The sequence below is a fragment of the Phragmites australis genome, chromosome 13, assembly GCF_958298935.1.
Source record: "Phragmites australis chromosome 13, lpPhrAust1.1, whole genome shotgun sequence".
In the NCBI taxonomy this organism is placed as follows: Eukaryota; Viridiplantae; Streptophyta; class Magnoliopsida; order Poales; family Poaceae; genus Phragmites; species Phragmites australis.
The window spans coordinates 26052152-26121256 of record NC_084933.1 but is presented as its reverse complement, the minus strand read 5'-3'; the positions used below and the strand labels follow the sequence as shown (position 1 = coordinate 26121256).

General features: G+C 49.9%; 6 protein-coding genes across 18 annotated transcripts in view; 1 reads left to right on the top strand and 5 right to left on the bottom strand.

The window, feature by feature from the left end:
* Nucleotides 1-2422, bottom strand: part of LOC133888610 (scarecrow-like protein 8) — a 2429-nt gene extending 7 nt beyond the window's left edge. Inside the window, exon 1 of the mRNA XM_062328914.1 lies at nt 1-2422. This exon is cut by the window's left edge and continues 7 nt beyond it. Within this exon, the coding sequence (XP_062184898.1) occupies nt 323-2206 (1884 nt within the window). The 5' untranslated portion in view covers nt 2207-2422 and the 3' untranslated portion in view covers nt 1-322.
* Nucleotides 2423-15861: 13439 nt separating this feature from the next.
* LOC133889211 (SUMO-conjugating enzyme SCE1-like) lies at nt 15862-18820 on the bottom strand. Of its 12 annotated transcripts, none has more exons than XR_009903873.1 (4): nt 18609-18820; nt 17264-18515; nt 16741-16843; nt 15862-16648 (listed from the first exon to the last, which is right to left on the bottom strand). XR_009903873.1 is itself a non-coding variant. In XM_062329700.1 (3 exons), exons 1-3 carry the CDS (start codon nt 18681-18683, stop codon nt 16580-16582), a joined length of 228 nt encoding a protein of 75 aa, XP_062185684.1. In that variant the 5' UTR covers nt 18684-18820; the 3' UTR covers nt 15862-16579. The 12 variants fall into 12 exon arrangements, 2 of the variants coding, with proteins under 2 accessions (XP_062185684.1, XP_062185683.1); XR_009903876.1 differs by having other exon boundaries at nt 15862-16638; XR_009903875.1 differs by having other exon boundaries at nt 16741-16838.
* Nucleotides 18821-22063: 3243 nt separating this feature from the next.
* LOC133889572 (uncharacterized) lies at nt 22064-23514 on the bottom strand. Its single transcript, XM_062330044.1, has one exon. It carries the CDS (start codon nt 23208-23210, stop codon nt 22254-22256), a length of 957 nt encoding a protein of 318 aa, XP_062186028.1. The 5' UTR covers nt 23211-23514; the 3' UTR covers nt 22064-22253.
* Nucleotides 23515-30280: 6766 nt separating this feature from the next.
* Nucleotides 30281-33012, top strand: LOC133888931 (uncharacterized). Its single transcript, XM_062329330.1, has 8 exons — nt 30281-30647; nt 30735-30808; nt 30877-30958; nt 31362-31412; nt 31597-31697; nt 31974-32127; nt 32207-32368; nt 32688-33012. Exons 1-8 carry the CDS (start codon nt 30492-30494, stop codon nt 32814-32816), a joined length of 909 nt encoding a protein of 302 aa, XP_062185314.1. The 5' UTR covers nt 30281-30491; the 3' UTR covers nt 32817-33012.
* Nucleotides 33013-45872: 12860 nt separating this feature from the next.
* LOC133888639 (GDSL esterase/lipase At5g41890) lies at nt 45873-47742 on the bottom strand. The gene is made up of 5 exons (XM_062328955.1): nt 47302-47742; nt 47096-47226; nt 46723-46965; nt 46354-46612; nt 45873-46233 (listed from the first exon to the last, which is right to left on the bottom strand). The coding sequence occupies exons 1-5, from the start codon at nt 47549-47551 to the stop codon at nt 45998-46000; spliced, it is 1119 nt and encodes a 372-aa protein (XP_062184939.1). The 5' UTR covers nt 47552-47742; the 3' UTR covers nt 45873-45997.
* A 110-nt stretch (nt 47743-47852) lies between these two features.
* LOC133888638 (rho GTPase-activating protein 5-like) lies at nt 47853-51464 on the bottom strand. Of its 2 annotated transcripts, none has more exons than XM_062328953.1 (5): nt 50782-51464; nt 49653-49791; nt 49445-49564; nt 48891-49121; nt 47853-48812 (listed from the first exon to the last, which is right to left on the bottom strand). In XM_062328953.1, the coding sequence occupies exons 1-5, from the start codon at nt 51186-51188 to the stop codon at nt 48219-48221; spliced, it is 1491 nt and encodes a 496-aa protein (XP_062184937.1). In that variant the 5' UTR covers nt 51189-51464; the 3' UTR covers nt 47853-48218. The 2 variants fall into 2 exon arrangements, with proteins under 2 accessions (XP_062184937.1, XP_062184938.1); XM_062328954.1 differs by having other exon boundaries at nt 49653-49773; nt 50782-51462.
* Nucleotides 51465-69105: the final 17641 nt, after the last annotated feature.

Sequence of the window (69105 nt, the reverse complement as noted above, 5' to 3'; positions counted from 1 at the left end):
CAACCCTCAAATAGGTAAGTCTCATATGATTATTTTCCTTGCTAGCACCGTACAAGTCTAACCACGATCACAATGAATCATCAGCAGAGAATGTTATCTTCTTCAAGCAACAGGCAACAAAATTACTCTTTTCCATATACTACTATGAGCAGTTACCAAGAATTATGAGTCGCTACAGCTAGGCTTTTACCAGATCAATAACAAACTCATCACCAATCAAGGTAAAAAAAGAGAACGAAAAAAGGGAAAAGAAAGAGCGCGAATTAAGTAACGGACGATTTGGTGAACGGCAATGATGGCACGCGCGGGCGGCTTCACAGGTCTAGCGCCAGGAGGAGACGACGGTCACCACGCGCCCCATCCACCCGAGGCGGAGAACGCCGTTCTCCGCCTTCACGGTGAACCCGGGAGGGGCCGGGCCGACGCGGGCCACGACCTGGTCCGCAATGCCCGCGCCGAGCGCCACCAGCCGGAACCCCGCCATGCCGAACCTGGCGCGCCACTTGCCGAAGACCTCGCACCGCTCCAGCCGGTCGGGGCCCTCCCGGCCCACCGCGTTCGCCGCCTTCTTCGCCAGGGCAGACTCGGCGCGGGCCCTGTCCGCGCTCTCCCGCCCCAGCGTCGTGTCCAGCGAGTCCAGGATGGCGCCGTAGTGCGAGCACGCGTCGGAGAAGCGTGCGGCCAGCGGGGCCGTGTTCGTGTTCAGTTCCTGCTCGACGAGGGTCACCACCTGCGGGCCCAGCGCGCGCACCCGGCGGAGGAGCTCGTCGCGGGGGTTCGCCGGAGAGACGCTCTCGTCGGGAACGTGCGAGAGCGCCAAGGCCAGGTTGACGGCCAGTGCCTCCCCGGGCTCGCAGCCCAGCTTGGAAGCATCCAGCTCTGCTGCTCTGCAGCTGACCACTTCAAAGCGGTACTCTATGCCGGCTCGCTCCGCGAGCTTCTTGAGCCGCTCCCCAACGGTGGGGAGCGTTGCAGTTAGAGACTGCGTGAACGGTGAGGTCGGGTCGGTGACGGCGGTGACCTTCAGGGAGGTTCCCGGCACGCGGCGGTCAGCGAGGTACTGGATGAGGGCCGCGTGCTGAGGGGCGCTGACGTCGAAGTCGACGAGGTGGACGGCGCGGTGGTCGCCAACTGCTTCGACGATGGCGACGTTGGCGGCGTGGAGGGCGAGGCGGAAGCAGGGGGAGATGTCGTGGAGGAGTTGCGACCCGGCGCGTTGCTCGGCGCCGCAGAACTCGGCGACGTGTTGAGCTTGAGCGGAGGCGGACGGAGCAATGCGGGAGTACAGAGCGGCCACCATCATGGCAATCAGCCGCTGCTCCGCGTCACCGTGCTGGTTGGCCACGCGCTTGATAGCGGCCAGATGAGTGACCGCCGTTTCAAGGTTGCCGTCGGCGATAGCAACCGCGGCTTCGGATAGTAGCTGCCGCGATGCGGTCCCAGGGGTCGGCGGCGAGCAGGACGCAGACGAAGACGCCGTGGAGGAGGACGAGTTCGATGGCGACCCCGTCATCACCGCGTTGGTATTATTTTTTGGGGTCGCCGTTGCAGGGAGCCCAGGCGACGGCGCGGCGGTGATGGAGGTAAGCTGCTGTATCGTTTGCTCCCACTCTGAATTGGTCACGGCGGAGCCCGTCCCGCTCATCGCCGCCACAGGCTCGTCGTCGTCGCCTAGCAGCCGCTTCTCCAGCTCCTGCAAAATGAACAGCTCGCTCGATGTCGCCGAAGGAACCGATGCCCTCGACACACCGAGGGTCTGCGTCTGCAACGAAGACGTCACGAGCGGCACCTGCCGCTGCAGCTGCGGCTGCATCAACGGCACCGCCGACCTGGACGCGGTCGTGAGAGACGACAGCGTCGACGAGGGCGACGCGAGGGCCCCTCCGAAGCTAGACCCGGGGAGAACCAAAGAATGAGTCGGGGTACCGCCTAGCACGGCGGCGATGTGCGCCGAGGTGAGCGGCGAGACGGCCACCGCTGCAGCCGTGCGCTGCCTCACGGCGCGGAGGTAGAGCTCCTGCTGCATCGCCACCTGGTGCTGCTGCTGGTGCTGCCACCTCTCCAGCTCGCCTAGGCTCCGCTTGAGCACACCTCCCGCGGCGACCGCGTCGGACCGCTGCTGCTGCTGCAGCGGCAGCTGTATCGCTGATCCGAGCCCGTAGGCATACCCCTGGCGCGGATCGCGCCACGGCGCACCTGGCTCCATGCAGACCGGAAGGAGAGGAGCAGGAGAGACAGGAGGCAAGGAGGAAGGCGACGAGACGAATCTACCGAGGAGGGAGGAATGGAATGCTAATGGTTACCTCCAAATGCTATATGGCCACAACAACAACTACGGCTCCTCCAGCAAATGAGAACCGGTGCCATTCAATTCAATTTGCTTCCCCTAATAAAACGCCCCCGCTGCGATTACGTTTATAAAGCTAACCCGCCGTTTCGGATCCGACACCGATCCGGCTGAACTCCCGCTGACGGCATGGGCCCGGTATTGGTGGTGGGTGCGCTGGTGTTTATCGGGAGGCGTTCTGGCGGGTCCCGCCCGTCCCGCTTTCATGCAGGATTTAATGCGAGGGCAGGGTGTGGGGGTGGTGAACCGTGATGGGTAGTGTGAAGAAATGGAAACGAGCAGAGCCGTCGCGTTATCACGTCACGCAACTTGGCTCGCGATGACGCCGTCGCACTCGCGCCTCCTTCCCGCGCCGAGGAGGCAGAGGCTAGTGGGTGGAGAGGACCCGGGCTGCTGGCTCCGGGTGGCGCCTCACCACCGATGCCTGCCGGTGGCCGCCACCACCGGTTTTGCCGAAACAGCCCTTCAGCTTCCTCGTGTTTCCAGTTGCAAGCAATCTCGGCGAGCCGCACCCGCATGGCCGAATGTGTCTTCTTGCACGGAATTGCACGGGAAGCCACCATTCACAGACAGTGGGACCGGGAATCCGAAGTTGGGCCATTGGATACTTGGATACACCAAGTTGCTTTCGGAACTTTGGTACACCAAGGCGACATTGGCCAGTCACCGAGCGGGCCACACGATTAATCCTGGCTAGCGTTAAACGACCAAGATGCCCCTGACAGATTACGTGATCTGTCAGGACGTGGAAGGACGGGAAGAGCTAGCGAGGGTAATCTCGTCAAACCGGGAAGGATTTTCTTCTGGAGCGGTGTCTGTAGGAGGTTGCTTGTTCGGGGTGCGTTTGGAATTAGTTAGGAAACCGAAATATCCACCCAACAACCCCGTACCTACCTTTCTGTGTCCAGAACCCTGATTCTCTTTTCCGTAGACCAGCGTATGTTCATACCATTGCACGTATCAGGATTCCACATTAAAATTACCAATTGACCCAAACCCGTATGGACGCGAATTTGGTATCTTCATATCATCTGCTGTTTCCGGTGTTCATGTTCGGTTTATGAATTAAAAAAATTATTGCTCCGTATACCCTACTTTTATATTTCATGCAGTTATCGAAGTTGAATACACCCAATAGTACAAGTAATAGTACACTTAGTAGTATTTAGTTAGTTGAATGTAATGGGTAGTATGGTCCTGTATAGTGTAGTATAAGTAGTTTGTATGGTTAGATGTATGTGATGTTACAAGAAGATGTTTAGTTGAATGTATTAGATAATATAAGAACATGTTTAGTTGTTTAAAAGGCATGTATTATATCCATATATAACTTAATTATTTTATAAAAACAATATTTCTTTATATTTATTATTATCAATAAACCATGGTAACTAGTAGTAATCATTACTAATTGCAGTTAATTATAACTTAAGTTGTGAATAATCATCACTAAATACCTACAATAATAATTAGTTGTGATTAATAACATTTAATTGTAACTAAGTTTAATTAAAACTCTTTAATAACATCGGATAGCAACTAATTATTACTAACAGCAAGTGATTAACGGAGTTGACCGAACATGTTTAGGATCTATTTGCCGATTTTGCTATATGGCTCGATACAACATCCTCTCGATATATTTTAAAAATCTAAACCCTCTCATCCGAAACAACGTAATAGGATTGAACAAATCAAACAACATACTTAGATCCTAAATCAACTTATTTATATATCGGTTCACTAGAGCAACCAAACACACCCTTACGTCATACTCACCCTTGTCCAGAAGACGAGCGGGTACACGAAATCCCAGCGCGAACATACTACGGTAGACGCCGGGCGACACGTGTGAGCCAACAATTCCGAATGTTCCGGTCCCATTTGCTTCAACAGCACCGACAAGCGAACCCTTGAAGAAAACACGCAATGACATATGGGGCCGCCTTAGTGGGTCCCGCAGTCGAACGTCTTTTCTTCCGTCTATGTTGAAGCGGAGAGGTCAACATCCCCACTCTTGTTCCGTAGCACCGGCGCAGAGGTCCCACCTGGTTCACGTTCCAAAGTCATGACCTGCGCTGCATGGGGCAAAATGCTAGACGCACCTGGTCTGCCCACATGACTCTCTTTTCCTTCTTGAAATGGAATCTACAATTTGGTGGAGTGGGGACGAGCTACCATGGGGATTAGTGCTCATTTTCCTCGTGTCTACTCTAATGAAAAAAATGGATCAGTCACTCTATATGGAAAAGGATTATTCAACTATGCTAGTGAGTCAGGGCCTCAAGAGTGACATGCTCATTCAATCAGTTAACTTTGTTAGACAATGTGAGCGATGGCAATAAGTTAGACCTTGATTTTATACACATCGTGAATTGATTGTGTAATTAAGTTATAATTAAAGGCTAATTAGTAATTACATTTTTGATCGAGGGCTAAACGTAAAACAGTTAGATCTCAGATCGGTTAGCGCCATAAACTAGGAGAGCATGCACAATCACGTCATTAGTGTTGAGTTAACAATTGCTCCCATATTTTCATCTCCAAACCAATCTAGAGGGCGCTAAGTTGATCTGCAGGCCGATCCACGTCATTGGGCATCACCTCGGACCTTGTCAAGCCATCTACAACATCTAGACGGGATGACTCCACCAAATTCAGGTATTCATCCCTAATGCTACATTAATTAGCTTTTGTTTTTTGTGAGATTAGTGAAGTTGTTATACTTAAGATGAGTTCAAAAATCTAACACACAATTAGTGAAGATGTTGTACTTAAGATGAGTTTAATAATTGTTGGCGGAAGAAAGAGTCTTCTGCGAACAGGGTGCAACGAGAGCCAGCCACTGGAACAGCTCAAGCTTGGAGAAGAGAACGCTTAAAGTGATGCTAACCCCCTCCCCCAGCACTGTGCGGCCACAATTGGTATTTATATTGTCATCGAAAATATAAGTGTACAAGCATACCCCTAAGGGGTTGATTATCACTGAACAAATAGGACATAGGGTCAGCCTGGTAAAACACTATATAGGCCTTCAACTACACTGATGACATTACCTAACTGTGGCAGTGACAATAGCGGCAAGTGAACATAGTGCTTGGCGGTCCGTCATCTACAGCGGAGGTCCTGTCCAGTCTGAAGGGTCTACCTCCAACTAACCTCGGCGTTGAATGTCGATCACTTCGTAATAGCTAGTTGGTGGTCGGTGGGGCCCGCTTCTCACTAGTCCTACAGAGGGCTTGTTGCTCCCCTAAGGCTTCGTAGGTGAGCGGTCTCTAGAGGTCTGCCTCCTCCGGAGGCTTAGGTCTTCATGGCGAATCGAAACCCAGGGTCTTCAGAGTCATTCCAGAGGCCATAACGGTCCGATGGCCAAGTTGGCAATGGTCTCCCAGACTCTTGCATTCGGGTGGGATTGGAGGCTCCGGGAAACGGAGGTTGGAGATATTCATATTTAGGCTAGCGGAGCCAAGGGCGTCGGGGTTCCTTGATGGTGACCTAACAATAGCAACCCTTCATGAGGGAGGCCCGATGGAACTACCAGCCCCACGGTCTTCAGAGCAGGGTCTCTGACAATCCTTTCCACTGTTGCTGGGGGTTCATCGTTCTCCGGTTGTTTGGAGTCATTTCCGATGTTGTTCTAACAGTCGAGCTGAATGCCTAACGTCACCATCAAGAGAGGGCTTTCAATGCAACATGCGGTTAGTGGTGCAGTCATGTCATGCCAGGGAGCATATATGGATCATTGGGGAAGGATTTATGGAGTGTCGTAAAGTCAATGCACATGTGTCACTTACCATTATGCTTCTTGATCAGAACAGGGTTCAACAGCTACTCAAGAGTAGATGACTTTGCGGATGACCCCAGAGGACATCTTGCGGAGCCCCTAGCACATAGGCTTGGCATGCGGGTTGACTCGAAGGGCATGCTCGATGATGCGATGATCCACTCCAGGGTGATCGTGCAGAGACTCAGGGGCTTCCCGCCCCTGAGTGAGATCTGTCTTGATCTGAAAAGTCTAGTCGGGGTGGAAAACTTGCAGGAACACGGTTGACATCCCACTCCGGTCATGGCATGGGAGTGCCATGGGGCTCGAGGCTCTCCGAAGGTGAGCCTATGAGGGCCCTTTTGGTCACATTGTGGATGTGGCGACTATCGAGTGGGATAGGGTGACCGGACTCAGTGTGCCTTGCCAAGTCTTGATTGTCATGGATGGTGATCGGTACTTGGGGACTGGGCACCTTCATGTAGAGGTAGTTATGATTGGGGGTCACTCAGAATTTGTTCAGGATACCCCTACCTAGGATAACATTATACGTGTAAGGTACATCCACAACATTAAAGGTGGCCGCTTTGGTACGTGCATCAGAGCCCTCGTCAAAGGTGACAAGAAGCTCTATCTGCTCCAAGGCGTCGATGGGGCCCCCGTTGAACCCTTGGAGGGGCCTCTGGGATGGAGAGAGCCAGCTCTGCGGGATGTGGAGCTAGTCGAAGGCATGCACAAGGAGGAGGTCGATAGAGCTCCCTCCGTCGATCAGCACCCTTCAGACTTCGACATCGACGATGTTGAACGCAGTGACCAGGGTGTCGATCTGGGGGAAGTTCACACCCACAACGTTGTTGAAGGCGAAGATCACATGCGCTTCGGGCCATCCAGGGACACAGCAGTGGACACTGGTTGCCCCGACATGGTAGACCCCACGTACATAGTCTCGCTTCTGCCGCTTCGAGTAGCCACCAGAGGTTCCGTCTCGGGTTATACTTTGGGGCATAATATTGCATTTTCATACATATTGATCATGAAGAGGCATAAACAAAATTTAATAAGTTGTTTAGGTGAAGTTGACCACTTACTAAACAACATTCTAAATTGTGTTTATGCTACTTAATTAAACCAAGCTCTGATACCACGCTGTGGGGAACTGTCCAAATAATATTCTAATTAATCATCAGGAGGATCATTATTTATAATCACAACCTCGATGATTAAACATAATATTATCCCGGTAGTCCCGGCACGTGTTTTGTGCCCAAGATCGAAACACATGTCTTTCAACATTTAGTATCACAACATAGCTTAAGAAAAAAAGAGAAATTAAAGTTATATTATAAGTTCTTAACCATGCAACTATTTTCAATAATTTACATCAAAAGGTAAAAATATCTATACAGCGGAAACATAAATCTATACAACAAAAGAGAGTGGAGCCACATGCCCTTAAGCTTAACCCCAAAAGTACGACCTTCGAGAGTAGGATGCACTACTCTTGCTCGTCACCCTGATCGGCAGACACGAAATAGCCAAATACCGGCTCTTCCTCACCAGCAGCACTGAAAACACAAGCATGAGTACGAAGGTACTCGCAACATAGCTCGACTCTAAGGATTATGTATTGAGTCATTAGTAAGGAAAAAGTCACATGGTTAAATTAAACATAAGCGGTAAGTAACTTAGACATATAGGTGTGAGCAACTAACTTAACCAACAAAACATAATTCTACCCTGCAAAAACCAACTGAACATAAGTAATTGGAACCATTATGAACATACATGTAACAAAAATCAACTCAACCATCTCACACATATTCAACCATCAACCACAAGCGAAAACTCTACGACCGGTACGGATGAAACAATCACATGCTCATGACCGAGAGCACGACATTTTAAAATATTTTTATACCCTACAAGGGATACTCCTTTACCCATACAACACGAGGACCATACGGCTTGTGCCACCCATTAAAGTCCACACAAGGGGTACTCGTGACAACCTTTCTCAACAAGTCTCAACCATTTGAAACAAGCATCGCTCGGTGTGGAGGTGCTAGAACTACTCCCGGAGCAAACTAGCGCCTCTATAAGCCCGCCCACTCACACCGTCGATGTTCAGATCTAAATGATCACAACTACATAGGTATTCGACTCGCCTTACCATTAGATCGGTATGTTGTGAGTAAGGTAAGTGCTAAAACCAACAACACCAACGGACGACCTTAAACGATGCAAGCGGTCTACAGTGTCCAGGTTCCTCTCCCGAACTGCCCTCCAAGACTTTCCTCTGGAGCAGAAAACACCCCTAACACCGCTCACATCTCGCCTCATACTCACCACTCATTCAACCATCTCAACATCATTAAGCATTTTGTATCCATAAGTGAGCCCTATGCTCGTGAATAACTGATGTGACATCGTTCGACTTCTAATGTTGACCTATGCATTGCTAAGCATGTCGAGAGACGCTTAGACATCGACCAATCTATCAAGGCTACAAGGATATGGATATGCAATTTAATATGGGTTCTACCCCACCAACTCGACACTAACTTACTAACCATGCAAACATACATAAGACATAACTTATCAATTTTAGACTTTATTCAATTGAACAAAAGGATACAATATGCTTAGTTGTTTGCTTTCTGCTTAGGTAGCTGCATATAATTAATCAAGCAACACTCGCAGAAATCTGAAAGATTAGAGGCGTCTTCAACCTCGGTTGTAACACGCTCCGGCTCCATGTTCACTAAAGAAAAGCGCATGCAATGATGAGCATGAGTGAAATGCAATAATGCATGCTATAATATGCATATGATAAATTTCTATAAAATATGCTATAAAAAGTATGAAAATATTTTTCCTAGTTAGAGCAAGTCATAAGGAGACTACCAAAATTGGTTTTATTCATTTTGGACATGTAACGAATTAGTGGCGAATTAAAGAAGCCTTAACCTAATTAATTCATCTTAGAAATTTAATTAACTATTTCATGGTTAGGGATATTTCTAATGAGTAGAGGAGGTTATTATGAAACCAACAAAATTAGTTTCATAATTTTTGAAGCTACAAAGAATTTACTATAAATTTTAGAATTTATCAGCACAAAAGAGAGAAAAAAAGCTAATGAATAGTCAACCCGGATACTCCGGGTACCGGAGTCTCCAGATGACCCTCCGGGAGGGGTCCTCTGTTATTTTTCGGCTGGGAGTCGCCCGGACCCTCTGGGTTAATCCGGATTCTCAGGGTGGCTCCAGAACAACCCGTTTGAGAGGAGAAAAACTTGATCAAAATGATTTACGAACTTCTCCATACCAAAAAGGAAATATCTTAAAGCTAATTCATGGGTCCTAGAACTCACTACCCAACCTAAAAACTCAATTCCTAACTCAAATTCATCCAAATCCTCAAATTAGGTCTAAAGCATCAAAAATACGTAAACTTCACCACCTGGCTCCAAATTCGGATTATAACCAGTCAAATGAGTATCCAAGCCATGAGAAGCCTAGAGGACTTACCCAAGGTGCTTTGACGAGGTTAGGGATCACCGGGAGAAGGAGGAAACAGTGAAAAATCGAAGAACTCCAGTGTTCCTGGAGCTTCAACCAATAACACCAAAAGACAGCAAAATCAGCTCGAATCCTTCGGGAAAACGAAAATGAATTGGAGGAATTGATAGCTTATGAGCTCATGATCGCAATGGTACCACATGATTACCTCCACTCCTTCTCTTGAGCTCGGATTTGAGAGAGGAAGAGAGAGAGCTTGAGAGGGAGAAAGGGGGCAGCAGCCCCTTGCTTCTTTGGCCGGTTGAGCACGGGAGAGGCATGGGTGAGGGAGCAGGTGGGTGGGCTGCTGCCTAGGAGGGAGAGAGAGAGGTGGTTGGCCCACTGAGTGGGGTCCACGTGCTAGAGAAAGGAGTCCACTTTAACTGCGAATTCTATTCTTCTCTCCTAAATTTCTTTCTCTTATATAATTGACTCAGAACGAAGTACTCTAGTGTGTAAAAATATTTTACCTCAAATTTAATTATGACGCTAATGATATATGATTAAGCTTAATCACACGATTATGGAACTTGGGACGTGACAGCCCCCCAGCGTCAGCCACAGCTAGGGTCGCGGACGGGTCAGCAGTGGCCATGGATCCCTCGTTCTGCTCGAGAGTAAACTCGTCGTCGCCCCTAGTTGGGGCGCTGGCATTGGTGTAGCATGCGTTTGGCCGCAGTTATCGTGCGGACTTTTGCACAGACGTCGCCATGGAGCCAACCTCTTGGGCAGCCAGCCTGGCGATCTTCTTCTCTAGTGGCATCTTACCATTTGGTCATGGGTTCATCCCCATAGACGACGCCAATTGTTGATGGAAGAAAGAGTCTTCTACGAAATAGGGTGCGATGAGAGCCATGCCATCAGAGCGGCTCGAGCTTGGAGGAGAAGTTGATAGGAAGATAATGCTTAAAGTGATCCCAAAAAATCCCCTCGCACTGTGCGGCCACAACCAATATTTATATTGCCTTCCATAGTGTAAGTCTATAAGCATACCTAACCGTGATGGTAAGTGGCCACAGTGCTTGGCGGTCTATTAGCTACAACGACGATCCCATCCAGTCTGAAGGGTCGGCCTTCAACTACTCCTGGCATTTAATGCCGATCACTTCACGATAGGTAGTTGGTGGTCGGTGGGGTCCGCTTCCCACTGGTCCTTCGAAGGGCTGTTGCTCCCCCAAGGCTTCGGATGTGAGCGATCTACAGAGGTCTGCCTCCTCCGAAGGCTTGGGTCTCCATAATGACTCGGCGTCCAGGGTCTCCGAATGCTATAATGTCTGATGGTCAGGTCCATAAAGATCTCCTAGATTCTTGCTTGGGGGGAGGGGGGGAGGCTAGGAGCTCGGAGCCTCTGGAAGTATTCAGATTTAGACTGACGGAGTCAATGGTGTCAGAGGCTTTGATGAAGAACTCCAATAATAATATAACAAACTATTCAGACTTAGAAGGTACAAAAAATATTTTTGTCTCTATGCAACCTGTGCGCAAGGTAAGAGACTTTAGATACACAATGGTACTTTAGATATACAATGGTGCATTGCAGGAATTCGTTAGCAGTGCACCTAGTCGCAAATACGCCGATTTTGAAATTCTGGGATCTTTGTTTTCTGACCGAGAAATTCTGGGATCTCAATATGCACAAGATACCACGAGTGGCCCTCTCAAGGGCCAGAGCATCAGTGGGTCACGTCGGATGCATGGGGCAGTGAGAAACGGCGTGGCCGGAGTGTTTCCCCACGAGTCCATGTCGTCGCGGTGCTTTCTCATGGGCCGGTTCGGTAGAATTCAGTCAGTGACGGCGCTTAGCTTCTGGGGGACGCCTTCCTGCCGTTGAGCCACGGGGGAAATCTAATTGTTCTGAAGACCCTTATGCAAACACCAAATTTGTACTGAAATGGTCCTTTATGGTACTACCACTGGTGATTAACCCCCAGAAAGCAGAGCACAATAGTATTACTAGTTTAGATGCAAACAGTTACATAGAAAAGGAAGGGGACGATGCTTACTTTTCGGCGATTGGTGATAAGTTTCATCGGCAGAAAGCAGCTGCAGGAGACATCAAATCCTTCTCTTCAATTTCTTTTCTCCTACTTAACGGAGGAACGTGTCTACGGCGTGCGTCCAGCTGACGACTTGACTGAGGAATCTCTGCGCGGATTTCTTCCGGGGGCACAGCGCACTGTTCTTGTCAGTGACTGCCTCTAGCCTTTTCCGGACTCCGGTGGGACCGTGCTACGGGTTGCTCGTATCGGTGCCAGCGGTGATCTTGCGAGGGGCGCGTGTACGACGACGCAGCATGGAATGTGTAAATACGGACGCTTTTTTAAGGTTAGACGTAGAAGATTTTTACGGTACACCTAAATGAGTGTATGCCGTTCATTTCCTTCATTCGGTGGTTTAGATTGATCTAATGATACTCTATCGTCCATCAGTATCATGTGTATCATTAAAGAGTATCATGGGTATCATAAGGGTAGGATTGGAAAAAAAAACTATGATAAATTTGTAAATTATATGTTTAATTAGGGAAGATTAAAATGTTAGTTTATTCCTCAGATAAGCTTTCACTTGTTCTGTTCATTTCATTTATTAGGGTTTCCACCCTCCGTCGATTGGTATGGGTGACGAAGGTCTGAAGTCCGGTCAGTCAATGACGTAATTACCCCTAAGGGTACCAAGATAATTACAATAATACATACTAAAATGAACGGTTGGATCACAACAATGATACTCTCCACCATTTAGTATCATGGTGTACTGTAAAGGTTCTGTAGACGTAACGGACAACATACTGTTGCTATCGCTCCTGTACATGTATGTACTGGTCCTGTAGAGTATCTCTTTGAGATCTCATTTATTTGGCTGTCGCAGCAGTACAATTGGCATCGATCGTCCATGCACAGCAGGAGAAGGTAATCAAGGCGTGGTGTTAAACATGGTAACTGTGTAAGAAGGGCTCATAATTCAGCCGGATTAATCCGGTGGGATCCGAGGTGAAAACGCATCAAAGCGGGGAGATGGATTTGACAGCCTGGCATGCATTGCACGACCAGGTCGGGTCTCACTCGTGACCCATTCCAACACACACTGGAGTTATTTTTTGTTGGACACACTGGAGCTAACTCCACACGCGTACTGACGCCGTTTCTCTCCCTCCCTCTCCGGCTCTCCCTCCCTTTCTTTCTTGGCATCGCTGCATCAAACATTTTTGTGTATGATGAAAGCTTGAAAGCCGTGTCGATCGTTACTAGCTCCTCGTACAACTGATGTGACTGACAACCCTGAAAATTCTCCGGTGCTGGTCTCACGCACGGCGTACGCCTCCGGGAAACAAATATCGGCAGGATCACGGATTCAGCGCATCAACGTACGTGACATCGGGCGCTGGGGTCACATTAACTCGCGGACGTCGCGCTCCAACAGCCTGATCCGATTGCCGCATGTATACCACCTCGAAACACGCTCGATCCCAGAATACAGTGCCAGGTTCAGGTTCAAGCGGTGAGCACCCTGGCCACGGAGCCATCATCAAACTGTGCACTTGACAGGGGCCAGGCATGCACTCGATCAGGCCGCGGAGGATGAAGCTTTATTGGAGGAGACGCAGTACCCCCACTTGGCCGGGCGCGGGGGGTGGGCGGTGCAAGAGGGCAAGGGCGAGGCCGCGAGCGATCGAGTGGCCCGGGCGGAAACTCTACCGACGTCGAGCTGGGACGCGCACAGCCAGATGTGTCGTCCAAGCTGCCTTCGAACAGTCAACGTCGCGTACTGTCCGAGCATTCAAGGAGTGAAACGAAAGAAAACCAACTCGTGCGGTGTGCTACGACAGGCCCAGCCGGTGAAACGTATTGCGTTGCGTTTGCGTGCTCCTCGGACTGGACTGCGAGGCAGGAGCAAAAGAGTGTGGTATTTTCCAGACGACCAAACTGTCTTCGCAGCCGTAGCAATAATTGAACCTTTCTAGGTTTTCGTTGCCACATGTACGTACGTACGTACTACTTCGGCTGAATTGGAACCGGTTCTGGACGAGAAAGCCGCGGTGATCGGCGCGTAGGAAGATTCAGGGTTGGCGAGAGGCTTCGACGAGTCCAGTACTCCAGTGCGATTCATCTCGCCTAGAAGCAGGAATCAGTCCACTGATAGTGAAGGGGAGATTCTTCCTCCGACGGCTTCAATATTCCCTCCGCCTACGGCGTCTACCGGTAAATTGTACGAGGGGCTCGAATACTTATTTCTGGACGGCGGGGGCTCTGGAAAGAGTCACATGCAGCTTACGCGCGTGCTCTCCACACATCATCTTGAACTCTCATCACAAACCGTCCTGTCCTTTCTCCCTCTCTCTCTCAATTTTTCTCCACACATTTTTCACCCTCTGAAGGCTAGAAAGTATACTGCACTGTGTTTTTACATTCTGAACATTATCCAGGAGGAATAAAGAAGGATCTATGGTGGTTGGAATACTTAACCACGTTAGTACTGTTAGTACTAGTTTGGTGCAAGCGATATGGCACGGATGATGGCATAAATGAGAGTAGATCGGCATTCAGGTAAAGGTCCTTTTGTTTCATTCTGTTGGTTCTATTTTTGTTGTTACCAGAAGCTACGAGTCAAAACAAACAAATTTTTAGAGAAGTAGTTTCTAGAAATAAAAATTTGCTTCTAAGAAAAATAAACTAAATTTAAAAAGCTCGCTGAAAATTACTTTTCTGACAAGCTATATTCTGAGAAGAAAAAAAATTATTATAAAAACCAACAAACTATTTTCAAAATTAACTTTTCAGATAAACTAAAAACACAACTTTTCAGGAAAAAAAAAAACAAGGTCCTAAATACCACCAGTAGTAGCACGAAAAGTTTGCTGAAGAATTTGTGTCGTAAACTTTAACAGCCTTCTTCCCGCATCTCTGAAACGAACCCAATAAAGATCTTCCTGCAGATAGGGCAGTACCATGGGCTCCTTCAGTCCTTCTTTCCGCACTTTTTATTCTGCCGAATCGTACCCATCATCCTGTTCTTTTTTTTTTCTTCTCCCGCCAACTATTACAAGAGGAAGGGCTGAACGAGCCAGGAGCCAGGAGCCTGCCAAGATTCTGTTCGAGATGTTTTGAGACGGTATTCAATTGGAGTTGTGTTTTGGTTTCCATGAAGTGACTTGCCAATGATGGAGAAACAAAGGACTGGCCTAACTTATATTTATTTGTATGACAAGCTGTGGAAGTTTTGGCAAAAAATAGCTCATCCTTTTGAAAAGAAATCTCACTTTTATGATTCGGGAAACTCACCACCGAGTTATGTGTCTTATTCCAGTACGTTACCTGATGAATCTTTCCGAAACCCCAGCGAAGAAATTTCTTTTTGGGTGCAGGTTACACTCGTTCGGCTGGAGTGGTTAGGCCCAAAGCTGAACCGGCCGTCCAAAATATATAGTATTGCTATTCTCCGGACAATTATTCAGTTTGTCTAGCAAATGAAGCATCCCTTTCCACTCTCATATCCTCTTGAAAAGGAATAATAAATGGATAATTCCTGATTGCTCTATCGTGTTGATAATAATAGCTCGGCTGTTTCATTTTCTAACGCAAGTGGTTTACATCCGAGGAAATGTTGTGTGTTTTTGTTTTTGTTCGCTCGCTGTACATAACTGAACGTTGTACTAGATGAAATGTTCAGGTCAGCCATAGCGCATCCCTACCGTGGTTCGCTCGAAAAACAATAAAAGAGCTAAGCTCGTGAACATTGGATTGTGATCTGATTGTCCAGATGGCTTTCAGTATTTTCTTTTAAAAAGGTCGAAATTGGCTCTGTGTTGTCAACGATTTTTTCTAGCCCATAAGCATGGTTTGTCCCGATCCGGACCTCGATACAGTCACTAGGAACGCCTCGTCACGGTCTCGTGCGTGCACAACTTGGTCCTGCACAACATCCACCCAGATACACCGAACCGGATCGACCTGCAATAACATATAGGCGAGTCTATGTAATCTACATTCAAAGCACCAAATGGGTAAGGCATGTAGGTATGTTTAATCGCTTTCAGTTGTTTCTATCCTCACGAAATGCTTCCCTTTGTCACTGTCCTCATGAACTGGTGCCGACTCTTCTCAATTGGAATGAATAGCAGTCTGGATCCAGCAGGGAGGGAACAGAACAGGCTCCACAGCTTTTTAAGGGTCAGTGCAAGTACAGATGCAGAATTAACAAAGCTGGAAGCTTTATTGACTTGTAACCAGGAATGGGGTCCTAACTTGTGAGTTTGGACAATTGGAAGCGCCTTATAGCCCACTCAGGCATCTTGTTTACTGATTGGGGCTACTCAGAGTTTCACTATTCTGTCTGCATTATTGGCATCCCTTACATTAGCAAGAACAGAAAACAGATTTTCAAACAGCAAAATGAATAACAGAACAAAAGCTTTGTTCTGTTTGGGCACCACAGTATGCTGATAAGCCAGAAAGATAAGTATCTACGATGTACTCAAAGTACATTTTAGCAGTTCCAACAAGCCTTTCTCCACAATCGGCATGTCAGATAGGACCTGTACACCTTCCTGCTATGCCACCGATTCACGACGCCATATCCCAATCACAGGATTTAGTTCTATGATGAATAGTAAGCTCAATGACGACAGGTTCCACCAAAATGAGCAATGGTTAGCTGCCAGTATCTTGCAGACGGTCCAAGGCTACACAAGTGAAGGATACCACTTGGCCTGCTGACAAACACGATTCTTGTACTCCGCCTTATTCTGCAAATGACAGTAAATGCCACAAAAGAACACGATATGGGAATGATCACATCAGAATTAAGAAAATCTCCCAACACCTCAGTTTCTACAGGAAGTTCAAGTATATTAAGAACTTTTTAAAGAGTTGATAACAGATATCCTGTGCGTAGGAGGCTGGATTTGGGTACTCAAACAGGTCCTGGATGCCTATAAGAATCTGCCTCACTGTGATTGAAGGTTTCCATGCCTGAAAGAAACTGAAAAAATCATGAAGCCCAACTGATCCTATTTGCAGGGTGTAGGACTGCAGATATGCAAAAAAGAAAGTATCCACTCAGTTAAATCTTACATCGCTAAGGATTAATAGGCACACTGCCCCAGCAGGGTAGATATTGAAGTGGAAGAATCCTGCTGGAAAGTTGCAGATGGGAGGGCTACTTGGGTAATCTTCACTAAAATGGAGAGTAAGGGGGACATATCCACCCTCCCAGTCAGTGTGCAAAAGATAAGTTAAACACACAATTTTATTTATATGCCATGATTGGGATGAGGGTTATCAAGAATGAGTGGAAGTGACAACTTGTTGTATGAGGGTAAAACATGACAACAGTACGCAACCATTAAAAAGTGGTATCAAACAAAATGGATCTGCAAGGGCATGGCAAAACTATTGTATTGTGAACAGTTAAGTGTACATCATTAACGGTGCAGTAGAATAACTAATTTGTAGCTTACAAAATTTCCATCGAATTTCTTATTGCTTGATCTTTTTTTTAACGAAAAGAGCACATCTTTTGAAAAGAGAAATTTCAGAGTTCATTAAAAAAAATGGTGATCAGTTTCAAAAGTTAAGGAAATTTTTTCCAAAGTACCTCATTTGGTTCCAAAGGGCAAGAACATTCTGCAAGTATGGTGTTTCAGATTTTCAGTCGATCCAGTCATGCTTCTGTCACATAAGGGGTCCCCATTACCACCAGATTAGCTCGTTTCAAAACGTAAGGCCTGTTGATTTTCAGTTGATCTAGTCATGCTTCTGTCGCATAATGGGACCCCATTACCAACAGATTAGCTCATTTCAAATGGTAAGGCTTGTTTATGTTTAGAACTCAATTAAAATACTATGCCGACCAAATAGTGCCTGGATGAACTATGCAATTCCACGCTGGCAGCCTGGTACATAGACAACAAATGTACTGCTTACCTGACCTACGTAAATATATTCAAAGACCTATATGGTAATCAATTTCTTAAAAAATAAATGGGGTCTTTGACTAATTTTAAATTGTTAAAATGTATCCTATATGCCGATTAATTTCTAAAAAAATACATGAATCACTGTATGACTTGCTAATCCACTGTTCTAGACAAAGTTTCTTTGAATCAAAGTTACAGAAGTCTGTTATCATATGAAAGCTGAAGACTAATGAAGTTTTAAGTTACTCAAGTCAAAAGGCTAGGAATTCTAATAACATGTCACATTATAATACATCATTTGTTTCTGTTTGGGAACAATAGCCTGAAATAGTTCGTTTTCAATCAACACATATCAAATCAGATATGAAGTGGGCCACGAGGGATTGCTAGTTGTAGCGTCATAGAAAGTTTATATTGTAACACCAGAGTACAGTGGCACAAACAATACATTTCGCTCCAAATCACGCGAGATGAACAAGGTACTGCAGACTCTTATACACAGAAATACCCAAATTTAGTTGTACTAGAACTATATGATAGGACTATGGGTTTGCAACGTTCATTATATGCCTTTGCGCCTTTAACAATATTAAATTTTCCACATGCAGTAGTTGCAAGCGTTTTGCAAATTTGCATTCGGTCCAGAAGCAAGAGTACTGGGTCAAGTGCTGAAAAAAATCCTAGCAACTAGTGGGAAAACTCCTATTTCGTGCTTTGGCTTCACAAATCATGAATAGATTTGACATCTTAGCGAGTACACAAGCATGCTCCCTGAGATTACCAGGCACAGTAGCCGCATAAAGAACAGATTTGGGGGCGGGGGGATGAGTCATTTTTTTTGCTTACGCCTTCCTTGCCGGGGATGACGCAGTTCCAGACCATGAGGTTGACGGACCCATCCGGCAGCGTCTCCGGCTTGGCCACGAATCCCTGAAACGAAGCAGGCAAGCAAGCACCAAAATGCCGCAATTTTAAAACCGGAAGGAACTACTATAATAGGACGCAAGCCGAAGTGGCGCGCACATGGGGGTGGCTCTTGCGCCACGACTTGCGCTCCTCGGCGAGGCGGCCGCGGGCGATGCCTCCTCCGGACGCCATTCGACCGGACCCTAGCGCGCTGTGACTGTCGCCTTCTTTAGTTTGGGGAGGGAGGGATCGCGTCGCGTGGATGGTGGCGGGTTTAGCCGCTAGCAGTAGGTCTAGCGATAACCTTTCCCCTGTTGGCGTGGGCTCGTTTGTTGTCCACTCGTACTCGCTTACCAGCCCATGACGAATAAATACACGGCCTAGTTGTTCTGTTATTTCTATTTTTCAATATTTAAAAAAAATACATTGTCATTTTTAAATATTAAATATGTAGCCTACCGTCCCGGATGAGCGATAATGGTAAATTTAGTTGGCACGGGGTCCATATTAACGTGTCACCTGATCAACAAACGACATATTTATTATCGTTCATTGAAAGAGTGACATATTTGCTAATCTATTGAAAAAGATGTCACCAGCTTTATCAAGTATGCGTATGGTGCATGCATGTAAGTATGCAAAAGTCCAAAAACTTTTTCAGCAGCTTTTCAGTATGCATGCAACAACAAAAGTCCATTTTTAGTATGAAAAGGGTGTCATCCGTTGAACGAGCGATATATTTTTCAGTGGACCTAATAAATATGTCGTCCCTTCCAACGGGTGTCACATATTGGTCAAGCAGCAAGTTGACGTAGATGTCACTTCAGCTAAGGTACTTAATTTTTTACCATCATTAATCCAACGGTCACACCTTTTGAGATCCATGGTAAAACATAGTCAATGTAACGTCCATATCAATATGTCATCTAACTAACAAATGATATTTTTATTGGATCCACTGAAAAAGGTGTCGCTCGACGGGCGACACCTTTTTGCACTGCAAGCATGCTCAAAAGTCCAAAAACTGCATGCACCGTGAGCTCAAAAGTCCAAAAGCGAAGTGTCACACGAGCTCAAAAGTCCAAAACGTATGCAAGTATGCACACTATTTTTAGTATGAAAAAGGTATCATTGTTTAATGGACGACACCTTTTTCAGTTGTCTTAGTAAAGTTGTCACCTATTGGATTAGCGATATGCGCATCCAACAGGTGACGATAGTTTAGATGTACAATATATTAAAATGATAGTGTATTTTGTAAATATTGAAAAATAAAAATAAAAAATTGCCCTGGGAGAGGAGGGACATAGTTAGAAATGTGGGCTTTCTTCTGAAAATATCAAATATAATAAGGGCATGGAAAACACGTTAGCTAAGGTATTTAATTTTTGACTCGTTGCATCTTGTGCCCTATAAGGTGTCACTTACTGGATAGGCGACAATAAGATATTATCTATCCAACGGACGATGGTAACATAGATATGCAGTATATTAAAATGGTAATGTATTTTATAAATATTGAAAAATAAAATACATAAATACAAGATTTTGCCTAGGAGACCAGGGACAGAGTTAGGAACGTGGGCTTTCTTCTGAAAAATAGCAAAATAATAAGGGCGTGTTTAGTTACTTGAATTCGCTCCAGTTTGGCTCGATGAATGCATATAGGGTTTGTTTGGTAGAGCTCTCTCTGATTTAAATTCTTCGTGGGGAGTGATATTATGGTTGAAAGTGATTCTCTAGAATAAACTATATGGAGGAAGTGATTCTGCGCGCGGGAAGTGAGTCAGGGGAAGCTGTTTTTTTTCGGCTCCCCAGCTTCTAGTTCATTTCAGAGAATCACTCTCACGGATTCCACTCATAGAGCTAAAAACTGAAACCTGCTATTTAGCAGAGCTCCCTCTAATTCTAGCCGGAAAACTGCTCTAGGAGTTGTGCCAAATAGACCCATAATATCATAGAGAAACATGCTTAGTTGCCCACATCTATTGTTCTAGCTTAGGTCTGTGGATGCAAATATACATCTTCAACCTGACCCACATAGAATATTGTTTTCTATTAGAAACTCTTGCATTTGCTCATGCAAACGAACCCACTTATTAGTATCATAAAATTTTCTTTATACGAGTAACCAATCATAATCTCTACTTATACTCCGCTCATGCAGCCTTAGATTTGGGCAACCAAATGGAAAGTTAGCTTAGTCTATCTAAACCGATACAATCAATCAAACATTATTCTTTAAAAAAATATATAAACTCCCGCTTAGTCAAATTATACTATATAGCTAAAAAAAAACCCATCTTAAAAACCAAACACACCCTAATCGTCCCTATTAATGTATGATATCCAATTGATCCAGCTATACAAAATTGCAGGAGCACTCCATAAGCAGAATTGCAGCTTTAATTCATCTAGCAACTTTAATTCGAAACAGATACTCCTCGTGTCATAGATAAACATAGCGAACAGATAGAATATTGTTTAGTGTACATAGTAATGACGATTCCATTTTAGACTAATTTTGGCCTAGTCGGCCTAAACAAATGAGCAACCCAATATATCACTTTTGGATCACAATTGATGGGTTCAGAGAGTAGGGACATTTGATCACAACATGGCTTCTTAGTTCTTAGGAGAATCCTTAAAAAAGGTTCTTCAGAAGAAATCCTCTTGAAAGAAGAAAAGCAAATATGCAATTCTTCCATGTTTCAAGTATTTGGTTTGCGAATACAAAAATTGCAGCTGAACGTTCCGTACTACTCCATAAGCGTATCATTGCATGCAACGATGTAGCACTAACCGTTTTTCAGGAGAACATATAGTATATTAGATAAACGCAGAAGTACAATGGATCAAGCAATGCAAATTCATTTGAAACTGATGAAGCAAGTGCAGCTGCTTAAATGAAGTATGGACCATGTATCCAGCATAAAAACATTCGGTGTTCCACGAAACGAAATTGGAATATGTGATCCATGAAAGAAAGGGCAAAGCTTGTTAATAGAGAGAGACGGGGTATTAAATATTTACTAGTAAGTATACACGTGTTACACACGTGAAATCAATCTAATACTCTATTTGGTCATAAATATTTGTCGTTTTGATTAAAGATCCGATCAAACTTTTAAAACTTTAATCATTAATAGTTTTCAAATTATTTACTTTGAAAATATAAAAATCAAATAGGTAGATTTATCTTAAAAATACTTTTATAATATTATATTTTATTAGATATTATAACTATATTCTAATAGAAAATAATAATCAAAGTTGTACATCGAAGGCTGTAAAAATAAAAAACGATAAGTATTTATGATCGGAATGAGTATATAGTAATTAAAAAGTATAAAAGACAAATAATAGAAGGTTGAATGTATTTTAAAATGTATAAAAGATAAATATTAGATGTTTAGGTATGAAAGATAAATAATAAAAGATTAAATATTTGTTTTGAAAGAAGTAACACGTCCAATTTTTTACACGATGATCATTTGATCAACTTGAATAGACGATGAAATCGTTCGAATCTATCATAACTGGTGAATTATATAAAAATATAGATATAGATAATATAACTACAAAATAAGTTTATACGTTTAACTGCTTGCTAGTACTCTAATGTTTACATAGTCGATCTATTATTTCAATCAAAGTATTACCACAGACAAACTTACAGAAAGAATGTTGATGGAAATTCCTAAACACAGAACCTTGTAAAAGAATCAAATGTAATTATTCTCCTTCCAATATGAGCCCGTGTCACAATGTGGCACAGTACTCGCTCTCGAGCTCATCCGGCGTGGTGCGCGACCCGGTCGCCGACGGCGCCCGGACGTGCCCGACTATGGACACGCGCAGCGCCTCCTCCTCGTACGCGCGCCGCTCCATCTCCGCCATCTCCGACTTGCGCCGCTGGATGCTCACCACCGCCACGGCGACCATCCCCAGCAGCACGGTACCGCCCGCGCCCAGCGCCGCGCCGAACAGTGCCAGCTTCCACTTGCTCACTTCCCCGTTCTCAGCCTCCCCGCCGCCGTCGCCTGCTCCCCCCACGACGAGCGCGAAGTGGCCCTGGTCCGACGCGTGGCAGGTGTTGGTCCCGTCCTCCACGTCCGTCACGGTGACGCTGCCGTTGAGCCCAACGGCCATGCAGAGCACCGCGGCCCCTGGCTGGAGCGCTGGAACGGCCATCGAGAAGTTGACGCGGATGGCGGCGCCCGTGAGGTCGATCTCCAGGACGGCTGTGCCATTGCGCCGCGCCAGGCTGTAGAACATGAGCCCGAGCACCGGGGACGCGAGGCGGTATCCGGCGCCCGCCGCGTACCCGTCGTAGACGGACGAGAGGTTACGAAGGTTGACGCGCACGGCGATGAGGTGCGTGGTGCGGCCGCCGCGCACGGCGAGGCCCGGCGGCACGGAGAACTCGCCGAACCGGCGGACGCCGTACCTCCTGAGGCTGCCGGCGCGGAACCGCGACACGGTGGCCCCGACGCCGGACAGGCTCCCGGGGAGCGAGAGCGGGTACGCGACGCCCGTCTTCCGGTGCCTCCCGTGGTACCACTCCTCCGCGGCCTCCTGCACGACGTCGTCGAGCAAGACAGTGTCCTGCAGCTGCAGCTCCTGCTGCTGCGGAACGGCAAGCGCAACGGTCGCCGCGAGGAGGAGCAGCAGCAGCAGCACGAGACAAGCTTCGCGGCGCAGCACACTTGTCGTCATGGCAGCTGGAAATAGAAGCGGTAGCGTAAGTCAGGGACAGCATGGGGACATTTTAGTTGGACGAGTGAAAGCTAGCATGATGGCCACGCGAAAAGCTTCTTTGCAACGGTGTAGCTTCAGCCGGAGATGCATGGTTACCTAGTGACTTGCGAGTGAAGCATGGCATGGTTAGCTAGGTCTGATCTGGGTTAACCCAAGACTAATTTATGCGTACAGGAGGGAATGATGATGACAGAATGGTGGGATTTATTACCTGGCACAAGTGTACGTAGGGGCGTGGTTTGGAGGGACAGGACAGGGTTAAGGGCCTCATAGAGTTGTTGATTAGTTCCGGTAGTGAGGGGGCAGTAAAGCTCGCCACTTGCGAGACATGGATTGGGGACGAAGGTTCTTCCTCAGCCGAGCTACAATCATGTCTGTCTAGCTCTACCAGCAGCAGCAGGAGAATTGTCAAAAGGAGGCCTCTTTCTAGGAGAAGCAGTTTCTGTTCCTGCAATGGAACGTTCCATGAAAGCTAGCAACTCTGCCACAGGGTGTCTCATGCCTGAAACATGCAAAGAATGGAGTACCTTCTTCGTTCAGACTTCAGAGAATTCTTCTCTTTCAGCAGGAGGGGAGGGTGCCGTGCTAATCTGGGAAGCAGATTGGTTACTCAATGCACTGCTTTTTCCCTTTATTGTGGTATGGCTACATTTCGTCCTTTCTAGTATGAGTTAATTGGTTGCCTGATGCGTTTATGCAGGAGGTACCTGCAGTTCGCCAGAATTTAGAAGCCTGACAGTACCGAGTACAAGTGCAAAGATAACTGAAAAAACTCACAAAATGTTGCCCCCAAGAGCTTTACTTCACCAGTCTCACTCAACCACTTGGATCGATCGATCGACTGGTCACAGAAGGCACTCGTTAAAATAACATCGGTTGCTTCACTGTCATGCTTTGCAGAACCGCTGCTCTGAATCTTAAAATCTACAGCAGACATACACTTTTCTGTCAGTTTCAGTGACTTGGCGGAATGATTGGAAGTACGTTCACCGGATGGATGGAGCCAGCAGCTCCTCCTCTCTGCTGCGCGATTTGATCTGGTGGAAATGATTGCGCGGGCATCGGCGTGCTCGCGGCACCATTAGGCTTGCCCACGAACTGTCTCCTCGATCCATATGCCGTTATTATTGAGGGCCCAAACGCGCATTACTTCAGAACAGTACAACGGCCACGAGGTAGTAATACATATGGCTAAATCTCGTCCTGGGTGAAATTTTACTTGGAGCTCTTTCCAACCAGCCGACCACTAGTCTGTAACAGCAAAGTTAACTGGGGTATGTGGCCTAGTGGGTTATCCCTTTTTGCATGAGTAAATTCCTCCTATGCCATTGCAATTGTGAAGAATCCCGAGTGTGTTAATGACAGGTGTAACCATACCACAGGTTGGTGACACATTTAGTGATTGCAAAATTTTGCAATGGCTAATAAGGGATTGCCCTTTTTTGATATATAGCCATGCACTTACGCGGGTTATTCGGTTTGCTAGTATATAAAATTGCATCAAGTCTACACTATGATCATCTTATTCTGCAATCAAGGTACAATTTGTCATTTTCTTTCGCAGGATCCTATTTTAGAGGCAAGCAGAAACTTTGCGTTTAAGGCGTTTACATAGATCAATACTATCCAAGAATCCTGGAGTCTCAGATTGGGAAAGCGAACCGATGTCAGATCCTGGAGGAGAGAACGAAAGTAGAAAATGGTAAAGAGTTCTGATCGACAAAACGTTCTGTAATAGCTGATCAGTTGTTTGTCCGTCAGGAAACAGTAGAGAAGTACTAATGTAGATGAGATGAATCTGGTACCCTAGAGTCCAGGAAATGTGCGAACACGAATTTTATATGGTCCAACTATCAATGTGCGAACACGAATGTTATCTGGTCCAACTATTTTAGTTGAGATCGGGGAATAAAAGCCCTTTATCTCTATAAAAATACTGTTCATAACCTGTTTTTTTCTTACGTGTCGTGGTGAGTAGTGACTCTGATGAACTGATGAAAGTGAAAAGGGCGACTAGAAAAGGTGCAAAGGGCTCAAATGGGCTGGTATTAGGGATGAAAGCTTGATGGAAAAATCCCATCCCATCTCGCAGCCATATCTTGTTTTGTCCCAGTTGTTTTCGTTTTTTCGGTTTTTAGTGGGAACGGATGGAAATGCGACGGACTCATCCGAAAACGGGTCCGAAAATGAGCGAGAACTCATCCCGCCCCTTTGTGTGGAATCTCGTTTTTATTCGGGATTTACTTGTTTTCGGCCTGTTTTAAAGATAGGCGGGCAACACTTTGATGTAGCCCAGCCCACATCCCACCATGCGGCTAAGCCAACGCACTTACGCACCCAATGCCCACTTGCCCAGCTGCCAGCGTCCGTGAAAACACAACCCTAATCAGCTCCAAGCCTCCAATCGCCTTCTGCCCTTCTTCACGCAGTCGCCGTCAATCGCCCTCCAATTCGCCGCCACCTTCTTCGTGCAGTTTGCATCAGCCTGGCGCTGATCTGTGCGGCCATTCTACGCCACATCCGCGCGCGGCCGTTCTGCGCCACGGACGTGTCGAGTCGCTGACGGCTGAAGAACACCGCCGGCCTGCCCTCGCCATCTCGCCTCCTCGGCTCGTCCGACCGTCGTGTGCCACGGAGCCACCGATATCCGACGAGCTGCCGATGCCGCCTACCGGAGAAGGCCGTTCCGGCTCGAGGCCACCGGAGAAGCACTTAGGCTTAGGTCGTTTGCTGCTAGCACCGCCGGCACCGTCTTCTTCTGTCAACGCCAATAGTTCTACTTCAGGTAAACCGAAAAAACTTTTGTGACAGCATACGCCATGTAGTAGTTGTGTTCATCTAATTGTTAATTGATATGTTTAAGCATTAAGTGGAAAATAAAGATGAAGCATGCTATACCTCGTTAAACGAATCCACCTTTCCCCGAAGGGAGTCAAGCCACTTGTTATCTGTTCTATGAAAATATAACCTTCTTTCTTTAAAATATACAATTTTGTGAGCGTGAAATGCATAACTTGGAACTCAACACAGTATGTCGGTATGTGAGATATCCAATTGCAATATATGTTTGGGGTAGTTCAATCTATAATATGTATCAGCCAATACTTCAAATTTCTTGCTACTTGTTATATATGATACTTGTTGGTTTGAACTGTTTTGATCTTGAAGGAAAACAGAGGGAAAATAAATATATCATAATTCCCATCTTTGAAAGGTTAGATCCAAATTTCAAACTTGGAGATATGGGGCACTTATAGCTCTGGTCGAAGTATTAAAGGAAAATAACAACATATAGTGAATATCTAGGGATATGTTGTGAAGTATTGGAGTATAAGTGGTATACTAGAAGTTGGATCATATGCTTACCAACTGATAAGAATATGCCTTCTAGCACTAGGGATATACTGTGAAGTATTAGAGTATAAGTGGCATACTAAAAATTGGATCATATGCGTGCCAACTGAAAAGAATATGCCTTCTAGCACTAAAGCTTCTCTTGTTGTGAATTTCTAGCGAATAAGTATTATTTTGTAGCATGATGTATGTTTGGATCATAAAAACAAGTTGGCATAATAGCTATAATTTAACTGTATAAATGTAGACAAAATTAGTTTAAAACAATATTATCTGACTAGCAGATTTAAATCAATATATATATTCTGTTTTATTTTTTACACAAGCACGTAAACAAACTGGGTTCTGTTTAACTTCATACCGGTTTTGGCAAAGCTAGAAGGAAAATATCCATCACTTCTTCCTGTCTAAAATGCATTGTTCTTTAAATTTAGGTAAAATTCACAAGTAGTAGGTAGGAGTGTCAATCTGATGAATCGAGAAGAAAATAGACCAGAATACCTTTGGTGGTAGGTAATAGTGTACTGCAAGAGATGAGTATTTTGGAAAAATACTAGAAAAATAATGGGTCAAGTTTTCTAGCCTTATAAATAAAAGGGTAGGGCTATGGGAGGAGATAAACCAACTATTTTGAGTCTATTGTGCCATCCATATGAGAGTCTTGTGTTAGAATTTAAAGGAGAGGAAGAACAATACTTAGCCTGTGTATTAGGCGAGACCTTTGTGAGAAAAAATCTTTGTAATATGCCTAAAATTAGGTTGACCTCTGCTGCAATTAAATTTATTTTCCTTCGTGTTATTGTGCTCACATTCTTCTAGTTTCTCTCTATTATTTTACTTGCAAGTTTGTAAGTTTTTCGGTTTCCAGATTTAGTTTTTATTTTGATTTTTTGGCTGAAATTTCAGTACATTGTGAGGTCATTCTTCTTATTGCTAGAGGCATAAAATTCACATACACACGCTTATATGATGAGATCCTAAATTCCCTTGCATATAGAAAATCAACCTGTAGAGTTTCATTACTTGGTATTTATCGTTTCTTGTTTCTTTGCAAGTTGTGATCTTTTCGAGTGCTAAGACACATGAATTGATCTTAACTGGAACATACAGTTCATATACCGTCCGTATAGTCGTGTTGTCTCAACTTTCTCTTGTTAAAACTTCTCTCTATTTTTTCTTTCGCTTGAGTTTGAGGTGCGTTGGGTGATCCAAATAGAAGAATGACATCGATTTCGTAAGAAATTTGTTACGATGACTATTCACTCCCCCTCTAGTCACTGTTCTCAGTCCTACACTCCTCCTTCCCCTAGCCTTACCTTGGCCTCCCTCTGTCCACCACCAAACTTCGTGTTGCTAACTACCGACTGGTAATTTCCCCTTTCAATAAATATCTTTCCGGTTAGCGTGGCACCCTCCTCAATACCAACAATCATTTGGTGTTGGTAGACTCTGTTCTCTCGTGCCTACCTACTTATGCCATGAGCTCTCTGCTCCTACCCCCCCCCCCCCACACACACACAGTCATTGAAGCCATGGATAAACGCCGGAGGGCCTTTCTCTCGAATGGGGAATGGAAATGTTGTGGTGGTCAGTGTAAAGCAGCTTGGTCTGACATATGTTTCATGAAGGACAAGGGCAACTTGGGTGTCAAAGACTTGGCTATCCAAAATAGACTCTTGCAGAACAAACTCCTCGTCAAACTTTACCAGCCAGGAGGCTCCCCATGTCACGTTTGGCTTTGCAACAAATATGGTTGGTCTGGGTCTCATGATTTGGGGGATGAACACCATCTTGATACTGGGATTTGGAAAGGAATTGTCAGTGGTCTTCACAGTTTCCAAAAATCCACCTCTGTTGTGGTTGGTAATGGTAAAACCACTACCTTTTAGCTAGACCGATAGCATGGCCCCTCCACTCTTGATGAGTCTTTCGGCCCTATTTTTCGCACACCTATAGGCCTCATATCTCTGTTTGCCTTGTTCTTTCCACCCTAGCTCTATAGCTTCGTTTGCATCATCGCCTCACACATTCTGCCGAGGTGGAACTTTCCAATCTTGACACTCTCTTGCAAATTTTCCATCTGGCACCTGATCATGTCGATGACCGTGCTTTGAACAACTCCGCTCGCTCGCCTTTCACCACTGCATTTTAGTGTTTTTGAGCAGGATGTTTTTGCGGGCTGTATCTGGACCAACTTGGCCTTCCATTGATGTCGCCTTTTCCTATGGCTCATGCACCATCACAAACTCAACACCAATGTCCGCCTCTAGAGTAGAAGAGCAGACAATGATGGTTTATGCTCATTTTGTGGCGAGTGGGAGGATATCTCTCATCTTTTCCTCTGCTGCCACCGTGTGACTTGCCTCTGGGAAGCCATCAGCTACACTGCTCCTATGCCTCAATAGGTGGAAGAGCTTTGGGATCGCCCACCCCTAGGCCCATCCTTGGGGGGTCTTCACACAAAGTCAGCTAGGATAACAATGATTTTGTGGAACATCTAGAAATTTTGCAATTTCAAGGTCTTTTAGAGTAAAAATAAAGTAATGAAGGACACCTTTCACCGCTGCAAGGAGGACCTTAACCTCTGGGCCTACCATTCTAATAAGCAACCCTGTAAGACTCTCCTTCGAGATTAGACTCATTATCTTGATGTAATTACACACTATTGACCCCTAGTGCTAGTTTTTGGTTTTGCCCTACACGAGACTCATCTCCTTTCTTTGTCCGTGTTTCTAGTTCTCTCTAATATACAATGCTCATTGTTTAATATAAAGTTCAAGTGAATCTGAAGATTCACCCTAGTTTCCCAAAAAAAACTGTTGATGTGACGTGCTAATTAACCCCCTCCCCTCGACATGGGCAAACACAACAACGAAACAGCAAGGATGGCTCCAAGTTGGTGAATCTGGGTTTGTTCTGTCTCGGGGTATCATGCCTTAAGGCTGTGAGCCCGTGTGGCTCCACGGTAACCATCATCGGCGTGCTGCCTGCTTTTCCTCTTTTTTTTTCTTTTTGTGAGAGAGGAACATGGTGACGGATGAATCAGCCAAGATAGATTTTTTATTTTTATTTTTTAAATAAAAATTGTTAATATATGTGCTTGTTTTAAAAAATTAGAATTCTAGACTCATGTGGTCTATTGAAAAGACGACAAATCTAAAAATAAAAATATTATGTTCTAATTCTCTCAAAATTTCAAACACTATTGAAATAGTGATGAAAAATTCTAAAAATTGTGTGGTGTAGACAAAAATATAGTTTGTACAATGAGAAAAAAGATAAATTTCAGGATCCCTAAAATTTATCTTTTTTTATTTCTCATTGCACAAATAATTGTTTGAGTTTAAATTTTTAGAGAGTTAGATAATAGTATCATCCACGTCATAGAATTTTTTATGACTTTTTAATAGTATTTTAAATTTTAAGGGTATTAAAACGTTTTTTATTTTTAAACCTGTCACCATTCTAACAGATGATAAGAGTCTAGATTTACAATTTTCAAAACTGATATATATACTTACAATTATTTATTTAAAAAATATAAAAATAAAAGACTTCGCGAAGATACCCATGCCCTGCGGTTCGGGAAACACCTTCCTTTCCACCTCTGGGTCGCGCCCCCCTTGCGCCGGGCCTCCAAAGCAGATGCGGGCTTCCTCCATCACGGTGCGAGCGGCCCGACGGACAAGCGGAGAACGAGCCCTAAAAACATGGCGCGGTGCCCAACGAGTCCGTGACTTTGCTAGGCTAAACACCGAAATCCTCGGACGCCGCCCGCCACTCTCTGCTCACGGTCTTCACTTTCGGCCCGGTGCTCCCGGAAAAGCGGCCACCGCTCGAGATCACCCGAGTCTCCGCTCTGTCCACCGCGGCTCACCTCTGACCATGGCCCGGGCCCCGGGGCACGCCGCCTCCGCCGTGCGGCTCTTCGACGCGCACTGCCACCTGCAGGACCCCCGCGTCGCGGCCGTCGCCCCCGCCCTCATACGCGCCGCCTCCGCCTCCGGCGTCGCGCGCTTCGCTGTCAACGGCACCTCCGAGGTACGCCCTTCGCTCCGTCTACCTCGTCTCCGAGAACACGAGCGGTAGATGGCTCCTCGCTGACTCTCCCCCACTCGACGCGCGCAGAAAGACTGGCACCTGGTGAAGCAGATGGCCGAGGATCACCCAGCCGTCGTCCCCTGCTTCGGCCTCCATCCGTGGTAAGATTCCCGGGCTTCCTCTCGCGCTGCTCTGCTGATTATGCTATGTGGTTCCGTCACTTTCGTAGGTGGGTCCCCGAGAGGTCTCCGGCTTGGATGGATTCGCTCCAGCGATTCTTCGCGGAGAACCCGGAGGCGGCTGTTGGGGAGGTGAACTTCTCCTCTGTCAGTTTCTAACAGTAGCACGTGTTAATCTGTTAAGTGTTTAGCAAGCAACTGAACTGCGACAATTATCTGGATTTCTGGGGTGCTTTAAACTGCAAACTAAGGCCTCCCTGCGGCAGGCATTTAGCTCTAGTACCAAGTGAGCAATTGGACATAGACATGCCTTGGATAAATCGGTCTGACGCCTCAGCATACTTTAATTCTAGAGCCAATGTGGTTGTTTCTGGATTGAGACCATGAACAACCGTTGAATTTTTTCACAAATCATAGCCCCTTCTTCTGTTTTCTTTATTCTCCATAGAGGGCCGTTAATATGCTCTTAGATATATTACCTTGTTCTACTCTTTCCGTGTGATTATATCCTGTCCTATGTTCACTATTAATGCAGATTGGTCTGGACAAAGGTTCACACGGGAAAACTATCGACTTTGGAGAACAGGTCTGTAGTTAGCATGGACCCTACAAATTGTGTCACATGCTTGCATATGAGTTTTGTCAGGAGTTTCAGTTGCCTGATGGACACAGCTATTTAGCTATTATCACCATGCTTTTAGTTGTTTGTATACCCATGTACCTTTTCGTATCTGTAAGTCCATAACAACTGCATAGGAATCTTATCACAGGTTGAAGTGTTCCAGCAACAACTTGAGCTTGCTAAGGAACTGGAGAGACCTGTTTCTGTTCATTGTGTCCGCGCCTTCGGTGATCTTCTAGAAATACTGAAGTAAGACATGGATATTGATTCTTTATTACCGTTTACTTCCAGTTTTAAATTCTTAAAGTAGATTGCTCACATAACCATATGGCACATGTCATTTTCTATGTGAGATATGTATAATTTCTTCAACCTAAATGCTGATAATCCTGCTTGTCGTAGATAACAAATGACTTACTTGGTGAGATACCATGTAGCGCCTTCTCACTTTTTTCTACAAATAACTGTTGCATACTACATTTGTATGATTCGTTGTGTGACTTGTGTCAACATTTTGGTTGCCAGGCAAATTGGACCTTTCCCAGCAGGTGTATTGTTGCATTCGTATCTGGGATCTGCAGAAATGGTGCCTGGCCTTGCAAATTTAGGCTGTTACTTTTCATTGTCAGGCTTCTTGACAGGCTTGAAATCCACTAAGGCAAAGAAAATGCTGAAATCTGTAAGTAGGTTGGTTTTTGTACCAATGGCATTTCATCTAAGAAGGGTGTGCTAGTGAACAGCTTTTGTATTTGTTTTAGATACCCCTGGATAGAATTCTTTTAGAGACGGATGCACCGGATGCATTGCCAAAGTTGGACGGTGTTTCTGTATTACTAGTCCCTGTACACAGTTCGGATTCAGATCCACAGGCAGCTACAACATCGGATGACTCCTTGAACCACCCAGCTAATATCCATGTTGTAAGCTTTTTTCTTGCATGCTCTTGGCTGACATTTTCGTGAAGCTGTTTTTGACATTTCCTTTTTTGCATTTGATGTGTATGCATACTGTTTCAAGAACAGAATACATTTGGAGGCAAAAAGGGAAAAAAAAAAAACAAAGTATGCTTGTTTTGTTGATATCCTTCGAGTGTGCAACCTTTCTAGACCTTAAGTTCTGAAGGGAATAGTTGTCTATTAGTATAGTGGATACCTTTTATTTAAATTGCTGTGTGTTCCATACTGAGCAATAGTTGGCTTGGAGAATGCTTCTAATCAACTCTGGACCTCTTCTTTTCAGGTTTTGAAGCACGTAGCATCACTGCTTGAAATGCCAGAGGCAGAACTTGCTGAGGTGAGCTACAAGAATGCTACCAAGCTATTTTCTTATCCTGGCTCCAAAGTTCTCCCAGAAGCTGAATCCATCTGATAGGGGTCTTCACTACCGTACTCACTGGTCAGCCAATCTCTACCATCTTCTTCTGATTCCTGGTATTTTTGTTCTTCTGGATGCTGTCTGTCTATGGCATGCTAGTGACTCCCAGAAACAAACAGAAAATACTTTACTTCACTGTTAATACAAAAACGTGACTGTTTATATAACATTTTCTTGATGTGATTTTACATTTGTTGAGAGTAGAGCAAATAAGACATCGAAAGCGGTAGCTATTATGTTGGATGAACTGTATGATGCATCACGACTGGCAACCAGCCAATGGTCCTGTACCCACTGGTCCAGCATTTTCCAGTCCAGAAGGCTGGGGTTGCTGTAAAGAGCAATACGCACAATGATAATTTGATAGTTGATGGTAATGAGTCGGAAGCATGATTCAAAGGTGGGTTGCAATGGCAACGTCTCTACAAGGATGGCGTGGATTTGTTGACGGCAAAACAGGATGAGTGGTTCAGACATGCATGTGCTTCAAGTAGAGCTGGGACTTGGACCGTACCGGGCGGGGATGGCATGGCCCCTTTTGGGCTTTGGGCCCTTTGGGCCATGCTGGGCTGGCACGAGTCACCTCCAGTGAGGCCTAGGCCTGGCACGCTGGCACAATGGGCTGCATCATGTCGGGCTGGCACCACTCGTCCCATGCGATTGTCGCGCCACCTGCCACTGGCCGCTACGCTTCTTCCGTGCCGACCCGTCCGCTGGCAGCTGTGCGGGAGCATGGGACGCTAGACCTCTACACGTCCATGCTCTGAGCTCGTTCGCGCCGCGTGTCGTCCCACCTGCTACGTCGTCGTGCCGGAGCTTGGAGCATGAGACCTCGCCGTTGACCCTGTGTCTTTTCGTGCCATCGACCGCTCCATCCCCATTCTGGTGCCCTGATGAGCCTTTCCCTTTTCCCTTCCTCCTTTGTGAGCCCAAGGCTAGACCTGCCTGCCATCATGCGGCCTCCTGTCGAGCCGAGGATTGAGCTGCTATCGCTGTCGCAATTCTCTTCACCTCCGGCCACATTTATTTCCTCCATGTGCCGGACTTCAATGCCAAGGAGCCCTAGTGTTGCCTAGACCTTTTTCTTGCAGGGGAAAAATACGCTAGTTTAGTGGAGATGTTGGCCAAATTTCCTCGCCACCGCTGTCTCCTTCGGCCACGAATTGGGCCCATGTCGACCACCGCCCGACAGCCATGTCCTGCAAAACAGGTTCACCTCCTCGTGCCGGGATGATAACGAAATGGTAAAATTCCGAACCGACAGATATCATTTTCTGACTTTTTTCGATCGTTTTTTATTTCTCCAGAACTTATATAAAACCGGATAAATTCCGAACTGACGAATACGAAAACAAATAAAAAACAATCTAGCCTGATTTCGGATCGTATTTTCAGAATACCATATTTCATTGGAAATTTCCGAGTAAACTCTGAATAATATCCATTTTTCCAGACTCGGATCATTATAATTTTTATAGTTCTCGATTTCATACCAGTCAAAAGACCTTAAAATAGTAAGATGGCTGGCTGTATCCTAGTCATTTTATAATTTTTTTATATAATAGTTGGGTTCTTTGTAATTTTTATGTTGTAGTGTATTTTGTGGTACTTATAGAGTAGTTTTTGCATTGTGTATCAATATATTGAACGTATTATAAATTATCTAGTGTGAATATATTGTATCTAATATGGTCGAGTTAAGACTTATTCAAGTGCTTAAGACTAGTGTCGTTGTATGGAAAAGTTACGAGTTATGTCAGAGTTAAACATATCTTGATGGTTGTTTGGACACCTGTCGTTTGAGTTATGTTCTTCATGACGGTGTTTTCGATCTAAACTATCGGTTTCTGACTGTAATCGATATGTTTCTGTTCCGATGGCTTCATTTTCGAAGCTTCCGATATCTTCGATATTGTAATCGTTTCCGATATTGATTTTGAAAACAAATATAGAAGTAAAATTGATTTAGGACATTTTCTGATCATTTTTTATCGTTTCCATCCCTGTCCTTGTGTAGAACCTCATCACGTCCTTCCCTATCCCTTGTGCGCCCTACACTATCCCTATTCAACATGATCCCGACGAAGCTCCTGCGAGCGAGCCGCCGTGAAGACCTCCCTGTGCGCTCTGATTTTCTACCGGCACTACTGTGCAGTCAAGCCGGCCTGCCTTTTTTTTTTCTCAGCCCGTTCCCGAGATCAGTTTGAGGTCATATTTCCTCGTGTGGGCCACTTCCTGCTTCGGCCCAATAGCCTCAGGCCAGATTGCTCATCGTGGCTTATATCAAGGCTCAACCTAGCCCATCTATACTCGTGTCGTGGTGTACTTAGGCGGCCCAAAATAGCACGACTCAAGTCACGGCTCTAGCTTCAAGTAGACAAAGACGCCTTTTAACTTTCCTGACCCTAGTTGAACTTCCCTTGTGACCCACGCATGGAAGAAGGATTTCTAGAACTTGGACCGATGCTTTGCGTTTGTAAAGACGTGTAAGCCTCCCGGTTTGGTGCTCGCTGGTTCCTTCCTCCCCTGCTAGTGAGATGACACCATAAGAAAGTGTTAGTGAAAAAAATGTGGCAAGAGTCATTCCTTTGTTCAGCAAGCTAACCTACATGAATGGCTCAAGTTTAGAGGAGAAGTGAAGAGAAACGAAACACCATAAATAATTTTTAGAGCTAAATCCTCTTTCATCGTGTACCGACAATCTATATTTATAATGTCTTACAGAGAGCAAGTGTACATATATACCCCTATGAGAGGGCTAAGATATAAGTTGCTGCTATACAACTGGGATCTAGGACCAATCTGATAAAACACTGCTTATGTTTAGTTTATTATGTACTTACTCTGATGATATAATTTAACCGTGGCACTACAGTGACATCAAGTGGCTGTCGTGCGTGGCCGATCACCGATTGCGACGCCTGTCCTGCACAGGGTGTCACATCGATCATCGATTAGATCTATATTAAAACACCGATCACTTCATGACAGACAGGTGATGGCTAATAGACCTCCTTCTTAGTGATCTTTTTAACGATTCAACCATCTCATCAAGTCTTCAAGAGTTAGTACCCTTCAGGGTTTCTAACCCTCCGAAGACTTGTGACTTTATAGAGAGTCCGAAATCTATAGGCTTCGAAGGGATTATGAAGTCAGACGACTTTCAGACCCAGACAAGCAGAACCTAATACGTCGGGTCCTAATGGCGACCTCCAACCGAAAGGGTCTGCAATTGCACCCTTTATGTCAGGATAAGCTCGGATTTGAGCCAATTAGCACACCTCATTCCAGTGGTTAAGTCTTATCGTCGATTAAGTCTTATCGTCGATCCACTGAGCATCCATCTACCTAACGCAATGCCCATTCTAAAACAGAGCAAGCTGCCCGACCGTCCCTATGCGGTGAGAAATATCAACTGCCGGGCCGGCGGGCCCCATGGCCACATAATGCACGTCCACTTCTCGACGGGACGCCGACCAATGGAGTACGATTCGGCAGCAGGCATCGCATCACACGCCCGCCTTAGACTTTAGAAGCCGCGTGAACAAACAAATCCGCCAATAGTTGGCACTCATCAGATCTAGGGGAGGAACCAAACAAGGAAGCCAAAAAAGCATGTCATACCAATGCTCTCTCGCTCTAGCCTCTAGTTAGCAAGAACACGCATGCAATATATATGTACATCTGATTCCTAAATGACCAGGATTCAGGAAGCAGCAACAAGAACCACCAAGTACTCTAGTGTAAACATGTCCTCCAAAAGTAACTAAGCATCGTACGTGACAGGCGCGTGCAGATAGCTAAGCTGATGTATACGCGCCGGCGGCGGGCGCCGGCGACGCCTGGCAGCCGCACAGGTCGGAGGCGACGAGGGAGAGGCAGGCCAGGACAGGCGTGCCGAGGAGAACGAGCCCCGCGGGCACCATCCAGAGGCGCGCGTGCGCCGGGTGGAACGCGAGCGCCCACCACACCAGCAGCGCGGCGCCGCCGAGCCCCACCGCGACGAGGCTCGCGGTTGTGGCAGACAGCCACGACCACGGCGCCCTCCGCACGCGCCCATCCGTGGCCGCGTCGGTGCTGAGCGTGGCTGTGGGGTGATTGGACTTCCGAGGCCCCGCTGCCGCAGGAGGCTCCATGGTGGAGCCGGAGGAGAGCTGACACGCGGCCGGGGTCCAAGTTTCGTGTGCATATATAGCCCCGTCCTCAGCGAGTTGCACCGGCGGCGGTCATGCTGTACGTTAATAAGCTGATAAAATTAGATGCGCACTGCTTTGCACTCGTTGTTCCTGAATTTCCCTTTGCGCATCGTGCGCTTCTGTAGCACCATTCGCTGGTCTAGACTCTAGCCTGCGACTGGTCGCACCTGTCGAGTACCGGGGCGTGCGACGAGAGCGACTAGCCCAAGAGGGTGGCTGTTCTTTCTTTCCCTACTTGTAGCCAATCATATTTCCTGCTTTCGGAAAGAGAAATAAAGCAGAAGAAACTGCGCTTAGGAAAAAGGTGTTGGAATTTGAGGGGTTTTCTCTTTAAAATTCAAATTTGAGATTGAAGTTAATTTTGGATTTGAGTAAATTCCAAAACAAAAGAAAAAAAAGAAAAGACTTTAACCGGTGGGACGCTTGCAGGGCAAAGTGGCTGAGCAGCTCACCCGGCCCGACTGTTTGCCCTATGCATCGAGCGAGCTCCTAGGGGAGCTGTCGCCACCACTCAACCGGGGGCTCCGCCCTATCCGGTGTCCCGTTCCGCTCCGATGGATTCGAAGGGGGTTCGTGCGCTCGTGCGAATGGATAAAGTTAGATGGTTCCTCTCCTTCGGATCTAATCTCCTGGGGGGTCTTTCCACCTCTTACTCCTCTCTCCCCTCCACTCCCTCTCTCCGTTGGTTCTCTCTCTGTGCCATGCCGTGTTCGCTCTAGCAAGGTTGCTCCTGGCGTGTTGGTGCTCTTCCACTGGTCAAGTGCTCCACTGGCTTGCCCTTGCCGATCCATGCGGGCTCTAGCGCGATACTCTTGTGCGCTCGGTGTGCGGTGGAGCTGGGTCGCCGGGCTGCGTGTGGTCGTGTTGCTCGGCCGTGGCGGTGAAGGTGTTTGTGGTGGTCTGTGACATGACTTTGTGCACATGTTTTTGCAGGTGGAGGTTGCGCATGTGATCTCTGGGCGCATGGTCTTCGTGCCATGCATGTTGCTTCTCTGTGTTGGAGCTGTCACGCAGGCACACTCTGTCTGTGGTTGTCGGAGGATGAACTCCTGTCGCAGGGATCCCGAGAGACCCCTTTTTAGAGATTCGGCCGGGGGGATGATCCTGAACGAGCTTGTCTGGGAAATAAATGGGAACGGAAATAAATGCAGTGGCTGGTGGGAGATGACCGTCCTAGTGCGAGAAAGATGGGTGCACCGGGGTTTAGACAGGTTCGGGCCGCACGGAGGCGTAACACCCTACTCCTGTGTGAGTGCTATATCTATCCTTGAGGGGAATTCTTCAAGGATGTATCTGGTTACAGGGGTGAGCTGTCTACAGAGAGCTTGAGGCTCTCGTGTTCTAGCTTGGCTTGAGCTTGTTTGTGATGTTCTTCGTCTTTTGATCTGGGCTTCGGGTGCTTCTTGAGGGCTTCCGGATCTGAGGCGGAATTCTTCAAGGATGAGTCGTGAGTCGTGTGTTGTGTGTCGTGAGCTGTGAGCTGTGAGCTGTGAGCGTCGTTTTATGTATTCTCCATCCTTTTCTTTTATAGGCGCGCCGACCTCGACTTATCCTGAATGGGAAAGAGGGGGCGCACGTGCCAAGGTGCCACGGAGAAAGGCGTCATCATTCCGTCTTGGCGAAGTGACAGGGGCGGTGGAAAATTGCGGCGTGCATCCGACCACCCGCCACTGTGGAGGTCCTCCGGCGCCATTAAGAGGGCCCATCGGGCAGCCGCAGAGGTGCCCGGTGCGCCCACCCTGTCTTGTTCTTCTGCCGGGGCAGGGTGGCAGGCGGAGCGCTTCGATTCTGGCAACGTTATCCCGAGGCACCCGGGTGAAACGGGACGGGACCCGTGCATTTAATGGACCCACGCCCCCCTGCCAGAGCATGGCAGGGTCTGACACTAGGGCGTGGGCAGCTGAGAATGTCAGGATGTCAGGCCGCGCGTGCCTATTAAATGCGGCATTCGTGTCTTTGACTGGCTGACACCCCGGCGAGGGGACCCTTTGGGTCGTCGAACGATCTTGCGCGAACCTTCGGGGAACCGAGTCCTCGGGGGCTGCCACGTGCAGCCCCGAGCACTCCGGTGAGACCTTCGGGGAACCGAGTCCTCGGGGGCTGCCACGTGCAGCCCCGAGCACTCTCTCCCGAGCACTGGGTGAGACATTCGGGGAACCGAGTCCTCGGGGGCTGCCACGTGCAGCCCCGAGCACTCTCTCCCGAGCACTGGGGGAACCCTTCGGGGAACCGAGTCCTCGGGGGCTGCCACGTGCAGCCCCGAGCACTCTCTCCCGAGCACTGGGGGAAACCTTCGGGGAACCGAGTCCTCGGGGGCTGCCACGTGCAGCCCCGAGCACTCTCTCCCGAGCACTGGGGGAAACCTTCGGGGAACCGAGTCCTCGGGGGCTGCCACGTGCAGCCCCGAGCACTCTCTCCCGAGCACTTCCTTCCCGGTACTTGGACTCCGCGGATCATCGGGGAACTGGGGTGCTCGGGAACCAGAGGCGGCGGCCCCGAGCACCTTCTCCCGGGACTTAGCTTCTTCTTATCTCGCAGGGCGGACCTCGCGGGATGGTGACGCGTGGCGGATGGTCGGCTCGGTCTCGGGACTCAGGGACCCCTGGTTCCTGATACACCGACAGTAGCCCCCGGGCCCATCGGTAGGCTACGGGACGGAGACGGCGGATGGGCCCTTCGTCGCGGCCGAGGCCGAGGCTGGTGCAGACGCCATGTGGCAGGCTTTCGAGAGGTGGTTTTTACGGACCCAGACCTCAAGTACCTCCCAACGGGAAAATGAATGGACGCGTGTCCACACAACTTCCGAAGGGTATGATGACCGTACGGACGGCACGCGCGGTCGTCGCGCGGATCGAGGAAAATACGCCTGGCAGCCGTTGACATCGCGCGATCGGCGGGAGATTCGCCTGGCGGTTACGCCAATCGAGGCGACGCTTCACCGAGCGAACCGTTTGGGTGGCAGTTTTTGAACTTTTGAGATATAAAAGGGGGATATGATCGGTCCGTCCCCCTCTTTACGCTTTCTTGCTCTTGCGCTCTTGCTTTCTGTGTGCTCCGAAGCCCTTAGGAAATTCTCAGGCGACAGGAGCGCTCTTCCTTCTCTCTCTTTCCACCGCCAAAACACCTTTCATTCTTGTCGAGATGACGAGGGTTGGAGGAGGACGCCGGGACAAGGCTTCGGACAGCATCTTGCCGGAGTCTCGTCTGAGGAACGAGGAGGCGGCGGAGGAGCGGCAAGCCGAGCTGACCCGCCGGGAGGGCGCGGCCGAGAAGACGCGCGCCGACCTCCAGCGCTGGGAAGACGACCTCCGGAAGATCAGGGAAGAGATCCGCCGCTGGGAGGAGGACGTCTCCCTTCGGGAGGTGGACAATGAATTATCGGCGTCGGAGCTCGGTGTTCGGGAGGATTCGGTGACCCAGCAGGAGGATGTGCTGGCCAGGCGGGAGGGCGAGCTGAATCGCCGAGAAGACGAACTGAGTCGTCGAGAGGGCGAGGCTGCTGCGGCGGCAGCGGCCACTGCTACCAGGGCAGAGGAGAACACGAAGCACGAGGCGGAACTAACCACCCGTGAACGCGCCTTATCCAAGATGGTGGCCAAGGCGAAGCAGGCTGGGGACCAGGGACTCGAGGCGCAGCTACGGGCTGCCAAGGAGAAGCTCGAGACCGCTTTTGTCTCGCGGGTCAACCTGCAGCATATGCTGGAAGACATACTCCGGCGGATGCGGCGGGCCGTAGAGAAGGGTGGTCTTGGGCGGCTCGTTGAAGATCAGAAGAGCGACAGCCCCGCACGACAAGTGTTGGGGCTTCAGCAGGTCTGCGAGCGCCTTGAGGCCCTGCCTTGGGCGGTTCAGGAACTTGCCGCCTGGGAGGGACGTGGCTTGGCACATGCAGTGGCCGAGCACGTCCTGGCCTGCTACCGAAGCAGGGACCCGAACTTCCCGCTGGAGCCGGCGCGGGAGGGAGTGGTCGAGGCTGAGGGAGAGGCTGCCCGGGTAGCGGTCCGGAGTACCGCCGCCGTGGTGGCGGCCGGCTTCAGGCGAGAGGTGCCGCCGCCACCAGCCCTCGGGGACGACTCAGAGGATTCAGCCGACGCCTCCGCCGCCGACTAGATCTTTTGTAGCTTTTTTCTTTCTTTTGTTGTCTTGATGAATGTAAATATAGGAGTGAACCCTTGAAAAATGCCTTGTATATGTCTTGTGAATATAATGGCAGCTTTTCCTTGGGCTCGCAACTCTAATTTCTCTGAGTGCTTGATGTTTCTTCTGATGCTCTGCCTGGAAGTCTCGGGGAGTACTCAGTCGGGCCGTTCCCGACCTTCCTGTCCCCGAGAACGAAGTTGTCCCGATCGCTATTGCTGGCGTAGTCGGCCTTCGAGCTCTCGCGAGTCCGCATTGCCTAAGTTAAGAAACAAAGACACAGACTTCCTTGCCCGGGAGATAGATCGATCCCGCTCGGAACACGCCGTGCCTAGTGAACACTTTTTCACTTTGCGACCACTCAGTTAGTAGACGGGAGACGCGTGCGGGCGAGAATGTGACCAAGAGTCCTCGTGGTCCGGTGGTGCCCGGGCTTAAAACGGGCCGGACCGAGCACTGACAGCCCTCCTCCGAGGCCTGAGCTCCGGACTACTCGAGTAGCTCGAGCGATAGGATTACCTAGGGCACCCGAGGACTCGGTAGTGCTCGGGGTCCTTAAAAGCGGACCGAACACCACGACCACCACGAAGGGCTTCGGTCAGACATTACCGCACGCGCGGTACTCCTTTCTACAAACCGCTCTGTCGTTCTGGGAAAAAGTAGACACGCGGCAGGGTTTTTGCGTGCGAGGAGACCACCTCGCCAAACAGATTAAAGCGCGAGAGCCCCCGAGAATGACTCGGGAACATAAATTTTCTGAAAGCAGACTTGTCTGAATATAACCACTCACCGGACAGCTGTCGGCCTTCCGGCCAACCGATCCAGGAGGGGTGTGCTTCCGAGCTCGGGTGCTCGGGGACTTGATTCTTTCAACGGAGCGCCCGAGTGCCCAGAGGCATACGAGGCTCCTGGGGTCGGGTGATCTCGACCACCCATGCCTAAGTGGTAGGACCACCCGAGGACCCTTGGGGTCGACCAGAGACCGGGGCATTGAAGCCCTCGCGGCCGAACTGCTCGTGATTGCCAGCCTATGACTTAAGAGAGAATATAGAATTTCTTTGTCTGGTGCGCTCTGTTAGTGCGGTACTTGCTATAGACTGCTCTCGTTTTCGATCCGAGACCTCTCGAATACCCAAACCGGTGGACAAGAGCGGGCAGAGGCATAACCCAGAGGTCCTATGGTTCGGTGGCGCCCGGGTATGACAGACCAGACCGAGCACCGACAGCCCGCTCCGGGGGCCCGAGCTCCGGACTACTCGAGCAGCTCGAGCGATGGGATTACCCAGAGCACCCCGAAACTTGGTAGTGCCCGGGAGCCTGTCACGACACCGAACACCACAGCCTACCATGCCGGACGTAAGTCAGCGGCGACTGCTCGCATGCATACCGATTGGGATTCTTTTATCAGCGGGGAAAAAGAGAGAGCGAATTTTTTCTCGCACAACCGAGCACCTCACCAGAAAGATTAAACATACGGAATCCAGAAAAAATATTTCGACATAGCGATTGCTTATTGAAATACTGAATGTACAACATTTACAAGGTGGGGTGTCAGCGACTTACCCAAGGGGCGGAGCCCTCGGACTGCTTGGGCGGGGAGAAGTCCCCGGCCTTGCTGACCTGGGCCGCGAGCACGACCATCTACGGGTAGAAGCGTCGGAGATGCTCGATGTTCCACGGATTCGGGAGTGGCTGTCCTTCCTCCGTCGCCAACCTGAAAGAACCTCGAGAGACCGGGCCCGGACATGGCGCAGATGATAACGCCGCAGACTCTGCTGGTATCGAGCCACCCGGACGGCGGCACGTCGCCGGCGCTCTTCCAGGTAGTCCACATCGTCGCGCTTTTGTTGCTCCTGCTCACCCTCAGAATACGCATGCACTCGAGGGGAGCCCAGAGTGAGCTCGGAGGGGAGGACCGCCTCGGCGCCATAGACGAGGAAGAACGGAGTCTCCCCGGTGGCGCGGCTTGGCGTAGTCCGATTAGCCCACAGCACGGCTGGCAGCTCGTCCACCCATCCCTCCCCTACCTGGCGCGCCAGCTGTCGGAGGATGAACTCCTATCGCAGGGATCCCGAGAGACCCCTTTTTAGAGATTCGGCCGAGGGGATGATCCTGAACGAGCTTGTCTGGGAAATAAATGGGAACGGAAATAAATACAGTGGCTGGTGGGAGATGATCGTCCTAGTGCGAGAAAGATGGGTGCACCGGGGTTTAGACAGGTTCGGGCCGCACGGAGGCGTAACACCCTACTCCTGTGTGAGTGCTATATCTATCCTTGAGGGGAATTCTTCAAGGATGTATCTGGTTATAGGGGTGAGCTGTCTACAGAGAGCTTGAGGCTCTCGTGTTCTAGCTTGGCTTGAGCTTGTTTGTGATGTTCTTCGTCTTTTGATCTGGGCTTCGGGTGCTTCTTGAGGGCTTCCGGATCTGAGGCGGAATTCTTCAAGGATGAGTCGTGAGTCGTGTGTTGTGTGTCGTGAGCTGTGAGCTGTGAGCTGTGAGCGTCGTTTTATGTATTCTCCATCCTTTTCTTTTATAGGCGCGCCGACCTCGACTTATCCTGAATGGGAAAGAGGGGGCGCACGTGCCAAGGTGCCACGGAGAAAGGCGTCATCATTCCGTCTTGGCGAAGTGACAGGGGCGGTGGAAAATTGCGGCGTGCATCCGACCACCCGCCACTGTGGAGGTCCTCCGGCGCCATTAAGAGGGCCCATCGGGCAGCCGCAGAGGTGCCCGGTGCGCCCACCCTGTCTTGTTCTTCTGCCGGGGCAGGGTGGCAGGCGGAGCGCTTCGATTCTGGCAACGTTATCCCGAGACACCCGGGTGAAACGGGACGGGACCCGTGCATTTAATGGACCCACGCCCCCCTGCCAGAGCATGGCAGGGTCTGACACTAGGGCGTGGGCAGCTGAGAATGTCAGGATGTCAGGCCGCGCGTGCCTATTAAATGCGGCATTCGTGTCTTTGACTGGCTGACACCCCGGCGAGGGGACCCTTTGGGTCGTCGAACGATCTTGCGCGAACCTTCGGGGAACCGAGTCCTCGGGGGCTGCCACGTGCAGCCCCGAGCACTCCGGTGAGACCTTTCGGGGAACCGAGTCCTCGGGGGCTGCCACGTGCAGCCCCGAGCACTCTCTCCCGAGCACTGGAGGAAACCTTCGGGGAACCGAGTCCTCGGGGGCTGCCACGTGCAGCCCCGAGCACTCTCTCCCGAGCACTGGGGGAACCCTTCGGGGAACCGAGTCCTCGGGGGCTGCCACGTGCAGCCCCGAGCACTCTCTCTCGAGCACTGGGGGAAACCTTTGGGGAACCGAGTCCTCGGGGGCTGCCACGTGCAGCCCCGAGCACTCTCTCCCGAGCACTGGGGGAAACCTTCGGGGAACCGAGTCCTCGGGGGCTGCCACGTGCAGCCCCGAGCACTCTCTCCCGAGCACTGGGGGAAACCTTCGGGGAACCGAGTCCTCGGGGGCTGCCACGTGCAGCCCCGAGCACTCTCTCCCGAGCACTTTCTTTCCGGTACTTGGACTCCGCGGATCATTGGGGAACTGGGGTGCTTGGGAACCAGAGGCGGCGGCCCCGAGCACCTTCTCCCGGGACTTAGCTTCTTCTTATCTCGCAGGGCGGACCTCGCGGGATGGTGACGCGTGGCGGATGGTCGGCTCGGTCTCGGGACTCAGGGACCCCTGGTTCCTGATACACCGACAGTGGTGATCACGCTTCGTTGTTGATCATCTTGGATTGGTGTTCGACTTCTCCTCCATGGCTCGAGCTGGACTCTTGCTGTTGCAGTGTTTTTTGGCTCCTCGGGTGTTGTCTGCAGTGTGCCTTGCAGACGGCATAACGATATTGTATCTCTGAGAACATTCTTCCCATCGACCTCAGCATAGAGTGGGAGTCTCTGTTTTCTAGGACAACGCTTTTGTGCGCCTTGTCATCCTCTTCCTCTCTGGATAGTAAGCTCATTCCATTCCTCCCTCTTGTTTACTGTCTAGCATACACTGTTTTACTTTCACTGTTAATTTCGATAAGTTTGAATGCTAGAAGAGGTGATTGTGATGCTCTGTGATGATAGCGGGCTAAGTTTGATTAGTGTTTCAATTTGTGCACTTGAGCTAGGCTATGGTTGCTAGTTTTAATTTTGTGATTAGTAGCTCTGTCTAGCAATTATTGTGTACTCTGGTGGTGAGCTCTTTGGCTCCATGTAGCCTCTGTCCAGTGGCTTCGCTCTGCTGGGTGCTCTGTTTGAGAGCTTGACCTCTGTTGGTGGGCATCTTGGCTCGCTGCCACTTTGTGCCCTACGGCTTGGCTTTGTTAGTCCTCTGGTACTAATTTGTTGAGCTTAGTGGAGAGAAATTTGCTATTTATACTTGATCTTTAACTTAGGTAGCTCGGTCTAACTTTATTGGTGAATTTATCACACTAATCAGTAAAGCTTAGTATGCGTTTGAAAACCCGTAATGAGAGCAATCCTTTTAGTTTAACACTTACTGATTTGGTTCACGTGTTATTTCAGCTTTTTATGTCAACTATCATATATGTTACTTTTGTGAACATGGGTAGCGTATGTTCAGTAATATTCGCTTTTGAAATGCTCATATTAGTTCATATGGTATATGTTATTAGTAGTTATGTTCTCTTTCACATGTTTAGATTCAGAATCAATTTAATCAAAATATTGCTAAAATGTACTTTGAAACAACAAAAGGAACACTCACATTCTACACGTTAATGACGCGCATCTCATAGAACTTATGATCCGTGTGCATTGAGTCAAGCCTTGGAAAAATGGAACAAGGAAGATGAAGGCTACACAGCCAGGACAAGGTACGCCTTGACGATACCTCACTTGTACTGATACTGGTACAACTCCCGGACATTGATGGGGGAAGCAGCGGCCGCGTCCCCGTCGAGAAGTTTACCGGCGATGATGAAGTTTGCGGCTTCCGTCGGATGGAACGCATCCCAGAAGACGTACTTGGAGCGGTCCTTGCACAGCGAGAAGCTGGAGTTGGCAATGCCGATGCACAGAAACGGAGGCAAGCTGCCGCCGCAGCACGGATCCAGCGCATTATCAAAACCTGGCCATGTCAAAGAACCGATTTTTTTTCATTATTCAGATAACAGCCGGAGGCGTGCCGTTTTGTTCTCTGTTGCACTGCATTTGCAGGAAGTAGCTGAAGTAAAGAAGAAAAGCTTACCATACTGATGGTAGTTTTGAACGATTTCCGTCACAATGTCGTACGTATGTGTGTACACGAATTTACTCTCTGGACCCATCTCCCGGTTCATCTTTCCGATCATCCTATGCAGTTTCTTGTTGTAACCTTCAGTGACTCGATTCGCAGATGCTGAACACTCCCCTGTAGGCATGAACTCCAGTGCACGAACGTACGGTATACAACCGAGTGGCCCGACATCGGACACGACAAACTTTCTAGCCCCTAGATCATTTAGCCTCTTAATTGAGGAGAAGAAAATAGAGGTCAGCTTGAACTAAGAGCAAGCGACATAAAAAAAGAAAAAAAAACTACAGTAAACGTTAACTGCGAGTGATAAGTTGGCAGAACCTTCAGATAAAATGTCAGGTTGGAAACCAACACATCCTGAAAGTATGAAGGATCAGGCTTCTCTCGTCCAAAGAATGGTATGGAAGGCGAAAGATACTCCAAGATATCATTGGATCCTGCTGCTACAATGAAGAGTGCCTTCTTGAAGAACTCGGTTGCAGCTTCCTCCCCTATGATCTCCAGTATCTGAGCTCTTGTCTTTTCGAAGTAGCTGATTTGCTGTCCTAGTGGAACTCTTCCAATCTTAGAATCAAACAATGATATAAGACAATGAAGTTTCATAAGTTTTCTTCAGAGAATGACGTTTCGTAAGCGAAGAAAACTGGGGAAAGTAAGAGTTTATAACTGCTAAACAATTAAGGAATTCACATACATAAAAAGATCCGGTCTCGTCAAATATGCCAGAAGAACCAGAGGCGTAATTGACCCCATCATTCGTCATTTCAGCACCTGAATTTGGAGCCAAGTAGGGTGGAGCAAAAGATTTCTTCCCCAAGGCTTCACCTAAGAGTAGTGCCTAGAAATGTTAGATCATGTATGGATAAACTAATCACAGGTTGAAATTCATATAGACATTACCCATAACATCTGCTATGGTCCTCCCATTTGTGAACCTTCCGGTTGGCTTGCCACCAGAAAATACAAAATCAACACCGTATGGTGGTGCATTGGCCTTGGAGAGGGTCACAAGATAGTCATTGTTGCCTACATCAACAAGGGAGTCTCCAAATATAAAGAAAGCAAGAGGCAATGCTGCAGATGAAGGAAACATGAGCAGCATCATTGCAACGAAGAGAGAAGAGCAGTAGAGAGCACGAAACACGGCCATCTTATGTTTATGACTTTATGTACGTTGCATCCTTGAGACATCTCTGAGGTTGCATATATTCCCATGCAATGCAACTGGCATTGGCATACTCTGTCTGCACACGTTGCCACTGGCTGACGTACCACCTTTTGACATGGTCACTGTTTTGACTGCTTCAGCAAAAGAGAGGACACACATGAAAACGATTCAGAGAGCGCTGAGGTGACACCTAGAAATCTCAATGAGAAGATTTTCAGTTCACAGTGGTCCAGGAAGAGCAGTTAGATATGCTTATTTGCTAGGTTAATGGTGAATGCATGCCTCCTCAAAAATAGCAAATGCATTTATAGAATAGTTTACTGGCATTGGTTGTACTGGCTGATAATGCTACATCATATCAGCAAGTTTGAAATAGACTATCAAGAGATCACTGACGCTTGAGGTATACATCAGAAAGTCGAGTTCATTGTGGCTTTCTTCTACTCAGTAGAAACCACATACTATGTCTCCAGACGCTTTCGTCAGAAGTAAACGGCTATAATATACACCCAGAGAACCTCAAATTTGAAATATCTAGCACGCCGACCGGTTCTACTCACACAAACTAGGGGAATGGCTGATCAGCTACACACAAAAGTGAAAACAATGGCATTACCAACTACATAGTACATACATTATCATTATCATATCATACCCAAGCTTGTCTTGTTTCCCTGGGGGCATCAAAGACCACAACGTCTTCGGACTTCTTCATGGACCTACTCAATTGAAATACGGGGTGCCTGCAAAGCCTCTCAACCCCTTTCCTAAAACTAAATCTATCGAACAAGCCTTCCACATTTCTGTTACCAAATTCTTTTCCACAATGGTTGATTTGGTTATTCAAATTGCTACCAGGAGGGGATACATCACTGTGGCTTTTCTCGTGGTCCATATCGATTCCACACTTCTTTGGCTCATCAGAACCGCTTTGTGTGCCATGATGGAGAACCTTTTCAGCTCCAAGGAACTGATCAGAAGTGGCCTTGTCAATCATGGGAAAATCAACATCTTCCTGACTTGAGAAAACTAAAGGTTTCTCCGGACTTGAGAAAACTAAAGGTTTCTCCAAATCCTCTGTCATCTGAGGCTCATCTTGGTTATTTGGGGAATCAGAGCATGATTGCAATGCCGTAACTTGTCCAGCTGCTTCCTTTCTTTCCTTTAAAGTTTTCAAGATCAGTGTCTGGAGGAAATTCATCACTTGAACTGCATGTATCAGGGCAGTTAACGGATCGGCCATCTGGAAGAGAAATACCCCAGGATTAGTGTATGCACTTTGGTCAAGTTTGCATATAAAATAAGAGGCATTTCTGGTAACCTGAGTCATATTGGGTGCAAAAACCATAGCGATGCTCCGGGCATTCATCTTGTTGTGGTTTTCGTGCTCTACAACATCGGCCATCAGATTAATGGCCCAATCAAGTAATGCTGCTTCTACTGGTGGTAGCATAGAAGCAAGGAAAGCACACTCCTCTTCCGTGTTGCAGTGCATTACTTGTTCTGGTGTCAGCGAGTCCAATATTCCTGCAGGAAGTTCCCGAAACCATGCCTACAAAAAGGCACTGCAGCGATCATGGAGTGCAGGAGTGGTGTAGAAGAAAATGTGGGAACAACATTAATTTCTAACAACCTACCTCCCATAAAAATAGATCTGCCTCATTCTAAGCTTTATTTTTTTTTCCTTGCACCAACTTAATGTTTATTATTTCCAAACTGTTTGATATTTCATAACACTGAAGGTTATATCTGCATCTTTCTTCGTTTTAAAAAAACTTCATCTTTGTCTGTCAGTTTCAGGTCTTTCTCAATCTGAAAGTTCAAGAAAGAAAGAGCGCATTGCAGATGAAGGATTACTTGGCAAGTTCACAGTACCTTTATCAACCCAGAAAGGCAGTGTAGGTCAACTTCATCTGGAACCACTCCACTGTTTAACTGGTCTCTGACATAGACTTCCTGGCTATTTTCAGCGTTAATCCTGAAGATCCCTTCAATCTAAGACAAAAAATGGACATATATAAGTGTTCCATTGGCTTCGGTACTGGCACTTCAATTGTTAATTTGTTAGCTAGGTTGGCCATACCTTAAGTCCCTCACGCATATATAACTTCCTTTGCATCATCAACAGTATTGTGGGCACACTGTTTCCTCTTTGATCATATGAGCATTGCATAGAGGTAGGTGAAACCCCAAATACACTCACACTGCATGTAAAATTAGACCTTGTCAAGGTTAGAAACTAGCACTAGATAGTAAACAGGAACCGAGGAACATCATGTTTAAGGTCTTATGACGTAGATTTGAGGTCAGCATAACAGCTAAACACTGGATCAGCAGCCGCTGAGTGTAACAGCAACACGACAAGATAACGGACATATTCCTTACCTCAATGGTTTAGAAGAATTATTATTAAAATCCTGGTGTGATGTCAACTACCTAAAAAGATGACGTGAATCATATTTGTAAAATGCAAAAAGGACAAAAACATCACAGAGTATATCTGATGCTAGTACAAATGAAATGATTCCAAATTGCAAAATAAAACATAAGATTCCTACTAGTTGCCCATGCTGGCCAACAGGTCAACACCTCAAAGACCACATGTTGCTTCAATCTCAAGCACAGAGGTAATAAAGTTTGGCACCAAAATCCATTGAAGGGTTAAACCCTTAGCGATGTAAGAATTGATTTCTCTCGTATGCCCTCATTTATCTTCAGAATCATATGCCCTCACGTCTTCAGTCTGTTCCATTTCTTGCCTCACGGCACATCTTGAAACAGGAAACAACAACTTGCACTTTAAAAGTACCACTTGTCCACTCTTTTTTCAAGATCAATTGTTCAATTGCTACTAATTAATTCAAAGCTTTAAGTTATTCCCTTACTTCTACACTGGACCCCCCCCCCCCCCCTCTTTTGCACTAAGAAGTGCAGTGCTGGACACCAACTGAATTTGGGAACACTAAGAACAAAGGAAAACATTTTCCCGCATTTTTCTGTTGTTCTACAAGGCACAAGTCAAACATTATACCGTCCAAACAGTAGACAAGCATTGCACGAAGCATATTTCGATCCCCAACTCACGAAAATTATAATTCCTAGCTTAAAAGCAGTAATGGACAAATCACGCGACACAAAACTACAACGGAAGGGAAAATCGAAGAGGTACAAAAACAAGGAATCAACGCCAAGGCAGTCAGTAGTGTGCTCACCTGGCGCTGGGAGTGGGCCGTGGCACGTCGGGCTCGAGATCGGCGGGGAGGCCGAGGAACCCGCCGAAGCGGTCGAAGGTGACGTGCGAGACGTGGCGCACGTCCGTGGGCCTCCCAATCTCGATCCCCTCTTCCTCCCCCTCGCTGTCCTCCTCCTCGTCGTCCCCCACGGCGCCGACGCTACACATCACCAGCGACCTCCGCAGCGCCCCCACCACCGCGCCCACCAGCCCTCCCCCTCCTCCCCTCCCCGCCCTCAGCATCATCGGCGGCGAGACCGTCCCCTCGCTCTCCGTTTCCTCCTCCTCCTCTTCCTCCTCCTCTTCGTCCTCCTCCTCCTCCTCCTCCTCCTCGTCGGAGTGCGCTGGCGAGATCTGGAGCCTTAACCGCATCTGGAACGGCGCCATGACACGTCGGCTATTTCAGCTCGGCCTTCGAGAGGCGGGAACGGGAGGTGGGCGGGAAGGGCGGCCGCGGTGGTCTTCTACCAGGTCGCCTTTGCCTCGCCGTTTTTATACCCGGTTTCAAACGACTCGACACTAAGGGCTCGCCCTGCTTTACTCCGTCTTACTTCCTGCCTGCCTGCCTGCCTGTTTGCCGAGTCGCGACTGATTAATCCCACGTCGTTGCTGTTCACCGCTGCTCTGCTGTGCCTGGTTTTGAAATGGACGGGGTAAAGCGGGCGGAGTGGTTGGATAAAAGCAGGATTAATTAAACGCGGGCGTTGGCTAGTGGAGCGGAGTGGGGGGGGGGGGGGGGTGTCGCTGGCGCTGGCCGATCTGCTGGTGCGTGGTGCCTGCGCGCGCGAGGAGATCTTTACAGCCTGGTTACGTCGTGTGGTTACTGGTTAGGCGGAGCCGTGAAGCGGCCGCCGCCACAGGCTTACCACGTGCCGCCGTGCGCGCTCGCTGCTCCGGAGCTCCGCGCGGTGGGTGGGGTGCAGCCGTGAAGCGGCCGCGCGAGGCGGGGCAGGAGTGGCAGAGCGCACGGCGGGATCGCATACGAGCGCTTGTGCCGGTTTGGTGGCGGGCGGTGGGTACGGCGCGGTTGCCGCTGGTAAATGCTGCGGTCGGGAGGGGGAGGGGTGGGGTGGGGTGGGGGATCGGCAGCGTTTTGCCCGTTTCTGGGTTCCGATTCGGGAAAGAAAGGGGACGCGCCGCATGCTCCCTTCCGTGCCCGTGCCCCGGCCGTCCGCGCGCTTCCGTAGAAAGGAAGATCCGTTGCGAGCTGCAACGCATTGCAAGCGACATACGTGCGCGCATAATTATTCCGATACAGCGACAGTACTGTGTAGTTTATGGTTGATCATTTCCGGTTTCTCGTGGAGGACCAGCCCTTGCTAGCCAACTTGTTGGGCACCAGGCACTCTAAGACGACGAGATCGAATCGTCGTGATACCCAGCTAGAACTAGGAGACATGTCATTGATGGATCCATAGGCTACGTGTGTGGAGTCTACGCATGTTGCTTTGTGTACAAGGCAAATCCTGGGCTACCTTTTAATTTCTCTGGCCAGCTCGTGTTTATGGTTTTGCGTACTCGCGCTTGAAGTTGTTGCCTTGCCTAATCTGGTCTGTCTGGCCAGTGTCTAGCCAGATTAGGCAAGGCAACAACTTCTCCCAATATGGGTAGAGGATGCATGAAACCAGATGCACTTGCTATGCATGTGATGTACTATTCCTCCTACGATAAACACCGTAACGTTTGGTAGCATCTCGCTCTTAAAAAAGTTTGATATTTTCGTTCTAAAGACAGGCGAGTTAACAAGGACAGGATGCTACACACGTTAACTTGTGCATGCATTGTTCTTTTCTTGTTGCCAAGATTGACATTTCAACTTACTCATGCACATGCATGCATCGTCGTACGTGGAGGTGACGTGTCAATTGCTTTCTGCTACGCCGAGCCACCTCGACAAGGCACCATGACAGCTATATATATATATATATATATATATGACTTGCAGAATGTAGATAGCTCCTAATTTCTTTTTGTTTGTTTAAGAACCTCCTCCGTTTCACTTGGGTTTTAAGCATGGCATTCCGGTCTGGATCGATCTCAAGGATTCCATGCTTTTCTGCAAGCTATCACCTTCCCTCACCAGAAAGTCGTCCGTTAGGGCGTCGCTTTTGGGCAAAGAAAGGAGACGATCGATACAGGCTACGTGTTTGGTTAATTTGCAGTTCTCTGATTTGCCTACTCTATCAATTGTCAAGTTTTGCCATATCGACAGTGATACGCTGATAGTAGTTGTATCTGAATCTCGATAATTCGATCGAGCTGCTTATCGACATAATACACTGCAGGCAAAGTGCATCCTGCATATCTGTTTTTTTTATATAAAAAAAAAAAACCGGAATCTTGTGTGTCAAATTTGTGATAAACTTATGCATCATGTTTTAGTCAACTATATATCTTTGAAAAATCTCTGTGAAGAAACCTTTAGGTTTGATGGGTGTAGAGACGAAATGCACTAGGTCAAATGCCATGTAAACGTCAGTGTAGAAACTATGAGTCGTATGATCCGTGCCGTCCTCGCCTCCTAGGTAGCCAGTTGGTTACACCAAATCTTCTGGACACCTGATACGTGTGTATACGTACGACTGGACGAATCAGGAGGGCGAGAGACCCTTTCACTTGACGTGTGGTGGGTCAAAAAAAAAAAAAAACATGGTCATCACTACTAACTTTCTTTACTGTTAGCTCCAAAACTTCATTCACTATCGGTTTTAGAGCTGATTATAGATAACAGGAATATCACTGTCGGCTCGGTGGACTGACAGTGAAGGGAGTTATCACTGTCGGCTGAAGGATTTAGTAGTAGACAAGATATCACTACCGATTGAAGCTTTCGATCGGCAGCGATTCGCTGGAATCATTGCCAACTGAAGGTTTCAGCTAGCAATTTTTTCCCGCTCCTCCCTCCTGGTCCTCCCTCTCTCTATCCTCTCTATACTCCCTCTCTCTCCTTGATCTCTCCGTCTCTCTCAATAGATGCATACAATGATATATATATTTACTGTAAATTAATAATAAAAACACATTCATTAATACATAGTATTGAACATATATTACAAGACAGGCATCGACAAACGTATATATATACATAATATTTCTCACAGGCCATCCTCTGAAAAGTCAGTCGAGTTGAGTCAGTCCAGTATCCCTCTACCTCACTCGCGATGAGGACCGCGTCACTGCACTGACGACTGATGGTGTGTGTACATCCGGGGACGCCGGGTGGGAAGGGGGCGGTGGTGGTGGAGTGGAGGACCCGGTCATTCCTGATCGACCGCAGCATCGCATATGCTCCAGGCTTGCTGGTGTGTCAAAGATATCGAGGTCTAACACCTGAACGTCTCTACGGTTTGAGCCTTCAGCCTCCTTCGCAGCACATTGACAAGCCACCCTCTCGTCTTCCTCCTCCTAGGCACGCTTACAAGATGCTGCTTCTTGCTCCTCCGCAGTGCACATCTGACGGGTCAGCCTCTCATCCTACTCCTCCTAGGCACGCTTATAGGACGCTTCTTCTTGCTCCTCTGCAGTGCATAGCTGATGGGCCAGCTTCTCATCCTCCTCCTAGGCACGCTTACTGACCGTTGCTTCTTGTTCCTCCTTCGCATCATTATTGGAAGGTCATCTATCGAAGAGTCGTCCGATGATACCAACTTTGCATCATACATAGTAATTTATATCATTCATTAATAAATAGTAACTAATTAGAATTCATTAATATTGTATCAATTAGCGAAATATAATACATTGTTAAGCCCATTACTAGCCTTCCTTCTTATCACATACTCTCTACTATAAGGTACGGTGTCATCTAAAGGTTTCTCACGTGTGGACGGCACGATCGGTTCATAAAACTCGCCGTTTGGGTTGATAACATGTTCCAAAATGAACTCGGACATATGTTCTTAAAGGATATGTATTTTTGTTGGTTGTAACATACTTGTACATAGTTTGGAGTGTCGTGTTTGAAAAAAAAAAAATAGTCCTTAAACACATGTACAGATTGAAAAGAAGGCATCAATATAATATTTTATACATCAAGATCATTGAACCTAACAGCGTCTTCATTCGGGCTGAATGTGTGCATGAAATTAAGAACATAAAACATATAGAGATGGTTGTCAGGTGGCTGCCTCATACACTTCAAGAGAAAACAATTCTTTAGTGGAATTGTCGGAGAGTGAACTCCTGTCGCAGGGATCCCGAGAGACCCCTCTTTAGAGATTCGGCCGGGGGGATGATCCTAGAAAAGCTTGTACGGGAAAAAAGCGGGAACGGAAGTAAATGCGCTGGCTTGCGGGTACACCGGGTTTTTGAACAGGTTCGGGCCGCGCGGGGGCGTAACACCCTACTCCTGTATGAGTGTTATATCTATCCTTGAAGGGGATCCTTCAAGGATATATCTGGTTCTCCAAGGAGAGCTGTTTACAAAGAGCTGGAGGCTCTTATGTTCTAGCTAGCTAGTCTCTTGATCGTCTTGCGATCGGGGGCTGTTGTTTTCTTGTTCTTCGACTGACTCTCCTCTCCCTCTCCTCTTCCTTTTTTTGGTGTCCTCCATCCTTTCCTTTTATAGATGCGCCGACCTCGACATATCCTGAATGGGAAAGAGGGGACGCAAATGCCCAGGTGCCACGGAGAAAAGGCGTAATCATTTCATTTTGGCGAAGTGACAGGGGCGGTGGAGGAAGGCGGCGTGCATTCGACCACCAGCCGCTGCGGAAGCTTCGGGGTGCTCTGAAAAGGGCCCACCGGACAGCCTCAGAGGTGCCCGGTGCGCCCACCCTGTCTTGTTCTCCTGCCAGGGCAGGGTGGCAGGCCGAGCGCTTCGATTCTGGCGACGTTATCCCGAGGCACGCAGGCGAAAACGGGACGGGACCCGTGCATTTAATGGACCCACGCCCCCCTGCCATTGCATGGCAGGGTCTGACACTGGGGCGTGGGCAGCCGAGAATGTCAGGATGTCAGAATGCCAGGCCACGCGTGCCTATTAAATGCGGCATCGGGCCCTTGACTGGATGACACCCTGACGACGGGGCCCTTCGAGTCTTTGAACGAGCTTGCGCGAACCTTCGGGGGACCGAGTCCTCGGGGGCTGCCACGTGCAGCCCCGAGCACTCTCTCCCGAGCACTTCAGCGGGGCCTTCGGGGCACCGAGTCCTCGGGGGCTGCCACGTGCAGCCCCGAGCACTCTCTCCCGAGCACTTCAGCGGGACCTTCGGGGCACCGAGTCCTCGGGGGCTGCCACGTGCAGCCCCGAGCACTCTCTCCCGAGCACTTCAGCGGGACCTTCGGGGCACCGAGTCCTCGGGGGCTGCCACGTGCAGCCCCGAGCACTCTCTCCCGAGCACTTCAGCGGGACCTTCGGGGCACCGAGTCCTCGGGGGCTGCCACGTGCAGCCCCGAGCACTCTCTCCCGAGCACTTCAGCGGGACCTTCGGGGCACCGAGTCCTCGGGGGCTGCCACGTGCAGCCCCGAGCACTCTCTCCCGAGCACTTCAGCGGGACCTTCGGGGCACTGAGTCCTCGGGGGCTGCCACGTGCAGCCCCGAGCACTCTCTCCCGAGCACTCTGTTTCTACCTATCTTGCAGGGTGGTGATATGTGGTGGACGGCCGGTCTGGCCTCGGGACTTAGGGACCCCTGGTTCTAAATACACCGACAGTAGCCCCCGGGCCCGCTGGCAGTCGATGGGACGGAGACTGCGAATGGGCCCTTCGTCGCGACCGAGGCCAAGGCTGGCCGGACGCCATGTGGCAAGCTTTCGAGAGGTGGTCCCTGCGGATTTTAGACATCAAGTATGCCCCAACGGGAAAATGAGTGGACGCGTGTCCACTCAACTTCCGAAGGGCACGATAATCATACGGGCGGCCCGCGCGGTCGCCGCGTAGATCGAGGAAAAAATACGCCTGGCAACCGCTGACATCGCGCGATCGGCGGGAGATTCGCCTGACAGTTGCGTCGACCGAGGCGACGTTTCGCCGAGCGAACCGTCCGGGGCGGCAGTTTTTGAATTTTTAGATATAAAAGGGGGAATGGATCGGTCCGTTCCCCTTTTTCACGCTCTTTCGCACCCGTGCTCCTGCTTCCTTTGCGCTTCGAAGCCCCTAGGAAATTCCCAGGCGACCGGAGCGTTCTTCCTTCTCTCTCTCTTCACCACCAAAAAACGCCTTCCACTCCGCTGAGATGACGAGGGTTGGAGGAGGACACCGGGATAGGACTCCGGACAGCATCTTGCCGGAATCACGCCTGAGGAATGAGGAGGCGGCGGATAAAATCAAGAAGCTGCTGGTGCCGGAAGGTCAGGAGGGTGCTGGCCCGGCGGGAGAATGAGCTGAGTCGCCGGGAAGGTGAACTGAATCGCCGAGAGGGCGAGCTGAGTCGCCGGGAGGGCGAAGCCGCTGCCGCGGCGGCCACCGCGGCTACCAGGGCGGAAGAGAATGCGAAACACGAGGCAGAACTAACCGCCCGTGAACAAGCCCTGTCCGAGGTGGTGGCTAAGGCGAAGCAGGATGCCATCCCCGCCGCAGCTGGCGGTTCTTCCGGTCCGGCCGAGGACCAGGGACTCGAGGCACAGCTGCGGGCTGCCAGGGAGAAGCTCGAGGCAGCCTTTGTTTCGCGGGTCAACCTCGTGCAGATGCTGGAGGATATACTCCGGCGGATGCGACGGGCCATGGAGAAAGGTGGTCTTGGGCGGCTTGTCGGCGACACGAAGGGCGACGGCCCCGCACGACAAGTGTTGGAGCTGCAGCAGGTCTGCGAGCGCCTCGAGACCCTGCCCTGGGCAGTTCAGGAACTTGCCGCCCGGGAGGGACGTGGCTTGGCCCAAGCCGTGGCCGAGCATGTCCTGGCCTGCTACCGAAGCAGGGACCCGGACTTCCCATTAGAGCCGGCGCGGGAGGGAGTGGTCGAGGCTGAGGAGGAGGTCGCCCGAGCAGCGGTTAGGAGTACCGCCTCTGCGGTGGCGGCCGGCTTCAGGCGAGAGGTGCCGCCACCGCCAGCCCCCGGGGACGACTCAGAGGACTCAGCCGACGCCTCTGCCACTGACTAGGCCTTCGGCGCCCTTTTTTCTTTTGTTGTAGATGCAGGAGTGAATATTAGGAGTGAACCCTTAGAAAAATGCTTTGTCTATGTCTTGTGAATATAATGGCAGCTTTTCCTTGGGCTCGCAACTCCAATTTCTCTGTATGCTTGATGTTTCCTCTGGCGCTCCGCCTGGAAGTCCCGAGGAGTACTCAGTCGGGCCGCTCCCGACCTTCCCATCCCCGAGAAATGAAGTTGTTCTGGTTGCTGGTGTTGGCGCAGCCAGCCTTCAAGCTCTCGCGAGTCCGTACTGCCTAGTTTAAGAAACAAAGACACAGACTCCGTTGCTCGGGAGATGGAACGGCCCTGCCCGGAACACGCCGTGCCCAGCGGACACCTTTTCACTTTGCGACCACTCAGCCGGTAGAAGGGAGACGCGTGTGAGCGAGAATGTGACCAAGAGTCCTCGCGGTCCAGTGGTGCCCGGGCTCAAAAAAGGGCCGGACCGAGCACTGACAGCCTGCCCCCAAGGCCTGAGCTCCGGACTACTCGAGCAGCTCGAGTGATAGGATTACCCAGGGCACCTGAGGACCCGGTAGTGCTCGGGGTCCTTAAGAGCGGACCGAACACCACGACCACCACGAAGGGCTTCGGTCAGACGTTACCGCACGCACGGTACTCCTTTCTACGAACCGCTCTGTCGTTCTGGAAAAAAGCCGACACGTGGCAGGGTTTTTGCGTGCCAGGAGACCACCTCACCGAGCAGATTAAAGCGCGAGAGCCCCCGAGAATGACTCGGGAACATAAATTTACTGAAAGCAGATTTGTCTGAATATAACCACTCACCGGGCAGCCGTCGGCCTTCCGGCCAGCCGATCCAGAATGGGTTGATTCCGAGCTCGGGGGCCCGGGGACTTGATTCTTTCAACGGAGCGCCCGAGCGCCCAGAGGCATACGAGGCTCCTAGGGTCGGGTGATCTCGACCACCCAAGCCTAGGCGGTAGGACCACCCGAAGACCCTTGGGGCCGACCAGAGACCGGGGCATTGAAGCCCTCGCGGCCGAACTGCTTGTGATGGCCAACCTATGACTCGAGAGAGAAAATATAGAATTTCTTTGTCTGGTGCGCTCTGTTAGTGCGGTACTTGCTATAGACTGCTCTCGTTCTTGACCCGAGACCTCTCGAATACCCGAACCGGCGGACAAGAGCGGACAGAGGCATAACCTAGAGGTCCTATGGTTCGGTGGCGCCCGGGTATGACAGGCCAGACCGAGCACCGACAGCCCGCTCCGGGGGCCTGAGCTCCGGCCTACTCGAGCAGCTCGAGTGATGGGATTACCCAGAGCGCCCCGAAACTCGGTTAGTGCCCGGGAACCCGTCACGACACCGAATACCACAGCCTACCATGTCGGACGTAAGTCAGCGGCGACTGCTCGCATGTATACCGATTGGGATTCTTTTATCAACGGGAAAAAATGAGAGAGCGAACTTTTTCTCGCACAACCGAGCACCTCACCAGACAGATTAAACATAGGGGATCCAGAGGAATAATTTGCCATAGTGATTGCTTATTAAAATACTGAATGTACGATATTTACAAGGTTGGGTGACAGCGATTTACCACACGGGGCGAAGCCTCCAGACTGCTCGGGCGGGGAGAAGCCCCCGGCCTTATCAACCTGAACCGCGAGCTTGACCGTCTACGGGTAGAAGCGTCGAAGATGCTCGATGTTCCACGGATTCGGGAGTGGCTGCCCTTCCTCCGTCGCCAACCTGAAAGAACCTGCCCGGGGGACTGCAATTACGGTGAAAGGACCTTCCCACACAGGGGACAACTTATTCATTCCTTCGCGCGACTGGATGCGCCGGAGAACTAGGTCCCCCACCTCGAGAGACCGGGCCCGGACGTGACGCAGATGATAACGGCGCAGACTCTGCTGGTACCGAGCCGCCCGGACAGCAGAACGCCGCCGGCGCTCTTCCAGGTAGTCTACGTCGTCGCGCCTTTGATGCTCCTGCTCGCCCTCAGAGTATGCGTGCACTCGAGGGGAGCCTAGAGTAAGCTCGGAGGGGAGGACCGCCTCGGCGCCGTAGACGAGGAAAAAAGGAGTTTCCCCGGTAGCGCGGCTTGGCGTAGTCCGGTTGGCCCATAGCACGGCTGGCAGCTCATCCACCCATCCCTTCCCTTGCTTAGCGAGCACGTCATAGGTCCGGGTCTTGAGGCCCTTTAGTATCTCTGCGTTGGCACGCTCGACCTGCCCGTTACTCCGAGGATGAGCGACGGAAGCGAAGCAAAGTTTGATGCCAAGATCCTCGCAATAGTCCCCGAACAAGGCACTAGTGAACTGGGTGCCGTTGTCGGTGATGATCCGATTGGGGACACCAAAACGGCTAGTGATACCGCGGACAAACTGGAGCGCCGTGCTTTTGGTTATCTTGATGACTGGGACTGCCTCCGGCCACTTGGTGAATTTGTCGATAGCGACATATAGGTATGAATAGCCCCCGACTGCTCGGGGGAATGGACCCAAAATGTCCAAACCCCAGACCGCGAAAGGCCATGACAGGGGAATGGTATGGAGAGCCTGAGCGGGCTGGTGAATCTGCTTTGCATGGAACTGGCATGCCCTGCAGCGCCGAACCAGCTCGGAAGCATCCTGGAGAGCTGTGGGCCAGTAGAAACCTTGCCGGAAGGCTTTCCCGACCAGCGCGCGGAACGATGAATGGCCACCGCACTCGCCCTCGTGGATCTCAGCGAGAAGATCGCCGCCTTCTGCCCGAGAGATGCATTTTAGGAGGACACCTCCTGCGCTACGTCGGTAGAGATCCCCGTCTACTATGGCATAGCGTTTGGACTGCCGAGCAACCCTTTCGGCAGTCGCCTCATCCTCGGGTAGGAACCTTTCTTTCAAGTACCCTCGGATGTCAGACATCCACGAGGCATCTTGAGAACATTCGGTGAGCACAGCGCACTCGCCGGACGGCGGCGCCCTGACGGGGTTTCCCACTGAGGGCACCGCCGGGGTCCCCTGAATTGAGTTCGAGGTTTCCCCTTCATCCTGTTCGGCAGGCAGGACGGAAGGCCGTGCGAGTCTTTCTTCAAAGACTCCGGCAGGGACGTGCGCACGTGATGAGGCCAGGCGAGAGAGCTCATCGGCCGGAGCGTTGTCGCGGCGAGGGATATGCCGTAATTCGAGGCCATCGAAGCGTTTCTCGAGCTTCCTGACTGCGGCCACGTACGCCGCCATTTGAGGATCCGTGCACTGGTACTCCTTGGAGACCTGGTTGACGACCAGCTGGGAGTCCCCCTTGACCAGGAGGCGACGGATCCCGAGCCCCACCGCAGCCCGGAGGCCGGCGATGAGACCTTCATACTCCGCCATGTTGTTGGATGCGCGGAAATGCAACTGTACGACGTACCGGAGCTCTTCACCCGTTGGGGAGGTGAGAACCACTCCGGCCCCTGCGCCTTTCAGCGAGAGGGAGCCGTCGAAGTGCATGACCCAGTACCCGGGCGCGTCGCGCCCGGGATAGGCAGAAAACTCTTCTGGGTCGACGCAGGGGACGGGCGTCCACTCTGCCAAGAAGTCGGAGAGCGCCTGGCTTTTAATTGCCTGGCGACTAACGAAGTGTAGATCGAACTCCGCCAGCTCTACTGCCCATTTGACAACGCGCCCGGTGCCCTCCCGGTTTCGGAGAATGGGTCCCAGTGGATAAGTGGTAACCACTGAGATTTTGTGCGCCTGGAAGTAGTGGCGCAGCTTCCGGGAGGCGACGAGCACGGCATAGAGCAGCTTCTGAGCCTGAGGATACCTTGTCTTGGCTTCCCGGAGGACCTCGTTGGCGAAGTACACCGGTCGCTGTGCCCGGCGGGCCCGGACGGTGGCCCCACCCGGGGGGCTGCTACAGCTCCCAGGGTCGGCGGTATGGTCGGGGTTGGCCGGGCATTCGAGCTCGATTCCTTGGCTAGGAAGAGCAGTGTGCTCGGGCTCGACCCCTCGCTCCGGGGGAGCCACGAGGACAGGTGAGTGATCTGGGAGCTGGGACCCAGCACCCGGCCCTGAACACTCGTCTCGCTCCACCACCAATACTACGCTCACAACCTGAGGAGTGGCCGAAACGTAAAGCAGCAGGGGCTCACCTTGAGAAGGAGCCACCAAAACGGGTGGCGAGGTAAGGTATTTCTTTAAGTCGCGGAAGGCCTGCTCGGCCTCCGGCGTCCAGTCGAAACGACCGGATTTCTTCAGAAGCTTGAAGAGGGGGAGCCCCCGCTCCCCGAGCTTAGAGATGAAGCGCCCGAGGGCGGCCATGCAGCCGGCGAGGCGCTGGACCTCCTTGAGTCGAACCGGGGGTCGCATTTGCTCGATGGCCCGGATCTTCTCCGGATTGACCTCGATTCCTCGGCCAGAGACCAAGAAACCAAGGAGCTTGCCCGCCGGGACCCCGAAGACACATTTCTCCGGGTTGAGCTTGAGGCGGGTAGAGCGGAGACTGTTGAAAGTCTCGGCAAGGTCCTCGAGCAGGGTGGCGCGGTCTCGGATTTTGACCACGAGATCGTCGATGTAAGCCTCGACGTTGCGGCCAACCTGCGAGTTAAGTGTGATACGAATGGCGCGCTGGAAGGATGATCCAGCGTTGCGCAGGCCGAAAGGCATTGACATGTAGCAATAAGTCCCCACCGGGGTAGTAAAAGCAGTTTTTTCCTCGTCCCCTACGGCCATGCGAATCTGGTGATACCCAGAATTTGCATCTAGGAAGCATAAAAGATCACATCCCGTAGTTGAATCTATGATTTGATCAATGCGAGGTAAGGGGAAAGGATCTTTAGGACAAGCCTTGTTAAGGTCGGTGTAGTCCACGCACATGCGAAGCTTGCCGTTGGCCTTCGGGACGATGACTGGATTTGCTAGCCAGTCGGGGTGGAGAACTTCTCGGATAAATCCGGCGTCGAGGAGCTTGCGGACTTGCTCGCGGATAAACTCCTGGCGTTCTGGCGCCTGCCGCCGGACCTTCTGCTTCACTGGGCGGGCGTCCGGACGCACGGCCAAGTGATGCTCGATCACCTCCCTAGGGATCCCGGGCATATCGGACGGTTGCCAGGCAAACACGTCTACGTTAGCCCGGAGGAAGGCGACGAGCGCGCTTTCCTATTTGCTGCCCAGGTCGCTGCCGATACGGACAACCTGGGTAGCGTCTTCGCCCACCCTGACCTCCTTCGTTGGAACAGTCGTGTCGGCGGCGAGTCGGGGTCTGGATGAAGAGGGTCCCGGGCCCCCTGAAGAGCCATCAGCCTCGGCTTGCGCTGAGACTAGGGCCATGTAGGTTTGTTCGGCGCAGGAGACAGCGCCACCGGAGTCAGCGATCACGGAGATAGGGCCTGCGGGGCCGGGCATCTTAACCGTAAGGTATGCATAATGCACGGCCATCATGAATTTGGCGAGCGCCGGACGCCCGAGGATGGCGTTGTAGGGGAGAGGGAGCTCCGCGACATCGAAGAGGACGCACTCCGTACGAAAGTTGTCCCGGCTCCCGAACGTGACAGGCAACTCAACCTGCCCGAGGGGCAGGGAGTGCCCGGGCGTTACTCCACAGAAGGGGAGCGACGGCTTTAGGCGTCGGGAAGGTACTTGCAGCTTCTCAAAAACCTCTTTGGAAAGGAGGTTGAGGCCGGCACCACCGTCGATCAGCACTCTGCCGACTTTGACATTGCAGACAGTGGGAGATACGACCAGAGGTAGCCGCCCCACAGCTGCAGTACTGACGGGGTGGTCGGCCATGCTGAACGTGATCGGAGCATCCGACCACCTCAGGGGTCTTGCGGCCTCCTCGCTCGGGGTTGCCGAGCATACTTCGCGCCGCATGACCTTGATGCCACGGCGCGAGCAGGGTGTGTAGGCGCCTCCGTCGATGAAGGCAACCGCATGCTCGGGCTCCTGGAAGCCGAGCTCGGCATTGTTGGGAATGACCTCGGTATTGCCTCCCCCGCGAGACTCGTCGCGCTCCCTCTGGCGCTGCTCCACGAGTCCCTTGACCGTACGACACTCTGTAAGGTCGTGCCATCTGGTCAGGTGTATGGGACACCATTTACCTGGCTCGGGCCCCGAGGGAGCGGGGACCCTCGCGGGAATAGGAGCCCGGCCAGGGGCCGGGGCTCTTGCTGGAGCTGACGCCCTAGCCGGCGCTGGGGCCCTCGCGGGCGCAGAGGCCCGAGAAGGAGCCCGAGCAGGGGCCCTGACGGGGCGCCGATCGGCATCCGGCCGACGCTCTTGCCGGCGATCGGGCTCTTGTGGCTCCCCGTGAGCGGGGATTTGAGCTAGCTCAACGGGAGCAGCCTCGCGCTTCCTCCTCTTTTTCTTTTCCCGCTTATCAGAGCGGGAAGAACTTGGTCGATCGGAAGCGGGGCGAGGAGCATGCCATGCCCTGGCCTCCGCAGCTTTGGCGCACTTATCGGCCAGTGCGAAAAGTTCCGCAGGGGTCTCGATCTCGTGCGTACCTAGCTTCTCGAGCATCCGCTCATCACGTACGCCCTGCCGAAAAGCAACAATAACAGCATGGGGGGCCACTCGCGGAATAGTGTTGCGAACCTGGCTGAAACGCTGTATGAATCGACGCAGCGTCTCCCCTTCCTGCTGTTGGACGGCGTGGAGGTCGCACTCCAGCCCGGGACGTGCGAACGTACCCTGAAAGTTGGCCACAAATTGGTGGCACAAGTCGTCCCAGGAGCTGATAGATCCCGGGGGTAAGTTCATAAGCCAGGAGCGGGCGGAACCCCTTAAGGCAACATGAAAATAATTTACCATCACCTTTTCGCTGCCTCCGGCCGCTTGGACGGCCGTCGTGTAGATCTAGAGGAACTCGACGGGGTCGATGGACCCGTCGTACTTCTCCGGCAGCTCGGGGCGGAACTTGGAAGGCCACCTCACCCGACGGAGCTCGGTGGTGAAGGCACGGCAACCGGTGCCGTACCCCGCAGCACGAGCGGGGGTTCTTGGTGGAGAGGAACGGCGAGCCGGGGATCCCCGGTGGTCGTGGACCGGGAGAGAGGAAGCTTGGTCCTCTGCCCCAACCCCCTGCCGGGTCTCCCGCTGGCGCTCGAGAGTGACCCGGGCATCCTCGTGGCCCCTTCGCTCGTCGAGACGCAAACGGAGGTCCCGGGCCTCGGATACGTCCTGGGGGATGGCGCTCCGCCTGGAGGCCCCTCCGCCCGTGCGGGTGTTGCCCGCTGAGGAGCCGACTCTGGCGGCACCGCGCTGAAAAGTGGCGCGAGGGCTCTCGACCTGCACCTGGCGACGAGCGGTGCCGACCAAAGCGGCGATATCTTGCACCCACCGGCCTTCCGGAGTGTTTGGCGTGGCCCGAATGGGAGGGTGCCTGAGGAGGGCTTGCGCTGCAAGCAAGGCGCTCCCTGGGCTGGCCTCACTAAAAGCTAGCCTGCGCCGGGGCGGCGCTCGACGTGATCCAGAGGCGGACCTAGCGGCCGGGGCCCCGACCATCTGCTGGGGGTCGGAGAGCACGCCGGCAGCGGCGGCGCTGATGGGCCCAGCGCCCTGATCCCCTTGGGCGGGAAAAACCTCTTGGTCGTGGGGCGGCGTTCCGTTACTGGAAGTGGAGCCGGAACGCTGGAGACGGTGCCCACCGGCCATCTTTTCCTGTGGAGAAAAAAGGGAAACAAACAATCTAGGGATATTCCCCCCTACCTGGCGCGCCAGCTGTCGGAGAGTGAACTCCTGTCGCAGGGATCCCGAGAGACCCCTCTTTAGAGATTCGGCCGGGGGGATGATCCTAGAAAAGCTTGTACGGGAAAAAAGCGGGAACGGAAGTAAATGCGCTGGCTTGCGGGTACACCGGGTTTTTGAACAGGTTCGGGCCGCGCGGGGGCGTAACACCCTACTCCTGTATGAGTGTTATATCTATCCTTGAAGGGGATCCTTCAAGGATATATCTGGTTCTCCAAGGAGAGCTGTTTACAAAGAGCTGGAGGCTCTTATGTTCTAGCTAGCTAGTCTCTTGATCGTCTTGCGATCGGGGGCTGTTGTTTTCTTGTTCTTCGACTGACTCTCCTCTCCCTCTCCTCTTCCTTTTTTTGGTGTCCTCCATCCTTTCCTTTTATAGATGCGCCGACCTCGACATATCCTGAATGGGAAAGAGGGGACGCAAATGCCCAGGTGCCACGGAGAAAAGGCGTAATCATTTCATTTTGGCGAAGTGACAGGGGCGGTGGAGGAAGGCGGCGTGCATTCGACCACCAGCCGCTGCGGAAGCTTCGGGGTGCTCTGAAAAGGGCCCACCGGACAGCCTCAGAGGTGCCCGGTGCGCCCACCCTGTCTTGTTCTCCTGCCAGGGCAGGGTGGCAGGCCGAGCGCTTCGATTCTGGCGACGTTATCCCGAGGCGCGCAGGCGAAAACGGGACGGGACCCGTGCATTTAATGGACCCACGCCCCCCTGCCATTGCATGGCAGGGTCTGACACTGGGGCGTGGGCAGCCGAGAATGTCAGGATGTCAGAATGCCAGGCCACGCGTGCCTATTAAATGCGGCATCGGGCCCTTGACTGGATGACACCCTGACGACGGGGCCCTTCGAGTCTTTGAACGAGCTTGCGCGAACCTTCGGGGGACCGAGTCCTCGGGGGCTGCCACGTGCAGCCCCGAGCACTCTCTCCCGAGCACTTCAGCGGGGCCTTCGGGGCACCGAGTCCTCGGGGGCTGCCACGTGCAGCCCCGAGCACTCTCTCCCGAGCACTTCAGCGGGACCTTCGGGGCACCGAGTCCTCGGGGGCTGCCACGTGCAGCCCCGAGCACTCTCTCCCGAGCACTTCAGCGGGACCTTCGGGGCACCGAGTCCTCGGGGGCTGCCACGTGCAGCCCCGAGCACTCTCTCCCGAGCACTTCAGCGGGACCTTCGGGGCACCGAGTCCTCGGGGGCTGCCACGTGCAGCCCCGAGCACTCTCTCCCGAGCACTTCAGCGGGACCTTCGGGGCACCGAGTCCTCGGGGGCTGCCACGTGCAGCCCCGAGCACTCTCTCCCGAGCACTTCAGCGGGACCTTCGGGGCACTGAGTCCTCGGGGGCTGCCACGTGCAGCCCCGAGCACTCTCTCCCGAGCACTCTGTTTCTACCTATCTTGCAGGGTGGTGATATGTGGTGGACGGCCGGTCTGGCCTCGGGACTTAGGGACCCCTGGTTCTAAATACACCGACAGGAATGAATTGAACCTTTTCATTTAGTAGAAAATGCAAGATATGAATATGGATTGTGTACCGGAAAGTCAGTTTTTACATCGTACTATTTTCTAAATGGAAAATGGATAACACTCTTTTTACGGTATCTTGTGTACGGCCCTATACATCTCTTTCACAGTGTGAACAATGAGATGCACCATGATATCAAAAAATGATGCAGGGAACAACGCTTCAAGCTGGGATAGAGTCTCGACCACATCTTCTTGTAGCTTATCTAGCTTGGTCGGATCGTTAGTCTTCTGTGATATCGCGTTGAAGAACGAACACATCTTTATGATTAAGTTTCGGACATTCGATGACAGAATACCTCTAGTTGCAATTGGAAGCATCTGTGTCATCATCACATGACAATCATGAGACTTCATGCCAATTAATTACAAATCTTTCAGTTTACTAGTCTCTTTATGTTGGCGGAGTAACTAGATGAAACTTTAATTCATTCAAGCACTTGCACATTGTAATTTTTTTTGCCTTGCTCAGACTGTAGCTAGCGGGACCAAGATATTTATCGCCTTCTTCTATATCTTTAGGATATAGATCCTGTCCGGGTTTCAAACATTTTAGATCCTTCCGTGCTTAGAGTGTATCCTTTGTTTTTCTAGGTATGTCTAGTAACGTACCAATCAAGCTATCATACACGTTCTTCTCAATTTGCATGACATCAATTGCGTGTCGAACCACCAAATCTGGCCAATAAGCTAAGTCATAAAAAATATATTTCTTTTTGAACATAGGAGCTTTAAGATTAGATTTCGGAACCGGTGTACTCTTGTGTTCCTTTCCAAGGATAACTCTAAGTCACTTTACCATCTCATATACCTATCTCTTAATGCAATACTTAGGAGGTGATCGAGTCTCAACTTTTCCATCAAAAGCTCTTCTGTTGGTGCAGTACGAGTGATCCTTGCAAAGAAATTTACGATGACCTAGGTACACCATTTTTTGGCTATTCTTCAGCCACAAGCTCTCCGTTTTATCCAAACAATGTACGCATGCACAATAGCCTTTGACGGTCTGGCCTAATAAGTTACCAAGGGCTAGCTAATCCTGGATTGTTACAAACAACATTACGTGTAGGGTAAAATTCTCTTGTTTGTATGCATCCTATATATGCACACCATCGTTCCACAGTATTACAAGATCTTCTATTAATGCTTTCATGCAGACATCGATATCGTTGCGAGGTTGCCTCGGCCCTGATATCAGCATGATATTATAATGTATTTCTGCTTCATACACAACCAAGAAGGAATGTTATAGATACATAGTCACAGGCCAAATGCTATGACTACTGCTCATGTTGCCGAATAGATTCATCCCATCTGTACTCAACCAAAATCTTATATTCCTCACATCTTCTACAATGGGTTCCTTATTTTTTTCCTATCGATGTTTTCCACTACGTAGAATCAGCAGGGTGTCTCAGCATTCCATCATCCTTACGCTCCTCGATGTGCCATCACATCAGTTCGGTATGCCTTTTGTTCGCGAATAAACGGGAGACTATAGGAAAATACCATATCACCTTGACTGGGGGTCTTTTATTATTTCCTTCACCATCAATATCATCACGGTCATGCTTGTACCGTGATGTACCACAGACGAGACACGCTTCCAAGTCTGCACGCTCTCCACGATACAACATACAACCGTTTGGACGTGCATGTATTTTTTGCACTTACAACCCCAATAGGCACACAACCTATTTAGCCTGGTATGTGTTTTCTGGCAACATATTTCACTTTAGAAGCAATTTTTGCAAGAACAGTAATAACTCTGTGAAGCTTGTATCAGGCCACTCGTTGCTTGCCTTCAATTATAGCAGTAAAAGCACGGTACGTAACTTTGTGTGCTCCTTCTCACAACCTAGGAATAACAGTATTTTAGAGTCTTCTACCATACGTTGGAACTTTTGAAACTCTCTTTCATTGGTGAAGTTCCCCTCCCTATCGCGCAACATCTGCTCAAGATCATCGGTGTCGGCGTTGAAGTCAGAGTCAGCCAACATCTTCTCTAGATCATCATCGACCAACGTATCTCCGGCAGGCGGC

What these genes read in the sequence shown, in the direction of transcription:
- LOC133889211 (XM_062329699.1), bottom strand. Translation starts at nt 18,683, where the DNA reads ATGGCGTCCGGAGGAGGCATCGCCCGCGGCCGCCTCGCCGAGGAGCGC. An exon ending in GGCGCAAGAGCCACCCCCAT is followed by an intron (nt 18,516 to 18,608) that starts GTGCGCGCCACT and finishes GCTTCGTTTCAG; the next exon opens with GGATTCGTGGCCAAGCCGGA. An exon ending in TCATCCCCGGCAAGGAAGGC is followed by an intron (nt 16,639 to 18,431) that starts GTAAGCAAAAAA and finishes AGTTTCTTTCAG; the next exon opens with GCATGGAAACCTTCAATCAC.
- LOC133889572 (XM_062330044.1), bottom strand. Translation starts at nt 23,210, where the DNA reads ATGACGACAAGTGTGCTGCGCCGCGAAGCTTGTCTCGTGCTGCTGCTG.
- LOC133888931 (XM_062329330.1), top strand. Translation starts at nt 30,492, where the DNA reads ATGGCCCGGGCCCCGGGGCACGCCGCCTCCGCCGTGCGGCTCTTCGAC. An exon ending in CAAAGAAAATGCTGAAATCT is followed by an intron (nt 32,128 to 32,206) that starts GTAAGTAGGTTG and finishes TATTTGTTTTAG; the next exon opens with ATACCCCTGGATAGAATTCT. An exon ending in ACCCAGCTAATATCCATGTT is followed by an intron (nt 32,369 to 32,687) that starts GTAAGCTTTTTT and finishes TCTTCTTTTCAG; the next exon opens with GTTTTGAAGCACGTAGCATC.
- LOC133888639 (XM_062328955.1), bottom strand. Translation starts at nt 47,551, where the DNA reads ATGGCCGTGTTTCGTGCTCTCTACTGCTCTTCTCTCTTCGTTGCAATG. An exon ending in GACCATAGCAGATGTTATGG is followed by an intron (nt 47,227 to 47,301) that starts GTAATGTCTATA and finishes CACTACTCTTAG; the next exon opens with GTGAAGCCTTGGGGAAGAAA. An exon ending in ACCTGACATTTTATCTGAAG is followed by an intron (nt 46,613 to 46,722) that starts GTTCTGCCAACT and finishes TCCTCAATTAAG; the next exon opens with AGGCTAAATGATCTAGGGGC.
- LOC133888638 (XM_062328953.1), bottom strand. Translation starts at nt 51,188, where the DNA reads ATGGCGCCGTTCCAGATGCGGTTAAGGCTCCAGATCTCGCCAGCGCAC. An exon ending in CGGCCCACTCCCAGCGCCAG is followed by an intron (nt 49,792 to 50,781) that starts GTGAGCACACTA and finishes AACCTTGACAAG; the next exon opens with GTCTAATTTTACATGCAGTG. An exon ending in TTGCACCCAATATGACTCAG is followed by an intron (nt 48,813 to 48,890) that starts GTTACCAGAAAT and finishes TTTCTCTTCCAG; the next exon opens with ATGGCCGATCCGTTAACTGC.